The sequence below is a fragment of the Astatotilapia calliptera genome, chromosome 12 (assembly GCF_964374335.1).
Source record: "Astatotilapia calliptera chromosome 12, fAstCal68.1, whole genome shotgun sequence".
NCBI classification, from domain to species: Eukaryota; Metazoa; Chordata; class Actinopteri; order Cichliformes; family Cichlidae; genus Astatotilapia; species Astatotilapia calliptera.
Genome location: NC_137433.1, coordinates 14,419,582 through 14,472,367, shown reverse-complemented (window position 1 = coordinate 14,472,367; position 52,786 = coordinate 14,419,582). Strand labels below are relative to the sequence as shown.

Genomic DNA, 52,786 nt, shown 5'->3' with positions numbered 1-52,786 from the left:
AGAGAGAAAAGTTTGTTGCTTTTTGACTTTCCAGCTCTTCCAAGAAAGCTGCTACTTCACTTCTGATGGACCAAAATCGCTCCAATGCCCTGCCTTTGCTAAGCCATCTCACATTGTTGTGAAGCAGAAGATCATCAGCGTGTGCATCAACTTCTCTGAGAAATTCCCTGAGCATGTAATGCTGACAAGAAGAAGATGCCCTGAGAAAATTAATCATTTTCATCATTGTTTTCATCACCTCAGCATACTCGTCTGACAGGGTGGAGCATAACACTGACTGATGAATAATGCAATGATAAGAGATTAGCTCGGGATTGTCCTCTTTCATTCTTGCTACAGCTCCTTTCTCTCTCCCCATCATAGCAGGGGCTCCATCTGTGGTTATTGGTTTGGCTCTATTCCTCGCTTTGTTAACATTTCCTTAATGGCCAGGTAAATATCCTCTCCTCTTGTAGTGCTGTGAAGGGAAGTTACACCTAGCAGGTCTTCACAGAACTCTTTCTTATCATTGTTGAAGAACCTTACATAAACTAACAGCTGAGCATTGTCAGACACATCAGTGGACTCATCTACAGCCAAGCCTACACATGGTGTCTTATGAATAGCTTCTTCCAGCTGGGATAGCACATCCTGAGCTAATAATTCACTTCTCTTTGTGGCTGTTGATGCTGACATAGGTATTTGCTTTATTTTGTCATGAAGCTCTTCTTTTTGTTTACCCTCAAGTAATGTTTCTGCTACTGCACTCATGCACTCTTTGACAACACCTGCAAAGGGCTTTTTGTGTTGACCTAAAATCCAAGCAACTCTGAGGGAACATTCATGAGCACGTTGTTGGGCGGTGAAAGAACTGGTTAAGATCCTTGTGGACTGATCATATTGGGCTCTGAGACTGCTAATTTTCTGGGACCTGAGTTCAGACTTGGGTGGGTATGATTGTTCAAAAGCTTTGTGCTTTGTCTCATAGTGGCGTTTGACATTGCCACTTTTAATCAGTGCCACGGTTTCTGAACATATGAGACACACTGGTTTGCTGCTTGCGGCCGGAAGAATGAACATATATGCGTCAGTCCATTCAGTCTTGAAAGTTCTATTTTCGGTGTCTACTTTTCTCTTTTTTGAAAGTGCCATAGTTGTTTTACCTCTTGTGACTCCCGCTCACGTCTTGTCTCACTGTATCGTTAATCGTCTCGCTTGTCATTCACCTCTCACCATGTCTTTCCTCTGTCTGCACTCAGCGTTGCGATCGCCTTGAATGCGCAGATGTGATTGGCTAAGTAGTGTCACGTGGGTGGCGTAACTCGCACACAATTGGTTAGTATGTTCCCTGGTCTAATACAATGTAAGGTTACCGCTTAAAATTGAATCGCCCCGTCAAAATTAAATATAATTTAATATTTTGTTAACTATAGGTCCGGGTCCATATAGGATGGCGACTGGGTCCGGACTCGGACCCCGGTCCGCCTGTTAGTGACCCCTGGTTTAGAGGATAAAATCCCTGTGTTCATGAGAAGCTGAGTATCGCACTGGAGAGGAAATCGTAGGACGGAAGGCTGAAAGAAACACATGATTTTTGTAAAAAGGTGGCAAAGATTAGAAGTAAAAATGGTTAATTTGTTTTTGATTTCTTTTACTAAAATAAGTGGTTATTTTTATTTTCATATACGCATTGCAAATGTGCTCATAATGAGTTGGCACTCAGTCTTTAGAAGGTCATAAGCTTCGTTCGGCGTGATGGACCGGACTGATATATTGCAGGTATTGACTTTGAGTGCAGAGGGCTAAATGCAAACACGCTTACACACACATAGATTATGATTAGAATAAGTCTCTGGGCCAGAGAGTCCTGAACATTCTGAATATTCTAAACCAATTTTGAATCACTCGAGGAACAATGAATAACAACATTAGATTATTAAGGCTAGGCAGAGAGGTGTTTTGGTTTTCTGTCTTACAGAGAAAGGAACAGACACCAGACGAGGTCACGGAGATATGAGGATCCTTCGCAGCAGAGATAGGCGTGGAGACTGCCGAGACAGCAACTGGGGCCAAGGGTCATGCAGTTTGGGCTCTAGCTAGTCACCTCAAAAGGATGGATCCCATAAACACAGCAATAACCATGAAGGGGTTGGCAAAAAACCAGGAACACCAGACCAACGAGGTTCGAGAGGCTCTTGGTAAAAAGGGGGACACGGCTGTGACCCCAGAATACACAGATCGTTGTTTGAAAATCGGGGCAGAATAATCCCCTGATCTGTGCATCGACTGAAGGGTGGTCTAACCCCTGAGGTCGAAGAAAGAAGAGCAGAGAATCACCCGACTGGAAGACACTGATAGCTGCAGCAATAAAGTAAAGGTTAAAAGCTCCTTGGACAGAGGTTCTAGTCTGAGTACGTTTGAAAGGTACAAGGTGGCGCCAAAATGAGGTTGGGGAAACTGGAGCACCAAGATAAAGCTGTGGGAGAACTGGAGAGCGATGGGAGTGTCATCTGTAACTACTATTGTTGTTGTAATCATAGTTTTTCTTGCATCTGAACTGTGCAAACACAGAGGTCATCCAATATGGTCCACTCGTTAAACGGGGACACAGGGCCTCAGGACTAAGAAGAAGAAATGGACCTCGCAAACCTGGATTCTAGGGTGTAAGTGATCTCTTTTAAAAGAGATCAAAGGGGGACTGTGAGATTATTATATTATCTTATGCCACGTTATGCCCCTGATTAATGATTGTGAAATTATTATGTAGTTTTAGTTTGCATTATTCTCCTGAATTAGAAGAAGGTGATAACTATTACATTTGTTAAACTGATTTGTATTACATTAGGCTGCTGATTTATTGTGAATGAATGATATTGTTTTATGATGCATTATACTGCTGAGTTATAAGAAATACTGTTTTCAGAGAGTCAGGACCTTGCTTTTTCTGATAATAGAGGAGACAGAGAGCACATTCCACGGGAGCTTCACTCCCACCGTTGTTAAAGGTAGACGAAATAGGGACCCAAGGCCATAAGTCAGGCTCGCTTTTGATTAGAGAGTCCCAAACATGATAGCTTGAACCAAGTTTGAAGAATTAAGAGACCAATTGAGGAGATGAGTGTGGGAGGCGTAGTAGGGAAAGGTGTTTGTTTTTGTCTGATGTCTCAGAGGGTGTTGTCTCATTCCCTGGGCCAGAGGACGGCTAGAGAGGGAACGGTGACCCGGGCCCATGATGCCATTGATGGACATGGAAGCAGCTGAGTGGGCCGAGGAGTGACACAAGCAACATATGGTGACCTCTTGTGGTCAAGAGGTCAAAAGCGGGAGTGTGGAGATCAGGGAAATATTTTACTGCTACTATTCATAACCATCATCATTACCATTACATTAATTATCATTTCATCAAAGCATTTATTCAATAGATTACACATGTTCTTAGTTAAGATTATTACACCTATCACAGAGAGCTGTCTGGTAAAAGGTTAGAAGCATCAACGGGCGGGGTGAGGCCGAGTGCGTTGGAGGTCGAGACACACACACACACAAACAGTAGTTAGACTCATATTTAGGTAAGAGTTCAAATAATAGTTTGCAAAAGCTTGTGACTGCAAAATTGTGTCTGCCTAAGGGACAGTTTGTTCCAGGAGATAAGCGAGAGTTAGAAGATTAATAGGAAGCACCTGGCCTCGAGACGGAGAAGATGTCCTTTTAAATGTGTCCAAAGTCGTCAACAGAACATTTGTGGTTTTGAAACTTATGCATGTATTGTATCTGCTTGACGCATGAGGGGGCGTCATAAACGTAAACCCTGATGGTATAAAACAACTGCTTGTGTATCATTGGGCGGAGATCGATGCTGTCTGTGGGCAGTGTTCATTTCCCCACGCCCGTGTTCATTAAAATCATTGTTTGACCGAAGCTCTTCTGGACCATTATTGTTTTGTGCTCACCCTCAATATTTGAACTCGTAACAAACAGCAATAACGGCAAAACATGTAATGGACGTGCTGGTCCACTAGACAACATCATGTTAATGTAATGCTTTGGGTCTCTTATGCAAAGTAAAGAGGCTGAAATAAGGTGTCCATGAGTATCAGTTTTCAACATTCAGTATTAAGAGCCAAAGACTGTACGGGTTGGGCCAGTCGTCAAGTCCTGGAGCAAAGTGAGCCTGCAAATCAATAAGATGCAAATCAGTTTATACCTTTCATATAATGTTTGAATTTGTTTATTCTGAGTTTTATTGTTCAGTTAGTTTCCACAGTTCATATATCATGTGTAATTTTTCATTAGTTTCAGTGTTTGTTTGTATTTTATTCTATTATTGATGGTTGTGTTGACAGATTTATCAAAATTTAAAGCTATAGATGTGAACTTCTGGTTCCTTTATTATTACCTGTATAATTAGTTTCAGTGTTTGTGAAGTGGGGAAGGAGGACCCAAAAGCAGGACTCGTGCGATGGACAGTGCTCTTTATTTACAGTGGAGTAAATAAGACAACACAATAATCCCTTGAGCTCCCTCGACTCCTGTGTCATGTCTTCACCCAAAACTCTGTGCTCTCTGCTCCCATGGCTGCTGTCCACCTGTGCTCCACTCTCCTCCTCCTGGGAAAAAAAACAACAGAGGCAGCCGTCAGGACACCATGCCGCCTAATCAACAAAAAACAGTCCCAGTCTAAATAATCTAAAAGACCAACCACAGCTCCAGTGATGGCAACACACAGTTCTAGTGACCAACCCAGTGGGCGGCACTCGAGAAAAAGCAGTTCAGGTGGCCTGCATACATTTAGTATCAGGCTTTACAAAAAAAAGTATCAACTATGTTAGGATCCATGTTCATCATGTGTGATGTGTGTTTACATTTGAAGGTGTTTGTGGATTTGTCACCTCTCTTCAAGGTGTGGTTTGTGTTTGATGCTGAAAGAGATAAAGACTGCTGATTGGCTGAAGTAGGGTTCAGTAAAAATTGTTTGGTTGTTGGTTTGGGCACTGCTCAGGTCCACATTAAATAAACTGCTGCTCGTGTGTTTGTAGGTTCTCAGTCATCCAGGTCATGGTTGTCTAAGGAGCCTGGAAAGAAAGCGACTTTACTTCTTTAAGGTTCTGGATGATGTTTAACTTCTGATCCAAGAAGCTTCTTCAGTTGATGTGCTTCCTTTGCTCATTTTCCACCTCTGCACAGTTTCGTTTGATGACAATGTAGTGCAGTTCTCCCAAACATACAACAGAGGGCGCTATGCACATTCACTGAAGTGCAGAAAAATACAAGTGGGGGAGGAAACAAACAGCAGCATCAAGAGAGAAAACTGAAGTGTTCAAAGCGAGTTACTTTAGTCTCTTATTGTAATATTAATTGACATCTAAACATCACGTTGATGCTTCATGTTTGAGTTCCGTGTCCTTTTACTGCTCAGTTGGAAAATATTGATGCGATTTAAAAGACGAGGAGAAGAGTAATTTCTCTGTACTACTTCAAAAGTAATTTGAAAGCACTGCCTCATATGGAAAATGAATCATGATGAAATCCTGAAACAAATAGTGTTTGTGAATATGAAGAGTTTAGTTTTCATTTTGGTCTTAGAAGTATAAAAATGCAGGACTGAAGACAAGATGGAAATGATGTGTTATGAGAAATAAAACACATATGTCGCTATGTACTATAATTTTATTTTGTTTATTTTTTGTTCTTGTAGGTTTTTTGCTTTAGTGTAAATTTTGAAAGCACTGCTTTTAGTTTGAAAATTGGATTCAGTTTTTAGAGTTCGGACAAAACAATGGACGGTTTCAAGAAATGTATTTTATCAACAAAACTTATTTTGATGGTTACTGTATTTATTTTAATGCCCTCAGTGCACGGAGGCCAACAGCCTCCACGTAAACATTTCCACCCCCAACAATCAACTCAGATTTATGAAGTCTATCATGTTCAGGCCCTGCAGCTGATTGGTGGCATGTCTGATCAGAAAGCCTTTCTGCATCTTCACAGTGTGAGTCTGAGAGTTTCTGAACAACAGGATGAGCTGCTACACACCTGACACCACATTCAAACACACACAAGCTGCAAATCTGACACAATATTTTAGACCAAAGAAAAAGGTTCACAATTTGCAGTTAACATGAAGATATTCTAGAGTAGAAACAACACACAGCACACAAGTTTCATGTAGAGATGATTGTTTATTCTGGATGTTATTTTCATTCAGTTATTTTCCATTATTTTGAGCAATTTTCTGATTTATCCAGTTCATGTCAGAACAAACATTCACAGTAACAGCTGGTCCAGTACAGACACGTTCAAAACCAGAACTGATTACACCATAAATCATGTTGTTGTAAATCACTCCACCACCAGAATCACCCTGAGAGAAGAGAAATGTAGTTTGTGCTCCCCAAAATATCTAAAACATACACAGATGATATACAGTAATATTAGCAGTTAACTAACCCCACGTGCATCTACTTGATGTTCTTCCAGACACAGCCTGTTGTTATATGGCACATATGCAGTACACTGAGAGTATCTGGTAGGCTCACAGTCAGCAACACACATGTCTGCACACTGAAGATTAGGTGGTTCATCAGGGACTAGAGAAAAAGGAAAAGAACAAAAGTTATTCATAATCTTTCAAAAGCTAAAATTGTGAGTAGAATGATGTTTCATCTTTTGTTATGTTTCCAAATGATTTTTAAACAAGGAACTTGGCGCACAGTATATCTACTCCAAAATTTACAAAAAGAAAAAAACTTGTTCTTCATTCAGTATTAAACAAAAAACATAAATGTAAGTATAAAACAGTCACAGAAACCGAAATCAGATTCTAGCATTAACTGTGAAATAATCAAACAAAATATGGTCTTACGTGTGTGGCCGGTGGCATTTACTCTATAACCACCAAGTCCTGCAACCTGAACGACGTCTCCTCTAGAAACAGACAAAAAACAAAACAATCATAAATTAATTTCACATCCATCCATGTGACATGAACACAAAATAAATCAATAAATCATATGATGTACTCTGCAGGCTGGGTATTTCCAGGTGGCTGAAGTGTTTCCAGGCTCCTTAGACAACCATGAGCTGGATGACTGAGAACCTACAAACACACACGAGCAGCAGTTTATTTAATGTAGCGGTGAGCACTGCCCAAACCAAAAAACAAAAATATATATTGTACCCTACTTCAGCCAATCAGCAGTCTTCATCTGTTTCAGCATCAAACACACAACCACAATTTGGAGAGAGGTGAGAGATCCACACACCTTCATGAGAGGAGCCACTAATGTAAACTAACACCACACATGATAATCATGGATCCTAACATAGTTGATACTTTTTATGTGAAGTCTGGCACTAAACCTCTGTGTTCCTGTCATACTGCATGTACTATATATACATGTAGCATATACAAAGCACAATAATTAAGCTGTTAATAATTAACAATGTCTTCTGTAAGTATTTCATTTTAAAATACACATCCATTCATGCATTAATGTTTAATGTGTGAAACATTTAAAAAGTTAGTTAAATAATAAATAATAATAATAATAATGATAAAAACCCTCTGTAAAGGACTTTTGGATTTGATGCTTTATGTCTGGATCTTGCGCTTTTGCACCATCTGGTGATGAACAGTGGAATGTAGAGTTGGTTGCATTTTTGGGTCTCCACCCAACCCCTTTTTTGCTAGCACACATGGTTAGCTCCACACATGGAAAAAGTAATGTTCAAAATTAAATAAGTGCAAGAAATAAGTTAGAAAAAGATAGTAAGGCCACAAAGGACTATTTAGCCCCTCCTGGAGGTCAGCTTACTTTGCTTGTGTTCTTTAAATGTTTTATTTTCTGTGATTAATTACGTTGTGATTGATTTACACAAAGTAGAAGAATGCATTTTGATGTGATGTTTTAAAAAAAAATCGTTTTCTTCTTTGAGCAGTTCTCCCGGGTCGTCGAGACCAGAATAAACCCCGTTTTATAACTCTACATGGTGCCTACGTCAACCTTTGAAGGCGCTACACCCTCAAAAGAATCAGCTGTACAGCACATTTGCTGCTGTTGTTACCAGACACAAATATAAATGTGCCAAATTTTAGATCACAGGAAATATTTCTTAGAGCAGATTTTAAATCAGTAACTTTGCAAATTTAGAGGAAATGTTTTTGGACAACAAACGTGTCACATTTTAAACAGGGTTTAATCAGCGCTGACATACAGACATTTATGCGCTGGGTATAACAGACATGCTTACCGTGTGAAAGGACCGCGGATGTCTTGGAGCAGAGAAACATGCTGTATTGTTGTTTTTCTTTATTGCATAAGCAGTGCCCGACTGTCCGAAACGCTCTGTGCGGGTAGCAAAGTCGGCTCCAACGCACCTGCAGGCTATGCCCCATAGCAGGCATCCATTTGAAAGAAAGGTGTCGCTGCGGCTAGGCTCACTCGATAGTCAGGCTTTTATTTGTATTTGCGGCATTCTGGTGCGTTAAAACTAGCAGCCTCTGTGTCCCGCTTGGATCACCATTCTGAAAATTCTGATATTTAAATAAAATGATGAATCGGCGAGTGATGAGGAGCCACGTAGATCCTAAAATGAGGTTTGATTAAATCAAACTCGTATGAACAGTGATGACGCGTTCCAAACAAACGATGCTTTCTACATGGCCAAATTGTGTGCTAACTACCTCACAGCGCTGTGTCCGGGGTCCGAAAAAAAAAGTTAAAACGATATACCTTGCGAAAGTTGTGAAGTGCTGAGGAAAATACTGTGTGTCTGATGGGGTGTTTTTATATAGGTGGACTTGGTTTCAGTTGACCTCTGACATGGAGAGATGAAAAGAGCAGTTTGTAAAGAAAAAAGGTGAAAAACTATGGAACTACAGTTGGGATGTGTGTGCTGGGATGCTCTTGATAAGTATGCAGCTTTTATTGTTTTATGACTTGTTTTGCTGACTGTTGGGGCCCTACCTGTAACCCCCTCTGTCTCATCAAGTCTTACTGTTGCAGTGCGTTTGTGTGGCTACTAGACAATTATAGGTTGCATTAAAGGAACATTGGGGGGTCGATACAGTGCTATTGTGGCTAGTTAAGAATATGTGGTTTTTAGAAGTATCACAAGAAAAGTTTATTTCTAAAAGGATACATGTTGTTTGTGGTACTCTGTTTTAAAAACTACTAGCCTCTGTGTCTTTCAGAGCACAAAAGAAAAGTGCTCCTAAACTAGTTAAAAAAGTGCCTTTATATTACTACTGAGGTTGAGGCAGTAACAAAGTTCTTTAAATCATCAGGCAAGAAAATCCAGAAACCTTGGGTTAGCCGTGGCTATCCGGGTCATCTGAGCCCGAATAGTAGTGATGTGACGTTCTCTATCGAGGCTTCAAAGCTTGTGTCGAGTAATTGAGGGAGCGTTTCTGCAATGCGCGTATCGAGGCTTGCTTCATTTATGGGAGGAGCTGAAAATGATGACGTCTGAAGCCTCGCTGCCCGGCTGTACCACGTGACTGGTTCATGAAGTGGTTCGAACTTTGCCGCGAGCTACGACAGCGATATAAACCCCTCAGACTTCATTCAAAAATGTGGGTGTTTGATGGAGAGTTGCGGTTAGTGAGAATTTGGAGACAGTTTGGAGGTTTATGAGAGAAAGTCAGGAGAGAATGGAGCCAGCTAAGAAGAGGAGGATATCCTCACCTGTGTGGGAACATTTTGATCTTATTCCTCCCAACAAGGTATGTAAATTTCTACAGAAGATGTATTTCCATAATACTGATGGTGCAATACAATTTATGTTAAGCTGTCTTTACTTTTGTACAAGGTGAAGTGTTTGCTATGTGCCAGGGAGCTGGGATATAACAACAACACCTCATCCATGCTTAGGCACTACAGAGCTTTGCATGAGAATAAGGGGAACGCCGATTGAGGAGCAAGACCAGGTGAGCCATCAAATGCAATGATAATATAGCATGCAGTAATGTTGCTAAATGATATAACAATATTATACAACTGTTATAAGTTATGTGTGTGATATTTATATTTGTGCTTTGTCTTTATTGTCTTTCCTCAGGAGAACAATCTCAAATAGATGAAGACCTGGTCAGCATGGTGATCGAGGACTCCCAGCCATTTAGCAATGTGGAGGACAAAGGATTCAAAAGATTTGTTAAATCATTAAATCCTAGCTATGTTCTCCCCACTAAAAAGGTCATAAAAGCAGTGAACATTTAGTTTTAACAGAATGTGAACAGGCAGGAGTGTGTAGCTGTCCATACCTCAACGTTACAAAAGCACAACTACTGTCCACACCCCAACCACACCTCACCTCACAGTAAATGATCATTTTCCATACTGCCAGTATAAATATACACAGTATACTGCCATCACTACAATATACATGTTTTACACACTCCTTTTGTTGTTGACATTTACAGGCTGTGTGCAAAATGCCACACTCTTCAAATTCATGCCAACTAATATTTTTACGTCCAGTAGGTGTCCTACTAGAGCAAATGAAGCTTCAAGAAGCTTTGCGCTGGGATGAACCAATTGGATGAAAAGCTTCAGTGCTTCATGAAGCTTCATCTGCCCATCACTACCGAATAGCCTCCTTCTCCTCCTCCTGCACAGGAAATAATCCAAAGTCCGTTAAATTCAAAAGAGTCACTGAAATAAATGTCTGTTGGGTAAAACATGGTCAGGTTAAAAGCGAGCCGTTTAATGTGGCTGATAAAAGAGTACAAAAACAAAAGGCAGATGCACACAAGAAAGAACCTAACTAGAACTAAACTGGGAAAACTGAATGCTAAACACAAAAGGCAAAGAACAAAACCTTGAACGTTGCAAAAAACATAAACATGGAAACTCCTGGAGACATGGAACAACAGACAACTTGACAAAGAATGAACAGAAACACACAGAATAAATACACACAAGGGTGATTAGGGGGAAGTGGAAACACATGGGGAAACAGCTGACACTACTCTGACATAACGAGACAAAGGAAGCAAAGCTGACTACACTGACATAGGACACAGACCTTCAAAATAAAACAGGAAACATGAGACGCAGACAAGACAATATAAACTTGATAACATAAGACACGCAGCATGAAACACATAAAGGGCAAAGGGAGACTAAAACACAGGGGTAGAAGACACAAGGGGAATCTAAATAAACAAATGAGCTTAGATAACCTAATGAACTTAAAAATAAACCATAAACATCAAAAATAAACTAAAACTTAAAACGCTGGGTCAAAAGACCCAGGATCGTGACAGTGGGAGGTTGAAGCCTATCCCAGCTGCCACAGGGCAAAAGCAGGACAGGCTGCCAGTTTATCACAGGGCTAACACAATATATGTGATAGAAAATCAACTGAAATGTTTGATATTTATTTATAATAATAAGAGAATAACTACTATTTATAATAATATTATAGTTGTTATTATAAAATGTATTTATAAATATGTGTATATTTTTTATAACACCCAACATAAAAGGCTTCTTTCCAAACCTGAGCTGTTTCAGACGCTTCTTGAAATTCTGACTTCTCTGAACTCAGTGTAAGGTGTCTGCTCCCTCACTGCGGCTGTGCCTGGAAGTACTTCTGCTTCTTGTCTTCCCCTAATGCAGCTTTAAAGTATTAAGTATGAAGCAACAGTGCTTCTCTTTGCGCCTCTGAAATCTGTGTTCTCTCTACTGATAAACAAAAGAAACAATGTAAAATGTATTAATAAATCAGTAACAAAAATATAGCGTAGAAGGTAAGTAGAGATTTTCATACCATCTTCAAGCCTAATGCTTTTAAGTCCCACACTCAATGCAGCCTGACTCAAAACCTGATTCTAAATGGTTCAGCACAGACAGAGAGGCACAAATGTTTAGTATTAACCTAAGTTACTGATCATTTACAGTATTACAGAGTCTATCAGTCTTTGCATGAAGTAAACATTCCTGTAAGTTTCTAGCTGACTCTCAGGTGTCACAGGTGTGCCAGCAGGAAAGAGGGTCAATAAACCTGCATCCTGAAGTTTGTCATGCAGGATTAAAGGAGCCAGACTTTGTTCACACAGGTAGAATTTTATTTTACACTGACTCTGGGTAAGTATGAGTATCATACGGTTTAAATGAAGCGCTAGAACTAGCAGAAATTTATTATAGATCCATTGAAGCTAATCGGGATATTTACTGTGAATCTGTGAATGCGTTTAACCATGTTACTGGTAACTTCATTAACTAGTAACTTAGCAACTTAGTCATAACAGGAGTTAATATTTCTGTCTAGACACCATTTAAATAGTAACCGCTTTACCACAATATAAGATAACCTTTACACCGTAACTTTAAGCTAGCACCATAAAGACTGTAAAACACGTAATAATATCTACAAATGCATCTCAAAGCTCTTACATCAGCACTCGCAGTATTACTCAACACAACCACATTAACATTATTGAGTGCAGTGTTGGGGAGTAATACATGTACAGGTGTTAGGTATGTAAAGTACAAAATATGAGTAACCAGTTCGTCACAGTTACAGTTTAAATAGGTGATAATTAGAATACAGTTACTGAAATAAATGGATTACACAGCGGTCATTTTCTGTTTCATGTTAGGCTATCCCACCTCTAATTTTGGTAATTAAACGCATTGCCAGAAACCCAAATAAAACACGTAATAAGAGTGTAGGAGCCATATGAGTTGTTTCCGTCTGACTAAGTGGGTTGGTTTAAATGGACTCACTGTATTGGTGCATGGGTGTGGGGCGTGTCTCATGGGTGTGGTATAAGATAAATGTGATTGCACTCACTTGTTCACAGCACCTAATGTGATGAGCAGAAGGTAGGGTGAGCACGAGGCAAAACTTTTTGTTGACTGCAACATACCGCAACATGATCGTAATATTATCGCAATATGAATGCAAATTGAACACAACGTGATCGCAATTGATAGCAGCTTGAATGATTGTGATATATTTGGACTGTAACTTGATGGTGTTTGTATATTTGTGCACTAATTGATGCCATAGACCAGTTTGTAATTTTGACATAGTAGCTAGTGCAGTTATTCGTAAGTTGCAGTTATTTGTTTGTGCAGTCTGTGCGTTTGTTTGATAGTTAATCCCATATGCTGATTTGTGGTTTGGACAGTTGCATGTGAAAATAAAGAAGCAAATGATACAGAAGTGTTTTGTGCGTTAATTGTTGCGCGTCATCGGTGTCCTCATGTTTAGCCTGCCGCGGCCACTGGTTGGAAGAGCCGCAACAAAGAGGCTCGAATGTACTGTTGATGTTGATGCCGTCAGTTACACAATGGACTCGGAGCCAGCACAACAGAGCCTGCAGCAGGGCAGGAATGCATTTCTTACTTGGAAATTCCAACACCACTTCACATTTAAAGAAGAAAAGGATGGGCGAATATGACTCACTATATAAAGTAGGCCAAATCTGATGCAAGTCTTTTAGTTTTTACTATTTCTTTTCCATATGGGAAATGAAGACAGAACACTAAACAGCAGTAACTTTTGTAGGGTTACTGAAGTTGGACTAGCTGGTATATAATGATGTGATCATTTATTTAACCCTGATTTTAACAGCTCCCAAAGAACCCCCACAGAGTCACTCTGTGAGCAGTTTGCAGACCACTTCAGGGGAAAAGTCAGCGCCATCAGATCTGACATTTTATCTAATCGCGATATGATTTTAAACACATCTGAGGGCTCGATTGTACCTGAGGAGACACTGGACAGCTTTGTCCTGGTTAATGCTGAAAACCTTAAGAAAGTTTTCTCCACAGTGAGACCCACCACATGTCTTTTAGATCCAATCCCCTCTTCAGTCTTTAAAACACTGGATTTTTTGAAGCTGAGCTTTTATACATGATGAATTGCTTTCTTCAGCTGGGTGTCTTCCCTGTTGCCTTTAAAACGGCAGTGGTGAGGCCCCTTCTGAAGAAGAGCAATTTGGATTGTAATGATTTTAATAACTACAGACCTGTATCCAACTTACCATTTTTAAGTAAAATCTTAGAAAAACTTGTTTTTACTCAGATTAATGACTTTTTGAATGATAGACAGATCCTGGAGATATTCCAGTCTGGATTTAGGGTGAACCACAGCACAGAGACGGCTCTCCTAAAGGTTTTAAATGATCTTAGATGTAACTGGGACTCCCAAAAGCTCTCAGTCCTGGTGCTACTGGATCTAAGTGCAGCCTTTGATATAGTAGACCACGCTATTTTTTTTTTTTTTTTTTTTTTTAAACAGACTGAAACACATGGTGGGCCTCTCTGGTGCTGTACACAACTGGTTCACTTCCTATCTCTCTGACAGAACTTTTATGGTGAGTATGGATACATGCTCCTCTAAGATCCATAAAATGACATGTGGTGTGCCTCAAGGGTCGGTTCTAGGCCCTGTACTTTTTAATTTGTATACGTTGCCTCTCGGCGGTGTCATCAGGAGGCATGGAGTGAACTTCCACAGTTACGCTGATGACACGCAGCTGTACATCTCCGTGTCTCCTGATGACACCAGACCAATGGATGCCCTTTTTAACTGTATTTTAGATATAAGATCTTGGATGGCAGAAAACTTTTTACAGCTTAACCAGGACAAAACTAAAGTTTTAATCATCTGTCCTGAGGCTCAGAGAGAGAAACTCTTGTCTAAATTACAGGCATTTTCACTATGTCCTTCGCTACAAGTAGAAAAACCTGGGTGTTATTTTTGACTCTGAGCTTGGTTTTATCCCACATGTTAAATATGTAACCAAAATTGGATTTTATCATCTAAAAAATATAGCCAGAGTCCGCCCTATTCTCTCTCGGGCAAACACGGAGATGCTGATGCATGCTTTTATTACCAGTCGCATTGATTACTGTAATGCCCTGCTCTCTGGTCTTCCTAAAAAGAATATTTCAACTTTACAACTTTTACAAAACTCGGCAGCTTGTGTGCTGACGAAGACCAGAGGGCGGGCCCACATTACACCGGTTTTAGAATCGCTGCACTGGCTCCCCGTGTGTTTCAGGATCGATTTTAAAGTTCTTTTATTGGTTTTTAAATGTCTTAATGGTCTTGGGCCTTCTTATCTCTCAGATCTGCTTTTACCGTATGAACCCTCGCGGACCCTGAGGTCCTCTGGTACTGGCCTATTGATTGTCCCTAAAGTCAGGACACATACTCACGGAGAGGCAGCTTTTCAGTGGTATGGTCCTCATCTGTGGAACAGCCTGCTGGAGGAGCTCAGGGCCGCAGAGAACGTACATGTTTTTAAGAACAGGCTCAAGACCCACCTTTTTAATTTAGCTTTTACTTAACGTTTATTTATTTTATGCTTATTTATTCTATCCTGTTATTCTATTATTAATTTAGGCTTTATCTAATATTTATTGATTTATTTTTTAATCTTGTTACTCTATTTATATTGTATCCCGTTCTCATTTATTTTATCGTTTTACCCTGTATATATCCTATTGTGTCATATCTCAAGTGTTTCCTCAGAGGGCGCTCCCTGCACCGGGGCTGTGATCGACCGTGGTTGCTGGGGCTCTGGGGTCCTCTCAGCCTGGCTGGGGGGCTTCTTTGCCTCCCTCCTGCTGTGTGCCCAGCCTGGAGGCTACGGTCTGTGACCGGCTCCCGGTGCAGACGGCTCCCTGTTATAGTGTTTCCTCACTTGGCTCATGCGTACCCAGCCCAATTTTACTCTTTGTGTGTGTGTGTGTGTGTGTGTGTGTGTGTGTGTGTGTGTGTGTGTGTGTGTGTGTGTGTGTGTGTATTCACATCGTTTATGTTAATGACAGTGTGGGGAGTGAGTTGGAGGGTGGGGTGGGCTGCTTTTAACCATGTAAAGCACTTTGTTCTACATTTTTTTTTTGTATGAAAAGTGCTTTATAAATAAAGATTGATTGATTGCTACATGATCGCTAGCGACACAGCTATGTTAGCATAGAAACACAGTGAAGCTGGAGGATGAATGCTAACTTTTTTCCACTCGATAAAAGTTAGCATGAGGGTTTCTGGTGGTCAGGGACAAATGCAATCGCATGGCAGGATGCCTTAAACAGATCAAACTTCAGTCAGGAGAATAACTGAGCTGTACAGTAAATAAGTTAAGAACAATGGAATAAAACAAAACAGTAAAAAATAAAACATAGTACATAAAAATTAAAACAGCCCTATATTTAAAAACAAGCTAAAACAGCATTGAATCAACTAAAACAACTGAAGTAAAACTAAAAACCAACATCTCACAAGGAGTGAAAGGCCAGGGTGAATAGATGGGTTTTCAGGAGTGATTTAAAAACAGGCAGAGAAGGGGCCTGTCTTATCTCTAAAGGCAGATCGTTCCACAGTTTTGGAGCTGCTACGGCAAAAGCACGATCTCCTCTAAGTTTACGCTCAGTCAGATGCATTTAGGAGCAGCTGATCAGCTGACCTGAGAGAGCCGGTGGGTGTATAAGGCTGCAGCAGCTCAGAGAGATAAGATGGGGCTAGGCCAGAGCTTCCCAAAGTGTGGGGCCCGCCTCCTAGGGGGGGGCGCAGAGCCATTGCAGGGTGGGGGGAGGGGGGGGCGGTATGAAAAGGGGAAAAAAACAAAATGCTTGGACACTGCTAGCACGGGGCGCCTACACAAACGCAAAGCAGGAGATGAAGCATCGCTGAATAGGTTTCCAAACCAACTTTATTCCAAGCCAAAGACTAGAAAATATGGTGAAGCATATCTGCCCTTTGGTTTCACCTGCACAAGCGCTGAGGTAGGTCTCCCCTGCAGAATTGGTTTTCCCTTCGTCGGGAGCAGCGCTGGGCTGTTCAAATCACGGACAAACAGTATCCCACATTCTTGATTTTTAGTTCACAAACACTTGTTGTAATGACTAACTTCCTGACATTTTGGAGACGTTAGCTCTTTATACAGTAAAGTTAGAGTGGGATACAAAAAATATCAGGCTGATCCTGCCACGATTTGTTCCCCCGGTTCAAATCACGGAATAACAGTATCCCACTGTGACACACGCTAGGCACAGATACACCCACACACAGGTCGTTGTCATCAGATCCCACATTTATTAAGAGTGTGCACTGAATTACAACAGAACACCGTCTGACAGCGGTCGGTTTCCCCAGCGTCTCTCTCCTCCGCTCCTCTCCACCTCACTATATAAAGGAAAGGAAAACCACCATCAGTCCAAAATCGCCATCAGCTGTTCTTACCAGCATCGCCCCGTTGAGCTCACTGCACCACTCCTCCCCTGCAGCCGCGCCCCGGACCACACCTCCGCCACACCCACAGTTTATGTTTTTAATCCCATTTTGCACAGAGAAGCATTTTTTGAAAAAATGTATTGATAGCAATGCTGAATATTATTACACAGTAAAAAAAAACAACTACATGTAAAATTACACCGTAGGGGTGTATGTCTAAGGAGCTCAATGAGGTAGCTTGGAGCTATATCGTTAATAATTCGGAAGGTGAGCAGCAGGATTTTGAATTGAATGCGATACTTAACGGGAAGCCAATGCAGGTCGGCAAGGACAGTGGGTGATAGAGGCATTACATCGGTCTTTCCATCACATTTGTGGCTTCTTCTCCGCTGCTTCTAAGTGGAAATTGGTACATTTGACTTCACTACAATTATCTGACATCTTTAGTTGTTATTTTACAGATGAAGATTTGTGCTCATGAAACGCATGAAGTACAATTTTGTTTCTGTAGTTGATCAATCAGTTATTTGACTTGCATGAATTCAGCAACTATTATTATATGTTAAGTCTTTAAAAGTACTTACTGTTGATATTATTTTCTGTAAATTGTTCAAAATCATAAATGTGTGAGAAGCACTCAATCAGGGGCGACTCCAGCATCAAACCTTTAGGAGGGCTCAGCTCAGTCTTAATGTCATGCTTTTAGTGTTGCCTTCAAAAGAAATGTAATTTTTGGATGACCTACAGCAGTGTCTAAGAATAACAGATTTTAATATAATACATCAGCTTTACGGTGGTCACTTTAGTTTAAAACCCGATGCAATGGCACAGTCATGTTGACAGTAAATTTCAAAAGCAGTTTAAGAAAAAGCAGATCAGAGGAGAAACCTGCACGGCATTGTTTCAGTCTCTTAACCACATAGAGGCAGGTCCACCAAATCATCAAGTATTTAAAGTACCATTATACAATACAGACAGTTCAAAATCCCCCTGCGACTCCACGTACCTGCACAAGAAGCAAACTGGTAATAGAGCTGATTTTAAATGACAGCTTTTGAATTCATGCAAACCCAAACACTTTGTTGTGCAGACTCAGCACAGAGACTCGTGTACACCAATTCAGAGAGTGGAGAACAGATTTGTAGTCTGTCACATCAGTATAGTGGCATTCATCCTGTTCAAGTTTACAGTGATGTGAATGTTGCTAAATGCTATTATTCACATTAATAGCAGAGTGCTACTGAAAAGCACACAACGCATCCATTTAATGCATGTAGATGTTGTGAAAAATCCACCTGATCTCTGTTAGTTCCAGTCTCTCTGTCCGCGCTTCCTCTTTGTACTGACAATCACACACAAACATTTTATATTCAACTAAAAAAATAACAAAAAAAATATGTATATATTCTTGTAATAATTATTTTAAGAGCAGTTTCGGATCATCGTTTGATAAGAGCATAGCACCCTGCTTAGTTATGAGCGATCACCATAGATGAATGTGGGCAAAGCAGAAGTGACATATATGTAGCCAGGTGGAAGGTCTTTATTATCGGACATGTCCCTGACTTTGACTTCATGTCCACTCTTACGTGTGGACATGAAGACATACTTCTTATGTGTGCTGTGTTCCTCCATCTTTCTCCCTTTTTCTCCCCAGCCATGAAGTCTTTTGAATTTTCACTCAATAACAGCACCTTTTAAAGTTATTTGTTTTTATTTATTTAAACATATAGTAAAATTAATATAAAGTGGTACATGTTATGCACTACCTAAAGTGTGAAGTCACAGAATGATACTATTTAGTGCAGTTTTTAATCATTACCAGTCTTCATCTTAGAGCTTGTGCTCTTATTGTGCCATGATGTCTCCTTTTAAACTGTGTGGATATTCACCTCTTCTTCATCCTTCCTGTTCCTTTCACCAAACTGCTCACTCTTGTTCTCCTCTGATCTCACTTCCTGTTCTGGTTATAAGAAGAATGCAGTCAGCATGTGTCAAAGACACTCCCTTAGATTAGATATTTAACATTTTATTTATCAACTATTTTATGCACTAAATCAATCAATTATTAAACAAATATCATATTGTAGAAAAGCAAATAATAATGCACTAAGCAGTTTCATGCCACAAGAGCTAAATGGTCACTTCACTGTATTTATTTCCCACAAACTACTATACCTAGGATCTTCAAGTTTCCACTATAATTCATTAATCTGCAGCGACTGCAGAACATAAAGTATATTGACCTCTATTGCTTTCTTTATGACTTGGCCTGAATACACACACATACACATCTTTGAATAGCACAACAAATGAGGTAATTTTCCATGTGTTTTAATAGGTTTTAGTGATTTATGGGTTTTATGTATGTGTGTGTATTTTGGTCTTCAGTGTAAATTTATACAAACTGTAATTTTTTCAGATGAAAGATCCATTATTTAATGTTGCTTTATGTTGACTCTATGGAGAATAAAGCCTTGCATGAGTGTTGCTATTTTTAAATTGTGGAGTGGAAGACCTACTGTACTTGTTGTTTAGTCTGTGATCTGAATGCCAAATTTAACCAAATTGAAAGCAAAGGTTACAGCTGGGATATTCCACACATTTGAAAGACTCATTGTGTAACTCAGATGTTTATGAGCTTTGATCACTCCAGCATAATAATTATCATGTAACTGCAAGAAGACTTAATGAAACTGAAACAATGCACCCTAACACAGGCATTTGAACTGTACGCTAAGGAGTGCATGAAGTGTACCTCTACAGCTGAAAAGAGTTTGACTCTATAATTTCTGGATCTACTGATTTTGTTTCTGATGTATCTCTTCTTTTATTTAGCCTGTATTTGTATAGTGCTTTACTAGTCCCTAAGGTCCCCAAAGCGCTTTACACAACCAGTCATCCACCCATTCACACACTGGTGATGGCAAGCTACATTGTAGCCACAGCCACCCTGGGGCGCACTGACAGAGGCGAGGCTGCCGGACACTGGCGCCACCAGTAGGCAACGGGGGAAGTATCTTGCCCAAGGACACAACGACCGCGGCCGTACAAGCCGGGGCTCGAACCGGCAACCTTCCGGTTACAAGGCGAACTCCCAACTCTTGAGCCACAATCGCCCCATTATGAACAGAAAGATGATGAAATCCTCTTTATTTGAGAAAATGTCCTTAAACTATTTTTCCTCCTTCTTACTGAGTTTCCAAGCTACCTCTTTGTTAAGTGAATAAACTATTTGAACAAGAAAGATATCATGGCATTTATGATGATACTGTGTGTGTGTGTGTGTGTGTGTGTGTGTGTGTGCGTGCGTGCGTGCAGAGGGGAGGTCAAGACAGGAGCTCGCTGAGTTGACCTGGTACATCAAGTTTGGATTTCCCCAGTTATTGGTAAACAAAAAAGATTTAAACTTAAAAGATTTTGAGTTCATGCACACTAGAAAAAAAAATTCTCTTCATCACAATCATTTGTTTAAAAATATGGCTATTTTACTGATCTATGGTTATTATTAAAGAGGAAGGAAAGAAGAAGAGGAAGCCTGAGCCCAGGTTCTGTCCATTTTCATAACAAGTGACAGCACAGACATCTGAGCTTTTTCGTCATAAAGATTGTGATGTGAAGCATCAGCAGGTAAAGTGTCGTTAAAGTGTCACTTCAATAATGCTGCTGGGAGAAAGAAGTGTTGACACATACTAGTTTTGAATAAAAGGTTTAAAACACAAACAGTCGAATCCTAGGTGTTGCTTTTAAGCTTAAAGAATATAATAAGTTCTAAGACAATTCAGTTTACTTCTTACTGTCCATGTTGTGTTGTGGTATTTACTTTATCATGAATGTACGCTACTTTGTTCTAGCGACTGTAAAAAAATAATTGTATTCATGAAATAAACTAGACTTTCACAGTCTGCATCTTCCACAGTTTTTATGCTTTTTTTCCACTCCAAGTTTGACACAAACCCACAGACAACCAGAGTTAACTAACTATGTGAAGCAATCACAGACACTGTAATGGCTGATTTTTCTAATAAACACAATCAGGTTAACATTAAGGTTTAACATTGAAGGAGATTTGTTCCATAGTCACAGTTATACTTGTATTTCCTTTACTTACATCCAACACTACTATGTTCTGTTTCAGTCCAGGTGCTGGCAGTTTATCCTTTGTTGTTTGGACAAATAAGCTTAAAGCTAAACCTTCATGTTTTTGATGGGAAAGTTTGTTAAACCATTGCTCAACTTATGTCTGCATGAGAGCAGATAATTATGATGTACTTGTAAAAAGACTTGATAAGCAGGTCACAGCTGAATCAAGGGGTAATAAAAATAAGACCACGCGGTCTCAGCACGACTACACATGCAGTGGGTTATCGCACACATTTGAAAGACTCATTGTGCAACTCAGGATGTGACCCCTTATAAAGGAGACAGAGAAGTTCTGTTGTTCAGTCAAGTAAAACCTGGTGAAAGCGCAATTCTAAGACTCTGGTCGTTGCTTAAGTGTATAGATAAAAAATCTTTTCTTCATACATTCTTTTCTTACTATATTAGTATAATCGCCAAATCGATCATTTAATATTTATCTCCTGAAACGATCTACATTAACTTTTTATCCCTAGAAATGTGTTTCCAGAGTCCCAGGTTTAGTGACTTCCTGTCCACCATCACATTAGCCGAGTAGTTGTCAAATTTGAGGGGAGCAGAGAAGATCAGACACCAGTCAGCAGGTCAGAGGCCATCTCTCATTTCACAAATCAATCACTTGATTTATAAATGGAACAAACACCCCATCAGACCAGGTAATGACCCATTATGAGACAACAGCCGTCTGAGAGGAGATGTTCTGTATCACAAAACATGGGAAACAAACAAACTCTAGGCATTCTGAAATATATAAAGCTCAACAAAAAAAGACAACCATATCAGATCCTGATGTAATTCATGTTGTTGTTGTCTTTATTAGTCATTTAAAAAGAGGTCCAGAAAAAGTGTCCAGGAAGAGATTCTACTATTTATGCAGCACTGCCCCCGTGTGGCCACAAAGACACACAACAGCTTCATTTCTCAGCCTGTTGCCTTCTTTTTCCTTCATGATGTAAACAGTGAATGAACCGAAAGAAGTCAACCCATAAACTGTTAAACTGATACAACAATCATGATGATTATGTAACAAGTTGTAGTTGACTTTCTGGTGGTCGTTTTGGTATACAATTTAAAAGCCATTTTCTTTTATAAATACACCATACACTTTGTTCTTGACCATTTCTTTTCCTCATATCCTTAACGGACAGTGGAGGAACACTACATCTAGCTTCTGTTTAACATTTATCCAGGCGCCCCCACACTGTACCTCTACAGAAACCAAGGGAGAGACAGACACACAAAGATTTCCACTTGAATCTTGATCTCAAAATAGAAAAAGTTTTATCACAAAATAATTACAAGAGCACAAATAAAAACTCGAAACCAAAGACAAATGAAATAAAAGGGCAAGGCCCTGCGACTGAACACAGCACATCTTGCACACCTTTAAAATTCACAAATTTCAGTTTTCTTTGTCAGTCTGTGGTATTAAAAAAATCTCAACATGATGACCAATGTTTGACCTTTCACCTCTAGCATAGTTTTCTCTGGATTTCAATCTGGCCACTCCTGAAATGACATTTATCAGTGTATGTACAGCATCCATTTTTGGTTTAGACAGTCTGACACAGACCGTCTCCATGGCAACCTCCGAGACTCTTCTTTTCCTAAAAAAAAAAAAAAAGTCTCTATATGACCACCAACAAACCTGTTACACCATATTTTTTCACCAGCTCACCTTTGCTGAAGGTTCTCATACAAATCTAAACATCTATTGAGAAAGTCCACATCACTCTGATCTGTAATGAAAACAGAAAAACAATGACAACACCAGCAGAGGCCTCCGACATAAACCTGGCAACATAAATCTAGATAACTTTGCTTATTTATCTCTTAAAACATTCAACAAAGATTAAAATTCTAACAAATATACCAATATAAATATATATTCCAGAAACAGGACATTCCAGTTAGATCCTCTCCAAACTTATACTGGGCAGCTCAGCCCATCATCCACTTTTACAAAACAGAAAGCCGCCTGATACAACAGCCCCAAAAGTGACAAAAATCCACCTCCAAAAAGCAAAACTTCTCATAATGGAAAAACAAAAAAGATTGTCAATCCTATCAAACACTTTCTCTTAATCTAAAGAAATTATTCCAACATCAAACTGTACAATTTACAAATAACTACCAAGTCTCTCATGAGAAAACTCTTGTTCACATTAGAGCTGTGTGGTACACAGTACGACTGATCTCTGTGAGCGATTCATTTCACAAAGTGTTTCGGCCTGGTGGCCAGTACTTTTGAAGGAAGTTAGTAATCTGTGCATAACAGAGCCACGTCTCCATTTCTAAGCAGAGACAAATCTCTGTTTTTTAGGGAGAAGAAAGAGCCCCACATGATGGCTCGATGCCAGTAACAGTCTTTTACAGAAGTCTGCAGGCAGCCCACCCTGTGCAGGAGCCAGCTGACCAGCAGCAGCACTAATCTCCTCCAAAGAAAAGTTAGCATCCAGGACAGCTCTGTCCTCAGAGCTCAGCTGAGGAAGCCCCTGCAGCAGCTTCTCCACTCAAGCTTTATTACTTTACTCCATCCCTAACATGGTGGTGTAAAAGTCCACGGCATACTGACCTGCTCTGCATCCAGGAAAAACCACTAACGCCACATAAACTACACTAACAACACCATACACAATTACACTAACTCATAATCAGCCTCACAACACACCACACATAAAAAAAAAACACAACTTTCAGCCAGACAAACCACACAGTCCACCAAACTTCCATCATTCACAAGAGAGAGGGAGAGATATAAAACGAGAGAGTTTAGTGGATGTGTGTTTGTGTGTGTGATACACACAATTTATGAATGTACTCTCCAATAAAGGTTATGTAGTTGATGAAAAGTGGGTTAGATTAAATGTTTACATTTCTTGTGCATGAAGTAAACTATAATATTTATATGTAAAATTCCACACCTACACCTGTGCGCCCTCACACTGCAGCACATTTTACTCCCCTGGTTGCAGAAACCGTTCTATATTTTGTCACAGCTGCAAAAGAAGCTCCACTCAAAGAAACTCAAAGTTGATGGAGAGGAAGAGATTTCAGAACATGAGGCAGGAAGGTGGGGAGAGACTGAGGCGGTATGGCACACAGGAAACGGTCGAGGGCAGACTCAAACCCAAGCTCCTGCAGTGGGAACTCTAACGTTTAGTACATGTGTCCCCACTCAGCCAGGTGAGATATAGCAGAACCATCAATTCAGAGTCTGACAGTAAGGGTGAAGACGAGCCTGACTGTTGGTCTGTTCCAAAACAAGCCCATAAGCAAGCTTTGAAATAATATGTTACAAAAGTGTGAAACTGCGACATGAAATTTGATTTGAAAATGAAATTCATCCTGATCAGGAGCTGTTATGATCTAAATGGTGTTCTAGATCCAGTAAGCATTCATTCAACTTGTATGCAGCAAAATTAAAAATAAGTTACCACATGTTGTTTTTTAATTTGGTAAATAATTGATAAAATGTTAAAAGTACTGGTCGTACCTTAGCCACATGTTTTTTCTGTGTCCTGAACTACAAGGTTTCTGGACAGGGTATTTTGCTATTATGTCAACTGTTCTTGGGGTAACTCTTCATCCTTGTCCTCTGATTGCTGTATTTGGGATTCCTGTTCGCTCACTTACACTTGATTCCACACAAAAGGATATTATAGCCTTCACATCCCTATTAGCGAGACGTCTAATATTGTTGCATTGGAAGTCTGTTAAGTATCCTACTGTTTCCCGGTGGCTTGAAGATGTCATGTTTTTTTTAAAACTTGAAAAAATTAAATATACGTTGAGAGGTTGCACAGCCAAATTTTTTCACAAGTGGCAACCCTTTATCTCTTATTTTGCTAGTCTAGAGGTATTGCCTGTTTAAATCTACTTTTGTTACTGTTATATTCCTCTAATATGTTTGATGGTTGTGTTGATCTGTGTGGGACTGATATATATATATATATATATATATATATATATATATATATATATATATATATATATATATATATATATATATATATATATATATATATATATATATATATATATATATATATATATATATATATATATATATATATATATATATATATATATATACACATACATACATATATATATACACACACACACACACACACACACACACTTAGGAAAATGAAGAAAGGTTGACTGTATTTTGGTAACTACTTACAGAAAAAGATTGATGAGCAGAAAAAAAGAAACAAACTTTAATTGTTTCTGATTAGAAGCTGTACAATCCGGACTGACTTTAACAAATGTGCTATAGGCTCACCTGGAAAATAGTGAGCTTTAAAAGACTGATTTTGTTCCAAAGGCTTGCACAGACCTCAACCAATCCTAAGGCTAATTAGCACGGCTAGAATTTTAAAAACATTTGTTAAATGATGTCATTGCTAACATATACCTGTTTTAGAGCATGGTGAGTAGCGAGAATGCAAAGTTATTGTTACCTCTAAAAAGAAAAATGTGAAGATGTGATATTAGCATGAGCTATATAGTATCTCCAAAAGTTGATTCTGTTCATCTGGACTTTACGTTTTGTGGGAAAAACGTTTCGTCACTCATCCAATTGACTTCTTCAGTCTCAGCTGACTGCAGGTTTCCCCAATCTTATAAACAGTGCATGTATATGGTTACCTGCCCCCTTGCAAAACTTTGCTAGACCCGTCCCTGCACAGTTACCAGCTGTCAGTAAAAAAGGATCCTGATGTTATTTGTCTCTCAGAAACAGTTCATAACTTCCCTTCAACTTATTCATGTCACCTAAAAGGTAAACCTGTTTCTCCATCACCTGTTCAGCTCTGATGATTCAGTAAGGACATCTCCTGGTTTCATCTTCACGTTTCCCTCTCACCATATATCCAAACCGATATCATGACCAGCAGCTGTTACAGCTGTGGCTCCAGCCAACATCAGCTGATACTAGAAAGTAATATTAAATAAATTCTAATAGCAGCTGATCAAGTTTTAACCTGCTGCTGTTGTTTAGAGCGACCACCGCTGGTTTCCTCTTTCTGGCTCGAAATGCGCGATAAACAAACAAGAGAGAAAAGCGATCAGCTGATCATTGATCAGTTTCATCATTTAAGTAGCAACAGGAGAGAGAGGGAGAGAGAATGGGAGAAGAAGAGGCAGCTGGCCACGTAAAGACACAGAAGAACTCCAGCTTTGTGTATTTTTTTTTTCATTCAAGCTGGAGTCCGGGACAAATCGGGTTCCTTTTCAATACGAGACGCGGCCGGTCCGGCGGCCACCACGGGTCTCTCCTCCTCCTTCCTCCCCTTTCCCTCATCCACCTGCTGTACTCAAAATTTGTACTCAAGTACAAGTACTGTTACACTGGTTAAATTGTACTCAATTACAAGTAAAAGTACTGGTGTTAAAAAATACTTGAGTAAAAGTACAAAGTACTCTTCTCAAAAACTAGAGTATTAATTACTTTTTAACACACTGATGTTTTATTCTGTCGTCAATAGCAGGCATTCAACTCGATTCACCAGTATAAATATTTATGTTCAAAGCACATTTCTCAGATGAACAAGGTATAGAAAGGTAACTTGTTTTTTAAATAAATGTAGATATAAAAGAAGGAATTTTTTTTGTTAAAACAATGACAAATATGTTTCTGAACATGCGTAGAACCGTTTAAACTTTTCCCCATACACTGAACAACAGGCAGGTGAGTGTCTTAAACTCTTAGCATTTCTGTCACACTTTACTTTCTGAACCTTTTGTTCAGTTTCAGCAAGAGCTGGTTTTCTAAATTAACAGAGGCAATCCGACTTCGTTTGGCTGTGAAGAGTAGACCAGCACAGCTAAAAAGTCGTTCACACGCAGCAGAAGCAGGCAGAGCTGTGTTCAGTTTAAGAGAGAGGTTTTTGATACCTGAGAAGGAGTGCAGCAGCTCCATGGTGTCTGTGGCACAAGCAAGGTAACCATCAAGCTCAACTGCACTTTGCAGCCGTCTGGAGATTGGTCTGGAGAAGAATTCATCTTCATCAGATGACTCTCTTTGCTGATCCTCACTCTCATGCTCTGTCGTTTCAAGATGTTGTTTGATGTATGTCAAGGCTGTAATTGCAAGTAGATAACACAATTTTGTTATTTAAATTTCAGTGATTATTCCTGAACACAAATTTAAAAACGGCAAATTCTCAAAAAGGATTGTTTAGTATTCGGGACAGACCATCAATAACTTACAATGTATTAGGTGAAATACTCACTTAAGCATGTGTTCAAATGTAAAAATACACAAAAATGGGATCACATGAATCCTTACCAGCCTCTGTTACATCTGCTCTGTCAGTCCAGGAAGTCTTGAACTTGGGTAAGAGGACTGCAGCTGCAGCCAACTCTGGATCCTCCATCATCGCTCCAAAACGCTTTTGAAGGCCATTTTGCAGGACTCTGATGAGTGGCACGCATGTCTTGCTTGATGTCTCCAGCCTGCTAAGTTTGAACAGTAGTTGTTGGATTACTGGCAGGAGCCATCCCATAAAGGAAGTGGACTCAGACTGAAGAATGTTTGAAGCTTTCACCAGTGGCTTCATGGTGGTACAGTACTCCCTAAGGAATGCAACTTCTGCAGGACTCAACCTGTAAGACACAACAACAAAACCCACCATGACTATAACAGGGATCTTCTGATTTAATATTAAGAGTCTGCTCACGTTTTTAACCATCCATTAAGGAAAATTCACAAGATTTGCAACCATATTGGTAGGTGTCCAATTTTACTCACATTTTCACCTTGAACTCCTCACAAATGCTCCTGATGGCATTTTCCCCCTTCTCATCAATGATGCGTATTATCCTTTCAATGGCAAGGTAGGTTGAATTCCATTGTGTTGCATTGGGACGAATGATCTGTAGTTCACACTTGTCCTCTACCACTTCATTAGCCAAATGAGTTTTGTTCCAAATGGCCTGGCATTTTGCAAAGCATGCACGGGAGAGCCTCTCGTAGGTTTCCTTCATGCTCTCTGCTAGGGCAGCATCAGATGTTGCCACAAGGTTTAGCAGGTGACATGCACATCGCTGATGAGACGGGAGTTGATACTCCAAACCAGAGTCTTCATCAAGAATTGCACTTGCCTCATGGTAGTCAATATGGTCAGTCAGGTCAATAGTTTCTGGGTCTGTTTCATCTTCAGCTTCATCTGCATCATTTTGTGCCCCAAACAGTGGATCCAACTTTGTCAAGGCCTTCCACATATCAGTTGTGGTTCTTACAACTTTGCCTCTAATCTTGTATTGGCAATGGATATCATCAAGCGCACCAGCAAGCATGTCAAATGTGTGAGACCCTCTCAATCTTTTGCATGCTGGTGCTGCAGATCTTCTTTCCAGGGACTCTTCCTCCAATGGCATGTGACTCCAAGGTAACTTTTCTGATGAGCTGACCAACAATCAGTAGTGGTAGCAACAAATTTGACTTTATCCAATGCTGCAACCAAAGTCATCTTCATGTGATCAGCAGCTTCACAGATTCTGGCACGGACAGTGGGTCTGGAGAGGACTTTGGCTTGAGGTTGTAATGTGGTAACCAATTCTTTGAAAGATGGCTGTTCTACCACTGCAAATGGCTGTAGACCCTCACATATGAAATTGATGACAAGCATGTCAACAGTTGCTTGTGGAACATGTTTGTTTGCAGCTCTCAACATCAGGTCTGGTAACTTGGCTTGTGTATTTGCTGAGAGCTTGTTTGGTGTGGCTGTGGCCTTTCGCTGACGAGATGTTGACGCCACAGTGATATTGTACTGCTCAATCTTCGATGGATGTTTCCTCTGTAGAGATAAATATTATCATACGTCAGGTTCATACATTACTTCATAACATCACTGTGATTAACACTAAAAGAAAACACATTTTTAAAACATCATTCAACTAGACATGAGCTAATCTTTGATTGTTTAGCATAGTATAAAAGAGTGGTGAATTTGGTCAAATCTTGCAGATATATTGCTGTATTTATTTACAAATGTAAACCAATTTTGAACGATCATTGCGAAAAACATGAATTTCTGTATACATTCCAAGTTCTGTAATCTGTATACTATCTGTAAAAAGAGTATCGACCAATGTATCAGTATCTAAATTTTTAAGTCCTTTTTATCAGTATCACCCTAAAGTTTTCAGTATTAGTCAGGTTCTAAAAATACTAAGAGAGCAAAATATGTGTATATAGCAAATGTAATTTAAGGAAAGGGATCACATACACAAAAATGCTGCCCATACAGCTAACAAATAAAAACAATCCACATTATGTTCTTTAAAAAAATATATCATATTGGGAAACATATAACCCTACTGATTAAGAGCCACGTCACTATGATAGACCTATATCAGGCCAATGATCCTGATCAACTGATCCATCAAGCGGGCTCTGGTATGTCAGCTGAGAGCTGGAAGATTAATTTGAGATGCAGCTCAGCATTGTGTTCAAATTTTGTTTTTGTTTTTTATATAGGGCAGCTGATTGTAGGCCTGTGAGTTTTAAATGACTACAAATTTAATTTATTGTAATGACGGTGGTTATCCAAATAATAAGCTAAAACATTCCTACGAATTTAGCTCAATTATGCATGCACACACGCACATTAGCTAGCTCCGTCTTATTTTAATATCAGGCTAACCAATGGCGGTGACAATATCTCAGCCAAACTAATAACCTTAACACACATGAAAAATAAGAAGGCAATATTGTACACGTATAGTTGTAAAACCTCTTACCTCAATGTGTTTTTGTTTTTTTTAGATTAGACGCTGAAGTCTTGTAAGCTGAAATGACTGTAGAGGTCAAACAAAGTTTGCACTGCATCTGGACGCTGTCTCCTTTTCTCCCTCTGCACATGAAAAATTCCTCCAGGTATGGCCACGGGCACACGTCCTCCGTCTTTTCTACGTCGTTTTCATGGTTGACAGTTGTCCTCTGTCTCCATTTTGGCTTCTTTGTCTCCACATCTTCCGTCTATAAAGTAGTTTGTACTCCACCATGTAGCACCTCCAGACACCTGTGCCTGCTGCTGCATCAGAGTTTATTCTTTGCTTACGTCTTAAATTGGCCGGTCGGGATTGCACGGCTTTATTGGCTGCAAAAATGCAGACGAAAGGTTTGAATATTAATTCAAATTGTGGGCGTACTCAGTAGATTACATGGTGTAAGTTGTACTCAAGTATGAGTAAAATTACACACTTGAAAAATTACTCATAAAAGTACAATTACCCAAAAAATCTACTTAATTACAGTAACGTGAGTATTTGTAATTCATTACTTCCACCCCTGACAGTAAATGACCATAAATTAACTGTAAATTACACTGCGGTGAGCTCCATTCATATCCGGTTGTTCAGTGATGACGCCACGAATCCTACTTCCGGGTCTAAAGTAGTCTGCGTTTAATATGGCTTTTGTGTTGTTAACATGTTTAATGTTATGTATTTTCTTCTATTTGATCTCAAAAGAAAGGGAGGTCAACAGGGATCACTGACTGTCAGTGATCCCTGTTGACCTCCCTCGGCTTTTATTACCGCTAATCATTTATTTAAGCTCAGTTTTTAAAACCTTAGGATGTAACTACAGCCCAGCCCATGCAGCAGTATATGAATGACTAACCTCGTATTTTGGATGGATTATCTCAGTTGTTCTCCTCGCGTATAGGTGTAACGGAGAAACAGCCAATCAAATCGCAGCTTTTCGGGCATTGGAAAAAAATGGGGTTTTTTTTACACTGAACTGTCTGAGCGCGGGTTCGAGTCCTGGTTGGGACAAAGGTTGTGTTACATTATCAAAAGTTAAACACCATTTTCAATTTACTTATTGTGGATAACATTTATTTTTCACTTTGCTTTTAATTTTTATTTCATTATCATTTTATTTAGATTATATAGTGTTATGGCCTGTGGAGCAATTTTTCTGCATTACGTACCTATACTGTCATAACTCAGACTGTATCATGACAGTCTTGAGATGATACATACCAGACATATAGTCTACAATTATGCAGACATCCAACTTTTAATAAAAAAGACTAAAGCTAAAACTATAATACAGATACATTCTGATGACATAGAAAATGATGCTTATACATAATTTAAACAAGGCATGTCTGTAATAAGTCATCTGTCTGCTTCCTGGTGGCTGTTAGTTTATATCTATTCATTTTCCAGCACAAACTCAGTACTGACATCATTACTTTATTCCAGTCATGCTCTTGCCAGCCTCCACTCTGCATGCTTTAAATCTGTTGCTCTTCTGCTTCTACCATTCTGTGTTTCAGATCCTCAGCTATGCAGCCCGCCTCCTCTCCTTTCTCCTCCTCACCGTGGTCACTCAGAACCCTGTCCCAGCCTCCATCTTCATCACTACCAGCATTTTGACTCTGGGGTGTGGCTTATGCAAAATCCTGTCACTGCTGAGATTTCTTCTGCTATGATGGGTCATTGGAGTCTAACTGCCTAACAGTTACATTTATTTCTGTATCTCAATAAATCATGTTCGGTTTTTCCACATGATCTCTCCTTATTGAACTGCTTTTGTAGATAAGCTTCAAGCCAGAAAGCAACAATACCTAAACCAAAAATATTATCATCAGAAGTGAGAAAGTGTCTGGACTATCTCCAGCTGTGTTGCATGTATTAAAGATAACTTCAGACACTGTCTGGTTGTCATGTCTGAAACAGGCTGTATAGTCACACAGATAAAAGACAGCAGTCATGTTTCTAATATTACAAATCAACCAGAAAGATTATAAAGACAAAAGCTGTGAGACCCCACTAGAGAAAGGATGGCTTGTTATCATTACATGAAGTGATTTAGAAATAATATGTAAGCTTTCAGGGCTGCACTCATAGCTTTTTAAAACTGATTACCTGATGGTGAGCACACACAGGTATATAAACATACAGGTGAACTCTAAGAGGTTATAAAGAAGAGAGCTGTGCTGCTATTTTTACAGAACACAATTTATTCACATTTTTATATTTACAATCAGTTTTTATTTATATAAACAAAATAAACATTACAAAACTAGAACAAAACTATCTTATGTACAATATCAACAGTTTCTCCCCTATTTCCTCTTTTCTTCCACCCATCTTTGTCTCTCTGCCTCGTAGAAAGGAGACTCCTGAATCTCCTTCCAGGTGCTCTTGGCTCGTGAGCCAAAGCCAACCAGCTGATCATCCTCAGAGGCTTCTGCAGCAACACTCACTCTGCTGGTCTTGCAGTTCAGAAGAGTCTTTATCTCTGTAAAGCTGAGGGCATACTGTACAAATGAATGCAAGCTCTCCTTGCCATGCCCTTCTTCCACAGAGGTCCCTGCAGCCTCTTCCTTCTGGAGATCTTTGATCAGGTACATGGTGTACCCGACATCATTCCCCAGAAGCCACCGGAAAGATTTCCCTTTATACTTTCCAAACTGCAGAATGTACTCTCCCTGCACTTCCTTCATGTCAGACTCATCCCCTCCTCTCTGATAGATGACAGTCAGAGCATTCTGATGTACAACATCATCCCTCACAGGTGCAGACTTGTCCTGCAGTTTGGGGTCATTTTTAATCCGTCGAGCTTCTTTTGACGGGTCCTGGAGAAGGTATCCAAGTGGCCCCTTGCGGAACAACCACAGAGATTTTCCCTGGATATGGCGCAACTTTCTTCTGCATCTTGACAAGCAGTGAAAAAATAAACAATTATATTAAACAAAATTGATTCCAAACACAAACAAAGACATTTCAGGTTATAATCTTGCTGCTGGGTTTACACAGCAGGATGCAGGAGAACAATAACGAGACTCAATTTGAAAGAACATTGACAACATTTGGGATAAAAGTGTTTTTTCCTCCAGGTATAACAAACTGTTCTGTCTGTAAATAAAAACCTTTCATGGTTGAATGATTATTGGCATATCTGCAAAATTTGTGGTAACTGCTTAGTAGTCATGGCACATAAGAATTGCTGGTAGATTAACAACATATATGTATTTAAGCTATCGTGTTTATTCATACACGAGTGGGCATTGCTCATGTTAGAGATATCAAAACAGATTTTCGCATTGATAAGGTGACTGACCATTACAACATGAAAGCAATACATTTTCTTTTAAAGCAGGTTCAGTCATTTAGCATGTCATCTCATAACAAGACACTTATTGGTTATTTAATTGTACCACATTATAGTAATGTCAGTGTCACAGCAGTCGGAAACCTACAAAGTTTATTTAATGGCAAAACACGTCAATGAAACACGTAATTTATTTAAGGATCACGTTCATTCATTTTTTACCGTGCCACTTTACAACAGCAGATAAACTCCCACCGTCTTTAACTGAGCGATGGAAATGCAATCGCAACACGCCTATTACCTGTAATATACACCTGTAAATGTATTCTGTTTGGTTTACTGTTATTTCAAACGACGTTTCTTACCTTTGATCAATGAATGAGGAGCGTTGGGATGTGTTGCGAGCGTTGAGTTACTTGTTTTCTCTCCCGAAACGTAAAAGAGGAGATTTTTTAAAAGTGCCGCCGCATCTCAAACTCGTTACAGCGCCGGAAGACCGTAGTGGCCAAAAATATATTACATCCGTAGTGGTTTAGCACTACCATAGAGAATGAATGGGAAACGGTTTAGGCCGTTTAGCTAAACAATCCCAGGCTCCCGCGCGACAAACGTCACTGCTGTTTAGTTTTCTGTCTTCATTTATGTTGGAAGTGATAGCAGAGCTGTACGTTTTAACTTGTTTCCAAAACCCCGCAGTCAGGACATGTTATATTGTATTTAGATAGAAGCTAGCGAGCTAACTCCCTGCTAACTTCTAACTCCGTTAAATGTCATAAATTCCGTTTTCATGGATGCCTGGATGTTAAACTCAATTGTTACACCTGATAGAGCAGAACGCTGATCATTTTATTAAAGATGAAAGACTTTAGACAGTTTTTCAACTCTCAGTAATGCCATAGTGATCGTTTGATATATGGACCTGCAGCGGAGTTTAGACCCAGACACGGCTAGTGACGTCAGACTGAACAATCGGATAGTTCTATCACGTGCACGTGTACACGTTGACAACCGTAACCATGGTCGCCGAGGGTATATAAATGCTGCACAAGGTTCCAAACGTCCGTTTACACTTGCTCGTGGACTTGTTTCGACCTGCTCCAACCTCAGCCTGTGGAAAGCTAAGTTTTGCAAAACATTTTACTAAAAGCGGATTTAATTTGAGAGCACAACAAGTACTTCATCTGTGGATCGTTTGTACTTGTTTTTGTTTTTCAAGTTTGAAGATGGCTCGCCGTGGACCCGGACTCCCCGACTGTCACCTGGACTTCGCTGCAGGTACGTTTGAAAATTTCTTTAAATGTAAATTACTGTAATAATTTAACAAGTTCCAGTGTGAATATCAAGTTCTAACGTGATCAAATATGTGTATTCCAAGATTGTTTCCCGTAAATTGTTTGTATGTTTTAAATTTTCCGGGAGAGGTGTAGAAATTATTAACGACTGGTGTATGGATATGAAAAAAAGGTGTTACTTTGATTTGAAGGCTTCAAATTTGACACTTTTCTTTAAAATGAAATGGTTAAAAATAGCTTAATGGACTAAAATTTGTAAAATGCCCAAAAATCAGTTTCTGTGGTAACGGCATCTTCAAGATGTCATGGCGTCAGAACACGCAGGCGTAAACACACAGATCCAGGTCCCCTCCTGACATCCTTTTCTTCTCCGGATCAAAGGCTTTATTGACATAAACTATATTTTTTCTCTGCTGCAAAACACAAAGATAGCAGATAGCTTTTCTTCAAATTCTTTAATTCTCAATCGCTTTTGCAACTTTGTACTTTTGTATTACTTGCAGCAACAACTCCACCTCATTGTTAGTCCATTTAAAAAACTCGTCGCTTTTCCTTTTCATTTTCCTGCACGTTTCAAAGAGCCGGAAAGTAAATAAACGGCAGACAGAAATGAGGCAGGTCCAGTCACCTTGCGTTTCACGCATGCGCAGTACTGGAACGTAAGCGTTTTCGGCCGTTTCAATGTGGACACACAACTCTGTGAAAACGGTAGTTTGGACACGAGCATTTTCAGACAAAAACGCCTTTTTCAAATTGATCCGGGCTAGTGTGAGTAAGATCACAGGCCGTTCCAATGACGTCACCAATCACCACACTTCAAAGCACAAAGCCTGCGTTGTCACAGTAACGCATTCTGGGATAGGAGGTCATATATAGGAGTGAACTTGACTCTCACACAGCCTTAACTGTCTGTCTGTCCTCATGTCTGCAGTGCTGCTGTCTCCGGTCACCCTGCATGTTTCTAAGGTTAGTTTTCTCCATATTTATATTGTTCTTGTAGTTTTTGTCCTCTGGTTTTTGTCCTTGAGGTTTGAATATACATGTCAAATCAAATCAAATCACTTTTATTGTCACATCACATGTGCAGGTACATTGGTACAGTACATGTGAGTGAAATTCTTGTGTGCGAGCTTCACAAGCAACAGAGTTGTGCAAACTACAATAACGTGCAAAATACAATAACGTAAACAAGCAAAATATAAGAATGGCTAATCTGAAACTAATAAATATATGTACAATATATAATAGTATATGCATTTCTGGATGTGTATACTAAATGTTTTTCTACGTGTGTGTGTGTGTGTGTATACACATTTTTTACGAATTAAATAGAGTAAACAATAAAATAAAATATATAAAAATATACAGAGTTGAGACATGTGCAAAACAGTGGCATTACTGTACAGTGTGTAGTACATAATGTTGAAGTTCCAGTTGTGAAGCTGAGGTGTCTATGAAGTGTTCAGCAGTCTGATGGCCTGATGTGTCTCTCAGTCTGCTGGTACGGGATGCTGCAGAACCTCCTTCCTGTGGGAAGTAGTCGGAACAGTTTATGGCTGGGGTGACTGGAGTCCTTGATGATCCTCCCCGCTTTCCTCAGGCAGCGCTTCCTCTGTGTGTGTGTGTGTGTGTGTGTGTGTGTGTGTGTGTGTGTGTGTGTGTGTGTGTGTGTGTGTGTGTGTGTGTGTGTGTGTGTGTGTGTGTGTGTGTGTGTGTTTTGTACTCAGATTAGGTTTGAAGTGTCTGTGTGGTGCAGCTGGTCTGGTCTGTCTCTGTACAGTCGAGGCTGCACCCACCTATAAAAGGTGGAGGCTCACCAGGACATGCACACCTCACAAGTTCCCGGCTCTCTCGACTCTGTTGAAGACGGGTTTCTTGGAGAAGGGGAGGGCAGTGAGGCACAGTCCCCCGTCCCCCGACGCCCCTCGCGATGCACCTCCGTCTTCGACTAACCCTCTGCATAGGAGCCGTGAGAGCCAGGAACTTGTGAGTTTTGTATGTCCACTCAGGCATCCTTCATACCTGGTCTGTAGGAAGTTCCTGTCAGAAGGAGGGGGCACCGCGAGGGCGTCGAGGGGCGGAAGGCGGTGCCTTAGTGCCTTCCTCCTTCTGACATTGTAAAGGAACCCTATTTTTTTAATGGTAAGATGTGTGTGTGTGTGTGTGTGTGTGTGTCTGTGTGTGTGTATGTATGTATGTATGTGTTTTTTGTCCTCCGATTAGGTTTGAAGTGTCTGTGTGGTGCAGCTGGTCTGGTCTGTCTCTGTACAGTCGAGGCTGCACCCACCTATAAAAGGTGGAGGCTCACCAGGACATGCACACCTCACAAGTTCCCGGCTCTCTCGACTCTGTTGAAGACGGGTTTCTTGGAGAAGGGGAGGGCAGTGAGGCACAGTCCCCCGTCCCCCGACGCCCCTCGCGATGCCCCTCCGTCTTCGACTAACCCTCTGCATAGGAGCCGTGAGAGCCAGGAACTTGTGAGTTTTGTATGTCCACTCAGGCATCCTTCATACCTGGTCTGTAGGAAGTTCCTGTCAGAAGGAGGGGGCACCGCGAGGGCGTCGAGGGGCGGAAGGCGGTGCCTTAGTGCCTTCCTCCTTCTGACATTGTAAAGGAACCCTATTTTTTTTTTTAATGGTGAGATGTATGTTTGTGTCTGTGTGTGTGTCTGTGTCTGTGTGTATGTATGTATGTGTTTTTTGTCCTCAGATTAGGTTTGAAGTGTCTGTGTGGTGCAGCTGGTCTGGTCTGTCTCTGTACAGTCGAGGCTGCACCCACCTATAAAAGGTGGAGGCTCACCAGGACATGCACACCTCACAAGTTCCCGGCTCTCTCGACTCTGTTGAAGACGGGTTTCTTGGAGAAGGGGAGGGCAGTGAGGCACAGTCCCCCGTCCCCCGACGCCCCTCGCGATGCCCCTCCGTCTTCGACTAACCCTCTGCATAGGAGCCGTGAGAGCCAGGAACTTGTGAGTTTTGTATGTCCACTCAGGCATCCTTCATACCTGGTCTGTAGGAAGTTCCTGTCAGAAGGAGGGGGCACCGCGAGGGCGTCGAGGGGCGGAAGGCGGTGCCTTAGTGCCTTCCTCCTTCTGACATTGTAAAGGAACCCTATTTTTTTTTAATGGTGAGATGTATGTTTGTGTCTGTGTGTGTGTCTGTGTCTGTGTGTATGTATGTATGTGTTTTTTGTCCTCAGATTAGGTTTGAAGTGTCTGTGTGGTGCAGCTGGTCTGGTCTGTCTCTGTACAGTCGAGGCTGCACCCACCTATAAAAGGTGGAGGCTCACCAGGACATGCACACCTCACAAGTTCCCGGCTCTCTCGACTCTGTTGAAGACGGGTTTCTTGGAGAAGGGGAGGGCAGTGAGGCACAGTCCCCCGTCCCCCGACGCCCCTCGCAATGCCCCTCCGTCTTCGACTAACCCTCTGCATAGGAGCCGTTAGAGCCAGGAACTTGTGAGTTTTGTATGTCCACTCAGGCATCCTTCATACCTGGTCTGTAGGAAGTTCCTGTCAGAAGGAGGGGCCACCGCGAGGGCGTCGAGGGGCGGAAGGCGGTGCCTTAGTGCCTTCCTCCTTCTGACATTGTAAAGGAACCCTATTTTTTTAATGGTAAGATGTATGTTTGTGTCTGTGTGTATGTATGTATGTATGTATGTGTGTATGTATGTATGTGTTTTTTGTCCTCAGATTAGGTTTGAAGTGTCTGTGTGGTGCAGCTGGTCTGGTCTGTCTCTGTACAGTCGAGGCTGCACCCACCTATAAAAGGTGGAGGCTCACCAGGACATGCACACCTCACAAGTTCCCGGCTCTCTCGACTCGGTTGAAGACGGGTTTCTTGGAGAAGGGGAGGGCAGTGAGGCACAGTCCCCCGTCCCCCGACGCCCCTCGCGATGCCCCTCCGTCTTCGACTAACCCTCTGCATAGGAGCCGTGAGAGCCAGGAACTTGTGAGTTTTGTATGTCCACTCAGGCATCCTTCATACCTGGTCTGTAGGAAGTTCCTGTCAGAAGGAGGGGGCACCGCGAGGGCGTCGAGGGGCGGAAGGCGGTGCCTTAGTGCCTTCCTCCTTCTGACATTGTAAAGGAACCCTATTTTTTTTTTAATGGTGAGATGTATGTTTGTGTCTGTGTGTGTGTCTGTGTCTGTGTGTATGTGTGTGTGTGTTGTACTCAGATTAGGTTTGAAGTGTCTGTGTGGTGCAGCTGGTCTGGTCTGTCTCTGTACAGTCGAGGCTGCACCCACCTATAAAAGGTGGAGGCTCACCAGGACATGCACACCTCACAAGTTCCCGGCTCTCTCGACTCTGTTGAAGACGGGTTTCTTGGAGAAGGGGAGGGCAGTGAGGCACAGTCCCCCGTCCCCCGACGCCCCTCGCAATGCCCCTCCGTCTTCGACTAACCCTCTGCATAGGAGCCGTTAGAGCCAGGAACTTGTGAGTTTTGTATGTCCACTCAGGCATCCTTCATACCTGGTCTGTAGGAAGTTCCTGTCAGAAGGAGGGGGCACCGCGAGGGCGTCGAGGGGCGGAAGGCGGTGCCTTAGTGCCTTCCTCCTTCTGACATTGTAAAGGAACCCTATTTTTTTTTAATGGTGAGATGTATGTTTGTGTCTGTGTGTGTGTCTGTGTCTGTGTGTATGTATGTATGTGTTTTTTGTCCTCAGATTAGGTTTGAAGTGTCTGTGTGGTGCAGCTGGTCTGGTCTGTCTCTGTACAGTCGAGGCTTTACCCACCTATAAAAGGTGGAGGCTCACCAGGACATGCACACCTCACAAGTTCCCGGCTCTCTCGACTCGGTTGAAGACGGGTTTCTTGGAGAAGGGGAGGGCAGTGAGGCACAGTCCCCCGTCCCCCAACGCCCCTCGCGATGCCCCTCCGTCTTCGACTAACCCTCTGCATAGGAGCCGTGAGAGCCAGGAACTTGTGAGTTTTGTATGTCCACTCAGGCATCCTTCATACCTGGTCTGTAGGAAGTTCCTGTCAGAAGGAGGGGGCACCGCGAGGGCGTCGAGGGGCGGAAGGCGGTGCCTTAGTGCCTTCCTCCTTCTGACATTGTAAAGGAACCCTATTTTTTTTTAATGGTGAGATGTATGTTTGTGTCTGTGTGTGTGTCTGTGTCTGTGTGTATGTATGTATGTGTTTTTTGTCCTCAGATTAGGTTTGAAGTGTCTGTGTGGTGCAGCTGGTCTGGTCTGTCTCTGTACAGTCGAGGCTGCACCCACCTATAAAAGGTGGAGGCTCACCAGGACATGCACACCTCACAAGTTCCCGGCTCTCTCGACTCTGTTGAAGACGGGTTTCTTGGAGAAGGGGAGGGCAGTGAGGCACAGTCCCCCGTCCCCCGACGCCCCTCGCGATGCCCCTCCGTCTTCGACTAACCCTCTGCATAGGAGCCGTGAGAGCCAGGAACTTGTGAGTTTTGTATGTCCACTCAGGCATCCTTCATACCTGGTCTGTAGGAAGTTCCTGTCAGAAGGAGGGGGCACCGCGAGGGCGTCGAGGGGCGGAAGGCGGTGCCTTAGTGCCTTCCTCCTTCTGACATTGTAAAGGAACCCTATTTTTTTTTAATGGTGAGATGTATGTTTGTGTCTGTGTGTGTGTCTGTGTCTGTGTGTATGTATGTATGTGTTTTTTTGTCCTCAGATTAGGTTTGAAGTGTCTGTGTGGTGCAGCTGGTCTGGTCTGTCTCTGTACAGTCGAGGCTGCACCCACCTATAAAAGGTGGAGGCTCACCAGGACATGCACACCTCACAAGTTCCCGGCTCTCTCGACTCGGTTGAAGACGGGTTTCTTGGAGAAGGGGAGGGCAGTGAGGCACAGTCCCCCGACGCCCCTCGCGATGCCCCTCCGTCTTCGACTAACCCTCTGCATAGGAGCCGTGAGAGCCAGGAACTTGTGAGTTTTGTATGTCCACTCAGGCATCCTTCATACCTGGTCTGTAGGAAGTTCCTGTCAGAAGGAGGGGGCACCGCGAGGGCGTCGAGGGGCGGAAGGCGGTGCCTTAGTGCCTTCCTCCTTCTGACATTGTAAAGGAACCCTATTTTTTAATGGTAAGGTGTGTGTGTGTGTGTGTTTTGTACTCAGATTAGGTTTGAAGTGTCTGTGTGGTGCAGCTGGTCTGGTCTGTCTCTGTACAGTCGAGGCTGCACCCACCTATAAAAGGTGGAGGCTCACCAGGACATGCACACCTCACAAGTTCCCGGCTCTCTCGACTCTGTTGAAGACGGGTTTCTTGGAGAAGGGGAGGGCAGTGAGGCACAGTCCCCCGTCCCCCGACGCCCCTCGCAATGCCCCTCCGTCTTCGACTAACCCTCTGCATAGGAGCCGTTAGAGCCAGGAACTTGTGAGTTTTGTATGTCCACTCAGGCATCCTTCATACCTGGTCTGTAGGAAGTTCCTGTCAGAAGGAGGGGCCACCGCGAGGGCGTCGAGGGGCGGAAGGCGGTGCCTTAGTGCCTTCCTCCTTCTGACATTGTAAAGGAACCCTATTTTTTAATGGTAAGGTGTGTGTGTGTGTGTGTTTTGTACTCAGATTAGGTTTGAAGTGTCTGTGTGGTGCAGCTGGTCTGGTCTGTCTCTGTACAGTCGAGGCTGCACCCACCTATAAAAGGTGGAGGCTCACCAGGACATGCACACCTCACAAGTTCCCGGCTCTCTCGACTCTGTTGAAGACGGGTTTCTTGGAGAAGGGGAGGGCAGTGAGGCACAGTCCCCCGTCCCCCGACGCCCCTCGCGATGCCCCTTCGTCTTCGACTAACCCTCTGCATAGGAGCCGTGAGAGCCAGGAACTTGTGAGTTTTGTATGTCCACTCAGGCATCCTTCATACCTGGTCTGTAGGAAGTTCCTGTCAGAAGGAGGGGGCACCGCGAGGGCGTCGAGGGGCGGAAGGCGGTGCCTTAGTGCCTTCCTCCTTCTGACATTGTAAAGGAACCCTATTTTTTTTTTAATGGTGAGATGTATGTTTGTGTCTGTGTGTGTGTCTGTGTCTGTGTGTATGTATGTATGTGTTTTTTGTCCTCAGATTAGGTTTGAAGTGTCTGTGTGGTGCAGCTGGTCTGGTCTGTCTCTGTACAGTCGAGGCTGCACCCACCTATAAAAGGTGGAGGCTCACCAGGACATGCACACCTCACAAGTTCCCGGCTCTCTCGACTCTGTTGAAGACGGGTTTCTTGGAGAAGGGGAGGGCAGTGAGGCACAGTCCCCCGTCCCCCGACGCCCCTCGCAATGCCCCTCCGTCTTCGACTAACCCTCTGCATAGGAGCCGTTAGAGCCAGGAACTTGTGAGTTTTGTATGTCCACTCAGGCATCCTTCATACCTGGTCTGTAGGAAGTTCCTGTCAGAAGGAGGGGCCACCGCGAGGGCGTCGAGGGGCGGAAGGCGGTGCCTTAGTGCCTTCCTCCTTCTGACATTGTAAAGGAACCCTATTTTTTTTTAATGGTGAGATGTATGTTTGTGTGTGTGTCTGTGTCTGTGTGTATGTATGTATGTGTTTTTTGTCCTCAGATTAGGTTTGAAGTGTCTGTGTGGTGCAGCTGGTCTGGTCTGTCTCTGTACAGTCGAGGCTGCACCCACCTATAAAAGGTGGAGGCTCACCAGGACATGCACACCTCACAAGTTCCCGGCTCTCTCGACTCGGTTGAAGACGGGTTTCTTGGAGAAGGGGAGGGCAGTGAGGCACAGTCCCCCGTCCCCCGACGCCCCTCGCGATGCCCCTCCGTCTTCGACTAACCCTCTGCATAGGAGCCGTGAGAGCCAGGAACTTGTGAGTTTTGTATGTCCACTCAGGCATCCTTCATACCTGGTCTGTAGGAAGTTCCTGTCAGAAGGAGGGGGCACCGCGAGGGCGTCGAGGGGCGGAAGGCGGTGCCTTAGTGCCTTCCTCCTTCTGACATTGTAAAGGAACCCTATTTTTTAATGGTAAGGTGTGTGTGTGTGTGTGTGTTTTGTACTCAGATTAGGTTTGAAGTGTCTGTGTGGTGCAGCTGGTCTGGTCTGTCTCTGTACAGTCGAGGCTGCACCCACCTATAAAAGGTGGAGGCTCACCAGGACATGCACACCTCACAAGTTCCCGGCTCTCTCGACTCTGTTGAAGACGGGTTTCTTGGAGAAGGGGAGGGCAGTGAGGCACAGTCCCCCGTCCCCCGACGCCCCTCGCGATGCCCCTCCGTCTTCGACTAACCCTCTGCATAGGAGCCGTGAGAGCCAGGAACTTGTGAGTTTTGTATGTCCACTCAGGCATCCTTCATACCTGGTCTGTAGGAAGTTCCTGTCAGAAGGAGGGGGCACCGCGAGGGCGTCGAGGGGCGGAAGGCGGTGCCTTAGTGCCTTCCTCCTTCTGACATTGTAAAGGAACCCTATTTTTTTTTTAATGGTAAGATGTTTGTGTCTGTGTGTGTGTCTGTGTGTATGTATGTATGTGTTTTTTGTCCTCCGATTAGGTTTGAAGTGTCTGTGTGGTGCAGCTGGTCTGGTCTGTCTCTGTACAGTCGAGGCTGCACCCACCTATAAAAGGTGGAGGCTCACCAGGACATGCACACCTCACAAGTTCCCGGCTCTCTCGACTCGGTTGAAGACGGGTTTCTTGGAGAAGGGGAGGGCAGTGAGGCACAGTCCCCCGTCCCCCGACGCCCCTCGCGATGCCCCTCCGTCTTCGACTAACCCTCTGCATAGGAGCCGTGAGAGCCAGGAACTTGTGAGTTTTGTATGTCCACTCAGGCATCCTTCATACCTGGTCTGTAGGAAGTTCCTGTCAGAAGGAGGGGGCACCGCGAGGGCGTCGAGGGGCGGAAGGCGGTGCCTTAGTGCCTTCCTCCTTCTGACATTGTAAAGGAACCCTATTTTTTTTAATGGTAAGGTGTGTGTGTGTGTGTGTGTGTGTGTGTGTGTGTGTGTGTATTGTACTCAGATTAGGTTTGAAGTGTCTGTGTGGTGCAGCTGGTCTGGTCTGTCTCTGTACAGTCGAGGCTGCACCCACCTATAAAAGGTGGAGGCTCACCAGGACATGCACACCTCACAAGTTCCCGGCTCTCTCGACTCTGTTGAAGACGGGTTTCTTGGAGAAGGGGAGGGCAGTGAGGCACAGTCCCCCGTCCCCCAACGCCCCTCGCGATGCCCCTCCGTCTTCGACTAACCCTCTGCATAGGAGCCGTGAGAGCCAGGAACTTGTGAGTTTTGTATGTCCACTCAGGCATCCTTCATACCTGGTCTGTAGGAAGTTCCTGTCAGAAGGAGGGGGCACCGCGAGGGCGTCGAGGGGCGGAAGGCGGTGCCTTAGTGCCTTCCTCCTTCTGACATTGTAAAGGAACCCTATTTTTTTTAATGGTAAGGTGTGTGTGTGTGTGTGTGTGTGTGTGTTTTGTACTCAGATTAGGTTTGAAGTGTCTGTGTGGTGCAGCTGGTCTGGTCTGTCTCTGTACAGTCGAGGCTGCACCCACCTATAAAAGGTGGAGGCTCACCAGGACATGCACACCTCACAAGTTCCCGGCTCTCTCGACTCGGTTGAAGACGGGTTTCTTGGAGAAGGGGAGGGCAGTGAGGCACAGTCCCCCGTCCCCCGACGCCCCTCGCGATGCCCCTCCGTCTTCGACTAACCCTCTGCATAGGAGCCGTGAGAGCCAGGAACTTGTGAGTTTTGTATGTCCACTCAGGCATCCTTCATACCTGGTCTGTAGGAAGTTCCTGTCAGAAGGAGGGGGCACCGCGAGGGCGTCGAGGGGCGGAAGGCGGTGCCTTAGTGCCTTCCTCCTTCTGACATTGTAAAGGAACCCTATTTTTTTTTTAATGGTGAGATGTATGTTTGTGTCTGTGTGTGTGTCTGTGTCTGTGTGTATGTGTGTGTGTGTTGTACTCAGATTAGGTTTGAAGTGTCTGTGTGGTGCAGCTGGTCTGGTCTGTCTCTGTACAGTCGAGGCTGCACCCACCTATAAAAGGTGGAGGCTCACCAGGACATGCACACCTCACAAGTTCCCGGCTCTCTCGACTCTGTTGAAGACGGGTTTCTTGGAGAAGGGGAGGGCAGTGAGGCACAGTCCCCCGTCCCCCGACGCCCCTCGCAATGCCCCTCCGTCTTCGACTAACCCTCTGCATAGGAGCCGTTAGAGCCAGGAACTTGTGAGTTTTGTATGTCCACTCAGGCATCCTTCATACCTGGTCTGTAGGAAGTTCCTGTCAGAAGGAGGGGGCACCGCGAGGGCGTCGAGGGGCGGAAGGCGGTGCCTTAGTGCCTTCCTCCTTCTGACATTGTAAAGGAACCCTATTTTTTTTTAATGGTGAGATGTATGTTTGTGTCTGTGTGTGTGTCTGTGTCTGTGTGTATGTATGTATGTGTTTTTTGTCCTCAGATTAGGTTTGAAGTGTCTGTGTGGTGCAGCTGGTCTGGTCTGTCTCTGTACAGTCGAGGCTTTACCCACCTATAAAAGGTGGAGGCTCACCAGGACATGCACACCTCACAAGTTCCCGGCTCTCTCGACTCGGTTGAAGACGGGTTTCTTGGAGAAGGGGAGGGCAGTGAGGCACAGTCCCCCGTCCCCCGACGCCCCTCGCGATGCCCCTCCGTCTTCGACTAACCCTCTGCATAGGAGCCGTGAGAGCCAGGAACTTGTGAGTTTTGTATGTCCACTCAGGCATCCTTCATACCTGGTCTGTAGGAAGTTCCTGTCAGAAGGAGGGGGCACCGCGAGGGCGTCGAGGGGCGGAAGGCGGTGCCTTAGTGCCTTCCTCCTTCTGACATTGTAAAGGAACCCTATTTTTTTTTAATGGTGAGATGTATGTTTGTGTCTGTGTGTGTGTCTGTGTCTGTGTGTATGTATGTATGTGTTTTTTGTCCTCAGATTAGGTTTGAAGTGTCTGTGTGGTGCAGCTGGTCTGGTCTGTCTCTGTACAGTCGAGGCTGCACCCACCTATAAAAGGTGGAGGCTCACCAGGACATGCACACCTCACAAGTTCCCGGCTCTCTCGACTCTGTTGAAGACGGGTTTCTTGGAGAAGGGGAGGGCAGTGAGGCACAGTCCCCCGTCCCCCGACGCCCCTCGCGATGCCCCTCCGTCTTCGACTAACCCTCTGCATAGGAGCCGTGAGAGCCAGGAACTTGTGAGTTTTGTATGTCCACTCAGGCATCCTTCATACCTGGTCTGTAGGAAGTTCCTGTCAGAAGGAGGGGGCACCGCGAGGGCGTCGAGGGGCGGAAGGCGGTGCCTTAGTGCCTTCCTCCTTCTGACATTGTAAAGGAACCCTATTTTTTTTTAATGGTGAGATGTATGTTTGTGTCTGTGTGTGTGTCTGTGTCTGTGTGTATGTATGTATGTGTTTTTTTGTCCTCAGATTAGGTTTGAAGTGTCTGTGTGGTGCAGCTGGTCTGGTCTGTCTCTGTACAGTCGAGGCTGCACCCACCTATAAAAGGTGGAGGCTCACCAGGACATGCACACCTCACAAGTTCCCGGCTCTCTCGACTCGGTTGAAGACGGGTTTCTTGGAGAAGGGGAGGGCAGTGAGGCACAGTCCCCCGACGCCCCTCGCGATGCCCCTCCGTCTTCGACTAACCCTCTGCATAGGAGCCGTGAGAGCCAGGAACTTGTGAGTTTTGTATGTCCACTCAGGCATCCTTCATACCTGGTCTGTAGGAAGTTCCTGTCAGAAGGAGGGGGCACCGCGAGGGCGTCGAGGGGCGGAAGGCGGTGCCTTAGTGCCTTCCTCCTTCTGACATTGTAAAGGAACCCTATTTTTTAATGGTAAGGTGTGTGTGTGTGTGTGTTTTGTACTCAGATTAGGTTTGAAGTGTCTGTGTGGTGCAGCTGGTCTGGTCTGTCTCTGTACAGTCGAGGCTGCACCCACCTATAAAAGGTGGAGGCTCACCAGGACATGCACACCTCACAAGTTCCCGGCTCTCTCGACTCTGTTGAAGACGGGTTTCTTGGAGAAGGGGAGGGCAGTGAGGCACAGTCCCCCGTCCCCCGACGCCCCTCGCAATGCCCCTCCGTCTTCGACTAACCCTCTGCATAGGAGCCGTTAGAGCCAGGAACTTGTGAGTTTTGTATGTCCACTCAGGCATCCTTCATACCTGGTCTGTAGGAAGTTCCTGTCAGAAGGAGGGGCCACCGCGAGGGCGTCGAGGGGCGGAAGGCGGTGCCTTAGTGCCTTCCTCCTTCTGACATTGTAAAGGAACCCTATTTTTTAATGGTAAGGTGTGTGTGTGTGTGTGTTTTGTACTCAGATTAGGTTTGAAGTGTCTGTGTGGTGCAGCTGGTCTGGTCTGTCTCTGTACAGTCGAGGCTGCACCCACCTATAAAAGGTGGAGGCTCACCAGGACATGCACACCTCACAAGTTCCCGGCTCTCTCGACTCTGTTGAAGACGGGTTTCTTGGAGAAGGGGAGGGCAGTGAGGCACAGTCCCCCGTCCCCCGACGCCCCTCGCGATGCCCCTTCGTCTTCGACTAACCCTCTGCATAGGAGCCGTGAGAGCCAGGAACTTGTGAGTTTTGTATGTCCACTCAGGCATCCTTCATACCTGGTCTGTAGGAAGTTCCTGTCAGAAGGAGGGGGCACCGCGAGGGCGTCGAGGGGCGGAAGGCGGTGCCTTAGTGCCTTCCTCCTTCTGACATTGTAAAGGAACCCTATTTTTTTTTTAATGGTGAGATGTATGTTTGTGTCTGTGTGTGTGTCTGTGTCTGTGTGTATGTATGTATGTGTTTTTTGTCCTCAGATTAGGTTTGAAGTGTCTGTGTGGTGCAGCTGGTCTGGTCTGTCTCTGTACAGTCGAGGCTGCACCCACCTATAAAAGGTGGAGGCTCACCAGGACATGCACACCTCACAAGTTCCCGGCTCTCTCGACTCTGTTGAAGACGGGTTTCTTGGAGAAGGGGAGGGCAGTGAGGCACAGTCCCCCGTCCCCCGACGCCCCTCGCAATGCCCCTCCGTCTTCGACTAACCCTCTGCATAGGAGCCGTTAGAGCCAGGAACTTGTGAGTTTTGTATGTCCACTCAGGCATCCTTCATACCTGGTCTGTAGGAAGTTCCTGTCAGAAGGAGGGGCCACCGCGAGGGCGTCGAGGGGCGGAAGGCGGTGCCTTAGTGCCTTCCTCCTTCTGACATTGTAAAGGAACCCTATTTTTTTTTAATGGTGAGATGTATGTTTGTGTGTGTGTCTGTGTCTGTGTGTATGTATGTATGTGTTTTTTGTCCTCAGATTAGGTTTGAAGTGTCTGTGTGGTGCAGCTGGTCTGGTCTGTCTCTGTACAGTCGAGGCTGCACCCACCTATAAAAGGTGGAGGCTCACCAGGACATGCACACCTCACAAGTTCCCGGCTCTCTCGACTCGGTTGAAGACGGGTTTCTTGGAGAAGGGGAGGGCAGTGAGGCACAGTCCCCCGTCCCCCGACGCCCCTCGCGATGCCCCTCCGTCTTCGACTAACCCTCTGCATAGGAGCCGTGAGAGCCAGGAACTTGTGAGTTTTGTATGTCCACTCAGGCATCCTTCATACCTGGTCTGTAGGAAGTTCCTGTCAGAAGGAGGGGGCACCGCGAGGGCGTCGAGGGGCGGAAGGCGGTGCCTTAGTGCCTTCCTCCTTCTGACATTGTAAAGGAACCCTATTTTTTAATGGTAAGGTGTGTGTGTGTGTGTGTGTTTTGTACTCAGATTAGGTTTGAAGTGTCTGTGTGGTGCAGCTGGTCTGGTCTGTCTCTGTACAGTCGAGGCTGCACCCACCTATAAAAGGTGGAGGCTCACCAGGACATGCACACCTCACAAGTTCCCGGCTCTCTCGACTCTGTTGAAGACGGGTTTCTTGGAGAAGGGGAGGGCAGTGAGGCACAGTCCCCCGTCCCCCGACGCCCCTCGCGATGCCCCTCCGTCTTCGACTAACCCTCTGCATAGGAGCCGTGAGAGCCAGGAACTTGTGAGTTTTGTATGTCCACTCAGGCATCCTTCATACCTGGTCTGTAGGAAGTTCCTGTCAGAAGGAGGGGGCACCGCGAGGGCGTCGAGGGGCGGAAGGCGGTGCCTTAGTGCCTTCCTCCTTCTGACATTGTAAAGGAACCCTATTTTTTTTTTAATGGTAAGATGTTTGTGTCTGTGTGTGTGTCTGTGTGTATGTATGTATGTGTTTTTTGTCCTCCGATTAGGTTTGAAGTGTCTGTGTGGTGCAGCTGGTCTGGTCTGTCTCTGTACAGTCGAGGCTGCACCCACCTATAAAAGGTGGAGGCTCACCAGGACATGCACACCTCACAAGTTCCCGGCTCTCTCGACTCGGTTGAAGACGGGTTTCTTGGAGAAGGGGAGGGCAGTGAGGCACAGTCCCCCGTCCCCCGACGCCCCTCGCGATGCCCCTCCGTCTTCGACTAACCCTCTGCATAGGAGCCGTGAGAGCCAGGAACTTGTGAGTTTTGTATGTCCACTCAGGCATCCTTCATACCTGGTCTGTAGGAAGTTCCTGTCAGAAGGAGGGGGCACCGCGAGGGCGTCGAGGGGCGGAAGGCGGTGCCTTAGTGCCTTCCTCCTTCTGACATTGTAAAGGAACCCTATTTTTTTTAATGGTAAGGTGTGTGTGTGTGTGTGTGTGTGTGTGTGTGTGTGTGTGTATTGTACTCAGATTAGGTTTGAAGTGTCTGTGTGGTGCAGCTGGTCTGGTCTGTCTCTGTACAGTCGAGGCTGCACCCACCTATAAAAGGTGGAGGCTCACCAGGACATGCACACCTCACAAGTTCCCGGCTCTCTCGACTCTGTTGAAGACGGGTTTCTTGGAGAAGGGGAGGGCAGTGAGGCACAGTCCCCCGTCCCCCAACGCCCCTCGCGATGCCCCTCCGTCTTCGACTAACCCTCTGCATAGGAGCCGTGAGAGCCAGGAACTTGTGAGTTTTGTATGTCCACTCAGGCATCCTTCATACCTGGTCTGTAGGAAGTTCCTGTCAGAAGGAGGGGGCACCGCGAGGGCGTCGAGGGGCGGAAGGCGGTGCCTTAGTGCCTTCCTCCTTCTGACATTGTAAAGGAACCCTATTTTTTTTTTAATGGTAAGATGTTTGTGTCTGTGTGTGTGTCTGTGTGTATGTATGTATGTGTTTTTTGTCCTCCGATTAGGTTTGAAGTGTCTGTGTGGTGCAGCTGGTCTGGTCTGTCTCTGTACAGTCGAGGCTGCACCCACCTATAAAAGGTGGAGGCTCACCAGGACATGCACACCTCACAAGTTCCCGGCTCTCTCGACTCGGTTGAAGACGGGTTTCTTGGAGAAGGGGAGGGCAGTGAGGCACAGTCCCCCGTCCCCCGACGCCCCTCGCGATGCCCCTCCGTCTTCGACTAACCCTCTGCATAGGAGCCGTGAGAGCCAGGAACTTGTGAGTTTTGTATGTCCACTCAGGCATCCTTCATACCTGGTCTGTAGGAAGTTCCTGTCAGAAGGAGGGGGCACCGCGAGGGCGTCGAGGGGCGGAAGGCGGTGCCTTAGTGCCTTCCTCCTTCTGACATTGTAAAGGAACCCTATTTTTTTTAATGGTAAGGTGTGTGTGTGTGTGTGTGTGTGTGTGTGTGTGTGTGTGTATTGTACTCAGATTAGGTTTGAAGTGTCTGTGTGGTGCAGCTGGTCTGGTCTGTCTCTGTACAGTCGAGGCTGCACCCACCTATAAAAGGTGGAGGCTCACCAGGACATGCACACCTCACAAGTTCCCGGCTCTCTCGACTCTGTTGAAGACGGGTTTCTTGGAGAAGGGGAGGGCAGTGAGGCACAGTCCCCCGTCCCCCAACGCCCCTCGCGATGCCCCTCCGTCTTCGACTAACCCTCTGCATAGGAGCCGTGAGAGCCAGGAACTTGTGAGTTTTGTATGTCCACTCAGGCATCCTTCATACCTGGTCTGTAGGAAGTTCCTGTCAGAAGGAGGGGGCACCGCGAGGGCGTCGAGGGGCGGAAGGCGGTGCCTTAGTGCCTTCCTCCTTCTGACATTGTAAAGGAACCCTATTTTTTTTAATGGTAAGGTGTGTGTGTGTGTGTGTGTGTGTGTGTTTTGTACTCAGATTAGGTTTGAAGTGTCTGTGTGGTGCAGCTGGTCTGGTCTGTCTCTGTACAGTCGAGGCTGCACCCACCTATAAAAGGTGGAGGCTCACCAGGACATGCACACCTCACAAGTTCCCGGCTCTCTCGACTCGGTTGAAGACGGGTTTCTTGGAGAAGGGGAGGGCAGTGAGGCACAGTCCCCCGTCCCCCGACGCCCCTCGCGATGCCCCTCCGTCTTCGACTAACCCTCTGCATAGGAGCCGTGAGAGCCAGGAACTTGTGAGTTTTGTATGTCCACTCAGGCATCCTTCATACCTGGTCTGTAGGAAGTTCCTGTCAGAAGGAGGGGGCACCGCGAGGGCGTCGAGGGGCGGAAGGCGGTGCCTTAGTGCCTTCCTCCTTCTGACATTGTAAAGGAACCCTATTTTTTTTTTAATGGTGAGATGTATGTTTGTGTCTGTGTGTGTGTCTGTGTCTGTGTGTATGTGTGTGTGTGTTGTACTCAGATTAGGTTTGAAGTGTCTGTGTGGTGCAGCTGGTCTGGTCTGTCTCTGTACAGTCGAGGCTGCACCCACCTATAAAAGGTGGAGGCTCACCAGGACATGCACACCTCACAAGTTCCCGGCTCTCTCGACTCTGTTGAAGACGGGTTTCTTGGAGAAGGGGAGGGCAGTGAGGCACAGTCCCCCGTCCCCCGACGCCCCTCGCAATGCCCCTCCGTCTTCGACTAACCCTCTGCATAGGAGCCGTTAGAGCCAGGAACTTGTGAGTTTTGTATGTCCACTCAGGCATCCTTCATACCTGGTCTGTAGGAAGTTCCTGTCAGAAGGAGGGGGCACCGCGAGGGCGTCGAGGGGCGGAAGGCGGTGCCTTAGTGCCTTCCTCCTTCTGACATTGTAAAGGAACCCTATTTTTTTTTAATGGTGAGATGTATGTTTGTGTCTGTGTGTGTGTCTGTGTCTGTGTGTATGTATGTATGTGTTTTTTGTCCTCAGATTAGGTTTGAAGTGTCTGTGTGGTGCAGCTGGTCTGGTCTGTCTCTGTACAGTCGAGGCTTTACCCACCTATAAAAGGTGGAGGCTCACCAGGACATGCACACCTCACAAGTTCCCGGCTCTCTCGACTCGGTTGAAGACGGGTTTCTTGGAGAAGGGGAGGGCAGTGAGGCACAGTCCCCCGTCCCCCGACGCCCCTCGCGATGCCCCTCCGTCTTCGACTAACCCTCTGCATAGGAGCCGTGAGAGCCAGGAACTTGTGAGTTTTGTATGTCCACTCAGGCATCCTTCATACCTGGTCTGTAGGAAGTTCCTGTCAGAAGGAGGGGGCACCGCGAGGGCGTCGAGGGGCGGAAGGCGGTGCCTTAGTGCCTTCCTCCTTCTGACATTGTAAAGGAACCCTATTTTTTTTTAATGGTGAGATGTATGTTTGTGTCTGTGTGTGTGTCTGTGTCTGTGTGTATGTATGTATGTGTTTTTTGTCCTCAGATTAGGTTTGAAGTGTCTGTGTGGTGCAGCTGGTCTGGTCTGTCTCTGTACAGTCGAGGCTGCACCCACCTATAAAAGGTGGAGGCTCACCAGGACATGCACACCTCACAAGTTCCCGGCTCTCTCGACTCTGTTGAAGACGGGTTTCTTGGAGAAGGGGAGGGCAGTGAGGCACAGTCCCCCGTCCCCCGACGCCCCTCGCGATGCCCCTCCGTCTTCGACTAACCCTCTGCATAGGAGCCGTGAGAGCCAGGAACTTGTGAGTTTTGTATGTCCACTCAGGCATCCTTCATACCTGGTCTGTAGGAAGTTCCTGTCAGAAGGAGGGGGCACCGCGAGGGCGTCGAGGGGCGGAAGGCGGTGCCTTAGTGCCTTCCTCCTTCTGACATTGTAAAGGAACCCTATTTTTTTTTAATGGTGAGATGTATGTTTGTGTCTGTGTGTGTGTCTGTGTCTGTGTGTATGTATGTATGTGTTTTTTTGTCCTCAGATTAGGTTTGAAGTGTCTGTGTGGTGCAGCTGGTCTGGTCTGTCTCTGTACAGTCGAGGCTGCACCCACCTATAAAAGGTGGAGGCTCACCAGGACATGCACACCTCACAAGTTCCCGGCTCTCTCGACTCGGTTGAAGACGGG

General features: G+C 44.1%; 1 protein-coding gene and 4 long non-coding RNA genes across 6 annotated transcripts; 2 read left to right on the top strand and 3 right to left on the bottom strand.

Annotated features, from left to right (window-relative positions):
• Positions 1-4,434: 4,434 nt before the first annotated feature.
• LOC145432287 (uncharacterized) lies at positions 4,435-29,111 on the bottom strand. The gene is made up of 4 exons (XM_080309025.1): positions 28,076-29,111; positions 27,614-27,930; positions 27,220-27,405; positions 4,435-4,586 (listed from the first exon to the last, which is right to left on the bottom strand). Exons 1-4 carry the CDS (start codon positions 28,702-28,704, stop codon positions 4,522-4,524), a joined length of 1,197 nt encoding a protein of 398 aa, XP_080165151.1. The 5' UTR covers positions 28,705-29,111; the 3' UTR covers positions 4,435-4,521.
• On the bottom strand, positions 6,139-8,855 carry LOC145432288 (uncharacterized). Its single transcript, XR_013912570.1, has 4 exons — positions 8,230-8,855; positions 6,999-7,075; positions 6,842-6,903; positions 6,139-6,566 (listed from the first exon to the last, which is right to left on the bottom strand). It is a non-coding gene; the product is annotated as an uncharacterized LOC145432288 (long non-coding RNA).
• Positions 29,112-29,679: 568 nt separating the features above from the next.
• LOC113034283 (uncharacterized) lies at positions 29,680-31,846 on the top strand. 2 transcript variants are annotated; one of them, XR_003274142.2, is made up of 3 exons: positions 29,680-29,725; positions 30,095-30,205; positions 31,617-31,846. It is a non-coding gene; the product is annotated as an uncharacterized LOC113034283 (long non-coding RNA). The 2 variants fall into 2 exon arrangements; XR_003274141.2 differs by having other exon boundaries at positions 29,706-29,825.
• Positions 31,847-32,285: 439 nt separating this feature from the next.
• LOC113034284 (uncharacterized) lies at positions 32,286-33,915 on the bottom strand. Its single transcript, XR_003274143.2, has 2 exons — positions 33,763-33,915; positions 32,286-33,000 (listed from the first exon to the last, which is right to left on the bottom strand). It is a non-coding gene; the product is annotated as an uncharacterized LOC113034284 (long non-coding RNA).
• Positions 33,916-34,109: 194 nt separating this feature from the next.
• LOC145432272 (uncharacterized) lies at positions 34,110-36,312 on the top strand. Its single transcript, XR_013912554.1, has 3 exons — positions 34,110-34,672; positions 35,621-35,655; positions 36,184-36,312. It is a non-coding gene; the product is annotated as an uncharacterized LOC145432272 (long non-coding RNA).
• The last annotated feature ends 16,474 nt before the right edge of the window (positions 36,313-52,786 follow it).

Excerpts from the sequence above, each read along its gene's own strand:
- LOC145432287 (XM_080309025.1), bottom strand. The coding sequence starts at position 28,704 with ATGCCATTGGAGGAAGAGTCCCTGGAAAGAAGATCTGCAGCACCAGCA. Across the intron at positions 27,406-27,613 it reads AGCAGATGTAACAGAGGCTG|CCTTGACATACATCAAACAA; the intron begins GTAAGGATTCAT and ends TTGCAATTACAG. Across the intron at positions 4,587-27,219 it reads GCTGCTGCACTCCTTCTCAG|GAGGAGGAGAGTGGAGCACA; the intron begins GTATCAAAAACC and ends TTTTTTTCCCAG.